The following is a 72089-nucleotide window of genomic DNA, read 5'->3' as shown; positions in this document are numbered from 1 at the left end:
TGTCAGTCATGGCAAGTCAGTAGGAACTTCAGGTGCAGGTGTTTTCTTCTGGAGGCAGGCAGATCTCATAGGAAGCATGTGTTGCTTGTTGGCACCTATTTGAACCATTGTCAGCCTTTTGTGCAGCAAGTTGTTTTATCCATCGTAGCCCTCCAGGCAGTTTTAAGGGTAATAGCATCTCATCAAAGTTTTGGGCGAGCTATATGAGCCAAGATATACAAATTAGACATTAATGTGTGCAGAGGTGCTGACTTTCTACTGTGCCAAGGGGTGCTCAACTCCCCCTCTGCGCCACTCCACTCCTTCCCCCAAAGCCCCATCCCTGCCCCACCTCTTCCCGCCCCCGCTCCCACCTCAAGCCCTCTCCACCATTGCTCCTTCTCCTCCCTCTCAGCGCCTCCGGAGGAACAGCTGATCCGCGGTGGGCGGGAGGCACTGGGAGAGAGGGGGAGGCGCTGATCGGTGGGGCTACCAGCGGGTGGGAGGTGCTGGGAGGGATGGGGAGGCGCTGATAGGGGAGCTGCCGGTGGACGCTCAGCACCCCCATTCTTTTTCCTGTGGGTGCTCCAGCCCCAAAGCATCCATGGAGTCGGCACCTATGAAGGTGTGTCTAAGGCAATCACTAATGGTATGGTTGGGTGTATTCAGCTCCAAATCAATGAGATGAATATGCTGACTTTTGCCCCAAACTGCTGCACAATATGTTGTTGGATTGAATACCAGCACCTTGACTGAGGTTAATAAAACATTTGTCTTTGCTCCCCCAGGAGGCTCTTGCTAGCTTCTGGAGGATCAAGGCATTGTAGGAGGTGATCTGTTTCCTTAAGTTCTAGATGGGAATGGTATGTTAGACTGTGGTCCAGTTTGATAAATAAGGGGGCTCTGGGTTGAGGCAGGGGGTTGGGGTGTGGGAGGTGGTACGGGCTCTGGGCTGGGGGTGCAGGTTTCAGGGTGGGGCCAGAAATGAGGGGTTCAGGGTGTGGGAGGGGGCTCCAGACTGGGGCTGGGGGTTGGGATGCGGGGGGCTCAGGGTGCAGACTCTGGGGTGAGGCTGGGGATGAGGGGCTTGGGGTGCAAGAGAGTGCTCTACGCTGGGATCGAGGGGTTCAGCAGGCAGGAAGGGGATCAGGGCTGGGGTGCAGGGGTGTGTGAGGGCTCTGTCTGGGGGTGCAGACTCTGGGGTGTGGCTGGGGATGAGGGGCTTGGAGTGTAGGAGGGTGCTCCAGGCTGGGACTGAGGGGTTCAGAGGGCAGGAGGGGGATCAGGGCTGGGGCAGAGGGTTGGGGCATGGGGGCAAGTGAGGGCTCTGGCTGGTGGTGCAGGCTCTGGGGTGGGGCTGGGAATGAGGGATTTGGGGTGCAAGAGGGTGCTCTGGGCTGGGATTGAGGGGTTCGGAGGGCAGGAAGGGGATCAGGGCTGGGGTAGGGTGTTGGGGCACAGGGGGGTGGCTCAGGGGTGCAGGCTCAGGGATGCAGGCTCAGGGCAGCACTTACCTCAAGTGGCTCCCAGAAACAGCAGTATGTCTCCCCTCCGGCTCCTACATGGAGGCGCAGCCAGGCAGCTCTGTGTGCTGCCCGTCCACAGACACTGCCCCCGCAGCTACCGTTGGCTGCGGTTCCCTGCCAATGGGAGCTGCAGGGGCATCGCTTGGGGCAGGGGCATCATGCAGCACCCCCTGGCTGCCCCTATGCATAGTAGCTGGAGGAGAGACATGCCAGATGCTTCCCGGGAGCCGCGTGGACGCTAGCAGGGAGTCTGCGAGCCCCGCTGTGCGGCGCCACCAACCAAACAGTCAACCACCCAGTCAGCATGGACACCTGGTCACCTTCGCAGTATACCAGGCATGCTACCGGCACCCTAGGTGTTTGGGATACACTGTAACCTCAATAACTACAAGTTTTTGTTCAAAATGAATAACTGACTTATCTTCCAGTTTCACTTTGGTCTACAGTACTGTAATCCTACTGCTCTCTGTAGAAAGAAGGACTACATACTTGAACTCTGTCACCCTCACTGGTTTCTTATCCACCTCACCCTTTGTCCAAACTCTGCATGGACTTAATATCTAGCTGTTTCCAATCCTCTTCACTCCACATCAGTCAAGTTTTCCTCTGTGTCCTCACCCCGTGACTCTCCACAGTTCGTGATCACATGATCATTTAAATTGCCCGATCTATTAGGAATTCTACCTTCTGCTAAGTTATTGTCACTTCCGAGCTACTGAGTCACTCTTTGATTTAAAACCTGGTTTGTATTCAGTTTAGGGCTCCTGGCCTATCTCCCCAGCCCAGGAAGGACTAATGCCACACCCAAAATCTTTTCAGGCCCTTTTGTCAGGATACAGTGCATTCTTTGCACACAATAAAACAGTTCAACATAAGTTCCACATGTAACCCCCTCTCCTGTTCACTGACCTAGTATGAGGTTGTTCAAGAAAGCTATGTCGGCACAGCCGGTGTCCGAGATCAGGGCACACACACACCTAGAATGGAATGGACATGAGCAACACATCTCGAAGAACAACAGTTATGAAAGGTAGGTAACCATTTTTTCCCAGGGGTGCTGTTTACACACACTAGACCTTGGGCTACACCCTCCCCCCACTTATAGAAAAGGCAACCTTGTCCCTTTCCTTTTTTGAGGACCGGTAAGTAAATGTCCTGGCCTGTGTGGAACTGGGAAACGACCTTGGGCAGAAAAGCCAGATGCGGGTGCAGCTGGACCTTGTCCTCGTAGAAGACCGTACAAGGCAGCTCCCAAGTGAGTGCCCTGATCTCGGACGCCTGCCGGGCTGACATTATAGTCATCAAGAAGGACACTTTGCAAGAAAGGAGCAGGAGGGAGCAGGAAGCTAGGGGTTCAAAAGGAGGGCCAATGAGCTTTGAGAGCTGCAGATTCAGGCCCCACGGAGGAACCTGATCTCAGACATGTGGGTACAAGCACTCTAGAGCTTTCACGAATCGTGCCGTCATGGATGGGCAAAGAGCAACCTGCCTTGATTGATTTATTTTATAATTATATGGTAAAAATAAGAAAGGAAGCAATTTTTCAGCAATACTGTGCTGTGACAATTGTATTTTTATGTCTGATTTTGTAAGTAAATAGTCTTTAAGTTAGGTGAAACTTGGGGGGTATGCAAGACAAATCAGACTCCAGAAAGGGGTACAGTAGTCTGGAAAGTTGAAAGCCACTGAGTTAAGGCACTTGCAGCACTTTTGGAGGGGAGTGCAGCTTAGGAAGAACTGCTCTAATCTAGCACTCAAGCCTCAAACTGGTGGATATATCCCAGTAAAAATTGTGTGTAGATGTTTACAGAATTAACTTTCCCTCCTTGCCTTACTGAGGGCGCCAGGAGTATAAATGACCACTGGCTTTTGAATGATCCATGCTGTCAGAAACAATGCAGAGAAACTAGCTTTCTGTGCATATGCCCCACGATGGTAGGAATTGAACTTGATTTCCCAATGTATTTTTGGACATCCCTGCAGTTAAAAAGCCAGGTGGTTAGAAAGCCCTGCCTTCTGCGTTTTCTGAATGTCCACACACTCCTTCCTGAGGGGAGAGTTTTTCAGGCTGTCTATGCAGATACCTCCATCATGGAGTTCTCTGCATACTTTCCCATTTTGCATGGGTTTGCCTGTTAGTGCCGAATATGAGTATGAGGTGAGAGCAGAGCTCGTAGTCAGTTATGAAAGCAGTTTTGGTTTAAGAAAAGTCTGTTAATACAGATAAACTTTAGGTTTCTGCACCCCATCATCTATCACATGACAGCCACTAAAGTCTAAACCAAACATTTTAACAAAAGAAGAGATTAAAAAAAAAAAGATTAAAGAAAAGGAGGAAAGAAATTCAAGTCCATAGCAGTGGTAACATTCCATGTGACTGTGTTCAGTATTTAATAAAGAACATTAATTGATTGCAACAAAGAACATGAGAGAATTCAACTTTGCACATGGATTTTTGTAACAGGTCTGGAGTCTGACCCCTCCCATGCTTCTTTGTTACTTTTTTCTAATGAAGTGTTGGTATTTGAGATATGGAGGGATATAACTCAGAGAGAAGACTTTTAACATGTCTACATAGCAGCAGCTTTCTCTGTTCCACTAAGTCCTTCCCTATTTCTCTTCTTTAAGTACAAGTCACACGAAGGTAAGTAAAGCTATGAATACTGTACAGTAATTAACTAATCAAAGGATTAAAAGGCAAAAATTGCAAGGTTAATTAGTCTGTTCTCCCTTGGAGATATTCCTAACTCCCATTAACAGCAATATGAGTTACAAACAAGCTTAAAAAAAACCAAACTGTTAAAGTCCTAATCCTGCAACCCTTAATCACGAGTCCATTTACATACTTAGTGGAACTACTTGTGTGATACAGGATTCCTTTTATGAATTGAAGGTATAAGATTGGGGCTATGGACTTGATCCTGCTCTTACCCTTAAAGCAATGGCAAAACTCCAACTGATGTCAACAGGATAAAGTTCAGGTCCTGTATTTATAAATCAATCACTTTTGTACTGTATACTGAAATGTAGGAAACAAAAATATTGCATTTGTTTTGTTCACTTGAGCCCTAAAGTACTCTCTACTATGACTTTATAGTTTTGTTTTCACAGATCATCTCCCTCAACTCATATTAAACTCAAAGTTTAGATTTTGTTAAACTGAAACATTAGAAAAATATCCTAAGACCAATAAAAATATTTCCATTAATTTGTGCATAAAACTTCCAAAGGAAGAAGTTATTTTAAAACAAGTGAATATCTGTAATGTTTTCAACCCAAACATTGCAGCATGTTCTCAGAGCTATGAAACCTGGCTATGAACAAAAGCAACACAGATTTAACTGATTTTCATTGTACACACAGAGTAATGCAAAAAGTAAACCACATAAAAAGTAAAAATAAAATTCTTGACTGTATTTGTTATTAGTAACGTAAGTAAAAAGGCATTTATTTACAGAATGTGATTTTTATTTCAGTGTCCCTTTTAAATATTTGAAGCTTTTTATTTTGTGACAAGCCCAAACTTCTAAAAATGTTCTCTATAGTTCTTTATTACTTTTAGTAAATATATCCATAAAATTGTAAGATTTGTGCATGACAACTATTTTTCAAACTCAGTTGCAATTAGCAATATCTGCTGCTCCACTATGGAAAGAGTTTTTATTTAAAGGGAGACTATTATCTTAAAATCTAGTCATTTTAAAATAGTGAATTAAAAGTAATTTCCATTACTACAACTGTTTCTAAGAGCCACAACATAACTTTGTGGCTTTACAATCTCATTTTCCTGTTCCAGTTTGAGGTTGGAAAGGAATTTTCCCTCAGTGCAGGGACCCTTCTGGTTTTTTGCCTTCCTCTATACCACTGATCGCATGTAGGAGCATTTGGACTTATCTCATCTAGTCAATCCCCTGACATTGCAGAGGTCTTGGGAATTGGTGGTGACTTAGTTTCTCCTGTTCTCCAGAGTTAGACTAAAGAATTTCAGTCCTCAAGTCATTGGGCTTAATACAGGGATAATTTAAGGGCCTGTGATATACAGGAGGTCAAATTAGATGATCTAAGGATCCCTTCTGGCATTAAACACTAAGAACATTAAGCACTATGAAAATGACTTGCTTTTGAAAATTTTATCCTTTGTGATTGATTACCTTTCTTCCAACCTTCTGTAGAAATAGCATTGTGCTTTTCCTTCAAAGGGGAAAATAGAAAGCGAGAGGGGAGAATTTAAGTTATAAAAAGTTAACAAATGTCAACAAATAGTTTAATGTGGAAGAACTTGATTTAACTTAGAGAACTCCCTTTATAGGTGTGTGAGGAAGAAAACATGTTTTTTTCACAACAGGGATACTATCTCTTACCTTAGGACCCACTCTTACAGTTTTTGCTTAGGCAAAAGTTTCTGAAATCAATGGAAATTATGCTTGAGTAATGTCTGCAGGATAGAGCCCTTTGTGTATGTTTCCCTAATTTCAGGTTGCTGGTTAAGATCAAAAGAGAAAAAGTAAAATAAAAGGTCTGGATTTCATCAACAAGCTGTTCAGCTTTTATTCTTCCCTGGCTAATTGTCTCTCAAGACTCTCTATGTAAACTGGTGTTAAAAAAAAGGAGAAATACCTATTTATTTGTTTTACTTGAAGTTGTTAGTCTGTCTCTTAGTAACATTCACTTTCCATGTCTGTGTCTGGCAGTCCTGGAGTTTTCATTTAAATTTGATCTCCCTTCCACAGATTTATATTCTACCACCTAGAGTGAATGTACTGAAACAAGATTGCATATGGTCCTGTGGCTTTCATTTTAATTAAATTGAAAAAGCTGAACAATGCTAATGTGAAATCATGAAAACATCTGATGGATGGCAGTACATGAAGAAAAGTTCACAGATATAAACTTGGAACTGTGAAAGACAAGACTGAGTCCATATTCAGATACAGTGACAGTGTTTCATCATAACATTATAGGAAAGACACTGGAAAAAATGGAAAGTTGCACTAGATACTTGGGTAAGTTGTTCCAGTCGTTAGTCACCTTTGATGTTAAATATTTACATACTATATTTCTAGTCTCGGTTTGTCTAGGTAAGGCTTCCAACCATTGGATCTCATTATGGCTTTTTCTGCTAGACTTAAGAGCAATCTATTATAAGAAATCTCTTCACCATGACGATACTTGTAGACCATGATCAAGTTTCCTTTTAATTTTCTCTTGTTCAATCTATTTAGTTTATCCTTCTTTCGTCTGTCACTATAAAGCATGTTTTTTCAGAACTTGAATAATTCTTGTAGTTTTTTTCTGAACTCTTTCCAATTTTTCAACACTTTTTTGAAGTGCGGACAAAAGAACTGGACTCAGTAATGAAGCAATGTTCCCACCAATTCTGTATTCAGAGGTAATACCACCTCCTCACTCCTTTTTTATATTTCCCCATTTATATATCCAAGAACGACTACCACTCTTGTAGCTACACTATTGCACAGGAGGTTCTTGTTCAATTGGTTATCTAGCACAGCCCTTAGGTCCTTTTCAGAGCCATTGCTTTCTAAAATACAGTCAGCCATCTTATAAATGTGACCCATATTCTTTGTCCCTAAATGTATCACCGTGCATTTGGTTGTGTTTAAACACGTTATTCAAATGATCCCACCTTTCCAAATGATCCAGATCAGTCTGTAGAACTGTCTGTCCCCATCATTATTTACCTCTTCACCAATGTTTGTGTCATCTGCAAATTTTATCAGCAATGATTTTATTTTCTTGCAAGTTATTGATAAATATACTCAATATCATTGGCCAAGAATGATCCCTGAAACAACCCCACTAGAAATGCCCCCCAGTGAATGACAACTGCCCATTTAAAATTACTTCTTGCAATCTGCCAATTAACCAGTTTTTAATCCATTTATTGTGGGCTATATTGAGTTTGTATAATGCTGTTTTTAATCAGAATATCAGGTGGGACAAAATCAAATGCCTTAAGGAAGTCTAAGTACATTACGTCAACACAGTTACCTTTATTAACCAAACTTGTGATTTCATCAGAAAACGAATTTGCTTGACAAAACCTATTTTCCATAAAACCATGTTGATTGGCATTAACTAAGCTGTCATCTTTTAATTCTTTACCATTTGTGTCCTTTTCATGAACAGTCAGAAATGACTTCTTGGGTTATCCACTCAGCCCTCTCTGCATTTATAGAACCTTTTCCTAAACGATTGATTTAAAATCTTATCTTTTACATAAATGATAATTAAATATCCTATTCAATCCAAGCCTGATTAGCAGAATGATTCCTTTTACAATTAAACTGACAAACAGCATGAATTTCACAACGAACAAACATATCATTTTGACTGTTAGGACATCAGTTTACAGAAAAGAGCAAGGATAATTGAAACACTAGTAAACTATTACACGCAAAAAATTAGTGCAGTGAAAAGTATTTATTTGATGAGTATTGAATGGGAATGGCCTAGCAATTTGAGCAATTAATTGGAAGTCTGTTCTATCCAATTTATGTATTTATAATGCTCTCATCATTGTCTCATCCAGGTACCAAAATATAAGAAAGCAACACTTCAATCCAAAAGGATTTTTGTTTTCCACCCTTCTCACGTTTATTTTGCATTCTTAAAGGATTGTAAGGCTCCAACCCATTCTGATCTTCTGTTGTAAGAAAGTCCATGGCCATTTGGCCAAGAGTTTCACCTTGGGCTCTGACAGCTGCATCTTTCTTGTATGGACCTATCAGACAGTCATGTCCTCTTTACTCTTCTAGTTGTCACTGTGCTTATCTAACGGTTATAACTCTTTCTCATATAGCAACCTCTCCAGCCACCTACATTTTTAAAATTTCTGTTCTCCTTAAATTTGTTAGGAATTTCCTGTTCGTGTAGTACCCAGAACTGAGATTATTATTCCAGGTGTGGCTTCACTTTCTATTGCTCATTTCCTTCAAACAGAAATTCAAAATATAGGCCTCTTCACAAACGTGAGATACATTATCGCATTGTTCTTACAAACATGCCAAGTGACAAATATTTTGATGTTCTAAAATGATCAGATTAAATGTTATCACCAAGGAACGGTCAGATTAACAACAAGAGTATTTTATTTGTTCTTGTTCACAGCTTATTATGACAAATCCTTGAAAAATGGTACTATTAATTTACTAAATTAATACAATTAAATATCCCTACAGCATCACTAGTAAAACACTCCTGTCCTGAATTTGGACAGGTATTCACCTAGCTATATTTATGTCACACAGATAAACTTGAGTTGCCTGCCAGGACATTACCTTTGCAAGAAGACTTTTGTAAGGACAAAAAATGCATCATTAATAAGCTATTACTTTGTAATGAAGAAAACAGAATGGGCCTTCATTACAAAACAAGCCCATGTCACACATTAACACTATCTTAAAATCCAATAGTCTAAAATAGTCCCAAAGCGGGGTCTCATATATAGCCTTATCTTCTATTTCCAGAGCACCAAACTAGCATTATTTCTTATTTTCCTAAATTCAGATCTGTTTGGTTCATTATGGAGGTGTCAACTTCAGCTCCACAATTAAGGATGAGTTAAGTTTTACAATTAAAGCAGAGATTTAACATCTTTACATATAAACAAATACAGCACATGCTCACCAAAATGAACACTTACTGAATATAGAATGAATTTTCTGAGAATTGATAAATAAATCTAATTAGACTTAAAATTAATTTAAAGACAGGTCCTTTAAGAAATGTGGATCCTGCTTGTATCCCAAACGATCTCATCAGAACACCAGACTTGCCTCAAACTTTTTATATAACTTAAACTCACTCATCTTGTGCCTAGGCTATATGTGAAGAAGTTTTACAATTAATGGTCATTTTTTTCTGTTACTCTTCATAAAGAAAAGTTGCTTACTTGTACAGCAACTGGAATTCTTTGAAATGTTGTCCATATACATATATTCCATTCCTGGGGCACATGCATTCAAGATTGGAGCCTTTGGGCCAGCAGTAGTTGTTGGGTCTGCACATGCACCCTGATTGTCCTTGTATTCTCATACTGAAGGAATAAAGGGTAGTGTGGGACCAAGTGCCACTAAGTTCTTTCACCACTCTGAAGTGGGACTCTGAAGCAAAGGGGAATAAAGGCGGGTCATGAAATTTTATATATAGTATATATGGACAACACATCTCAAAGAACTCCACTTATTGTACAGGTAAGTAACTTTTTTCTCTTCTTTGAGTGCTTGTCCATATACTGACTGCTATTCCTACCTGCATGCCTCCAGCTTTCACCCTGACCACACCACACGATCCATCGTCTACAGCCAAGCTCTGCGATACAACCGCATTTGCTCCAACCCCTCAGACAGAGACAAACACCTACAAGATCTCTGTCAAGCTTTCTTACAACTACAATACCCACCTGCAGAAGTAAAGAAACAGATTGATAGAGCCAGAAGAGTTCCCAGAAGTTACCTACTACAGGACAGGCCTAACAAAGAAAATAACAGAACGCCACTAGCCGTCACCTTCAGCCCCCAACTAAAACCCCTCCAACGCATTATTAAGGATCTACAACCTATCCTAAAGGATGACCCAACACTCTCACAAATCTTGGGAGACAGGCCAGTCCTTGCCTACAGACAGCCCCGCAACCTGAAGCAAATACTCACCAACAACCACATACCACACAACAGAACCACTAACCCAGGAACTTATCCTTGCAACAAAGCCCGTTGCCAACTGTGCCCACATATCTATTCAGGGGACACCATCACAGGGCCTAATAACATCAGGCACACTATCAGAGGCTCGTTCACCTGCACATCCACCAATGTGATATATGCCATCATGTGCCAGCAGTGCCCCTCTGCCATGTACATTGGTCAAACTGGACAGTCTCTACGTAAAAGAATAAATGGACACAAATCAGATGTCAAGAATTATAACATTCATAAACCAGTCGGAGAACACTTCAATCTCTCTGGTCACGCGATCACAGACATGAAGGTCGCTATCTTAAAACAAAAAAACTTCAAATCCAGACTCCAGCGAGAAACTGCTGAATTGGAATTCATTTGCAAATTGGATACTATTAATTTAGGCTTAAATAGAGACTTGGAGTGGCTAAGTCATTATGCAAGGTAGCCTGTTTCCTCTTGTTTTTTCCTACCCCCACCCCCCCAGATGTTCTGGTTTAACTTGGATTTTAACTTGAAGAGTGGTCAGTTTGGATGAGCTATTACCAGCAGGAGAGTGAGTTTGTGTGTGTATGGGGGTGGGGGGGATGTGAGAACCTGGATTTATGCAGGAAATAGCCCAGCTTGATTGTCATGCACATTGTGTAAAGAGTTGTCACTTTGGATGGGCTATCACCAGCAGGAGAGTGAATTTGTGTGGGGGGGTGGAGGGTGAGAAAACCTGGATTTGTGCTGGAAATCACTTTAGATAAGCTATTACCAGCAGGACAGTGGGGTGGGAATAGGTATTGTTTCATATTCTCTGTGTATATATAAAGCCTGCTGCAGTTTCCACGATATGCATCTGAGGAAGTGAGCTGTAGCTCACGAAAGCTTATGCTCTAATAAATTGGTTAGTCTCTAAGGTGCCACAAGTCCTCCTTTTCTTTTTGCGAATACAGACTAACACGGCTGTTACTCTGAAACCTGTCCATATATATAAACTCTCCAGCAGCAATCTAACTAAAGTGATGGGTGCTCTGAGTTTCACTTAAAGATAGACTGTAAGAAACAGCTCTGCCAAAGGAAGCATCTGCTCCAGAAGCTGTCACTAAGGTTGAATTTATAGAAGTCTATTTTTAGGAAGCAATTTTATACAGTCGATTGTGTGTCCCCCCACTAAGCACATTAAATTGGCGGAGTACGTCCACAGAACCGTGGTTAGCATCGACTTTAGGAGCGTTGCACTGTGGGTAGCTATCCCACAGTTCCTGCAGTCTCCGCTGCCCATTGGAATTCTGGGTTGATGGGACAAAAACATTGTCATGGGTGGTTTTGGGTACATGTCGTCAGTCGCCCCTCCCTCCGTGAAAGCAACGGCAGACAATCGTTTTGCACCTTTTTTCCTTGCCAACGCCATACTGCTGTCAGCAGACGGTGCAGTAGGACTGCTAACTGTCGTCATCCACCGCTTCCGCAGCAACTCTGCTCTCCTGGTGCCATGAGTCCACCTCGCAGGTCCTCTCGTCATTCTGTATAAATATCTATTCTCGTGGTATCCGTCGTCATCCACTGCTTCTGCTGCAACTCTGCTCTCCTGCAGACGCCATACCATGGCAAGCATGGAGCCCCCTCAGCCCACCGCTGCTGTTGTGCGCATTGTAAACACCTCATGCATTATCCTGCAGTATGTGCAGAACCTGCAAAAGCAGGCGAAGAGGCGACAACAGCGCGATCACGATAGTGATGAGAACATGGACACAGACTTCTCTCAAAGCACGGGCCCTGGCAATTTGGACATCATGGTGGTAATGGGGCAGGTTCTTGCTATGGAACGCCGATTCAGGGCCCGGAAAACAAGCACAGACTGGTGGGACTGCATAGTGTTGCAGGTCTGGGATGATTCCCAGTGGCTGTGAAACTTTCGCATGCGTTAGGGCACTTTCATGGAACTTTGTGACTTGCTTTCCCCTGCCCTAAAGTGCAAGAATACCAAGATGAGAGCAGCCCTCACAGTTGAGAAGTGAGTGGCGATAGCGTTCTGGAAGCTTGCAACACCAGGCAGCTACCGGTCAGTCGGGAATCAGTTTGGAGTGGGTAAATCTACTGTAGGGGCTGCTATAATCCAAGTAGCCAATGCAATCACTGAGCTGCTGCTATCAAGGGTACTGACTCTGGGAAATGTACAGGTCATAGTGGATGGCTTTGCTGCAATGGGGTTCCCTAACTGTGGTGGGGTGATAGACGGAATGCATATCCCTAACTTGGGACCGGACCACCTTGGCAGCCAGTACGTAAACCGCAATGGGTACTTTTCAATGGTTCTGCAAGCACTGGTGGATCACAAGGGACATTTCACCAACATCAAAGTGGGATGGCAGGGAAAGGTGCATGATGCTCGCATCTTCAGGAACTCTGATCTGTTTGAACAGCTGCAGGAAGGGATTTACTTCCCAGACCAGCAAATAACTGTTGTGGATGTTGAAATGCCTATAGTTATCCTTGGGGACCCAGCCTACCCTTTAATGCCATGGCTCATGAAGCCATACACAGGTACCCTGGACAGTAGGAAGGAGCAGTTCAACTACAGGCTGAGCAAGTGCAGAATGGTGGTGGAATGTGCATTTGGACGTTTTAAAGCTCGCTGGCGCAGTTTACTGACTCGGTTAGACCTCAGCTAAACCAATATTCCCATTGTTATTGCTGCTTGCTGTGTCCTCCACAATATCTGTGAGAATAAGGGGGAAGATGTTTATGGCAGGGTGGGAGGTTGAGGCAAATCACCTGGCGGCCGATTACACGCAGCCAGACACCAGGGAGATTAGAAGAGCACAGCTGGGCGCACTGCGCAGCAGAGAAGCTTTGAAAACCAGTTTCATGACTGACCAGGCTACGGTGTGACAGTTCTGTTTGTTTCTCCTTGATGAAAGCCCGCCCCCTTGATTGACTCTACTTCCCTGTAAGCCAACTGACCTTCCCGCTTCAATCACCACTTTCAGAGGCAATAAAGTCATAATTGTTTCAAAATCATGCATTCTTTATTAATTCATTACACAAATAGGGAGAAAACTCGCAAGGTAGCCAGGGAGGGGTGGGTGAGGAGGGAAGCAGCGGGTGGGGTGGTGGATGAGGAGAGGAGGGAAGGAAAGGCCACACTACAGTTCAAAACTTATTGAATGCCAGCCTTCTGTTGCTTGGGCAATTCTCTGGGGTGGAGTGGCTGGGTGCCCGTAGCCTCCGCCCTCCCCCTCCTGTGTTCTTGGGCATCTGGGTGAGGAGGATATGGAACTTGGGGAGGAGGGCAGGTGGTTATACAGGGGCTGCAGCGGCAGTCTGGGCTCCTGTTGCCTTTCCTGCAGCTCCACCAGGTGCCTGAGCAGGTCAGTTTGCTCCCCCCATTAGCCTCAGCATTGCATCCTGCCTCCTCTCTGTGTGCTTCTCCCTCCTCTCATCGCATTCATTTAACGCTTTCCTGGACTCTGCCATTGTTGGCCTCCACACATTCTGCTGAGCTCTTTCAGTGCGGGAGGACTGCATGAGCTCTGAGAATGTCATTGCAAGTGCGTTTCTTCTGCCTTCTAGTCTGCGCTAGCCTCTGGGATGGAGATGATAGGGGAAGCGTAGAAAAATTTGCAGCTGCGGGAGGAAAAAAAGGGAGAGTAGTATTTAAAAAGATACATTTTAGAGAACAAAGGGAAGACTATTTCACACTGAATCAAGCGATTCACATTACATAGCACATGTGCTTTTGGTACAAGGTGGCATTTTGCCGCTTATATTGCGTGCCTGCCGGTTTGGTGTGAGACATCACACAAGCTCGGCTGGGCGACAGAATTCGGCTTGTAGGCAGCCATGGTAAGGCAAAGGGTTTTGGCTTCTTCAACCTTCATAACATGTGGGAACAGTTTCAAACAGCAGCGCCCTCCTTCCCCATACCAAGCAAAGCCCGTTGGGTTGGCCATTTAAAAGGAGGGGCTGCGGTTTTAGGGTGAATGTGCAGCACAATCCAAACCCCCCTCCACTCAATTCTCTGGAATGATCACTTCACGCACACACTCACCCCACCGCATGGCTAGTATCAGGGAAGATCCCTGTCAGCCAAACACAAACAGCTCAGCATGAACAGGCCTCCCTCCACCGGGTGGCTAACAGCGGGGATGATTTCTTTTCAGCCAAAGGCAAACAGCCCAGCAGGAACGGCACCTCTGAATGTCCCCTTAAACAAATTTCCCGTATTTCAACCAGGTGACCATGAATGATATCACTCTCCTGAGGCTAACGCAGAGATAAAGAATGGATGTTGCTTGAATGCCACCAAAGCCCGGGCCCATTCGCTGCAATGCTTTGTTTTGCAATGATTCCAGACTACTTGCTACTGGCTTGGCATGGTAAAGTCTCCTACCATGGAGGACGAAATAAGGCTGCCCTCCCCAGAAACCTTCTGCAAAGGCTTTTAGAGTACCTCCAGGAGAGTTTCATGGAAATATCCCTGGAGGATTTCCGCTCCATCCCCAGAGACGTTAACAGACTTTTCCAGTAGCTATACTGGCTGCGAATGCATCCCAAGTCTTCATGGCAAATTTATCATTAAACACACTTGCTTTTAAACCCTGTATTATATTTACAAAGGTACACTCACCAGAGGTGCCGTCTCCAGTTTCATGGTCCGGGAGCCTGCCTTGGGAGGGTTGGGAGGGTATTGGCTCCAGGGTGATGAACAGTTCCTGGCTGCTGGGGAGAAGGGATTCTCTGCTTGCCTGCTCTGTGCTATCCTCAACCTCCTCCTCATCTTCCTCATCCACAAAATCCTCATCCCTGTTGTGAGAGACTCCCCCCTTGCAGGTGTCCACACACAGTGGTGGGGTAGTGGTAGCCTCCCCCCCCCCCCCCCCCCCCGTGAATTGCATGCAGCTTATTATAGAAGCAGCATGTATGGGGCTCTGACCCGGAGCGACCGTTTGCATCCTTTGTTTTTTGGTAGGCTTGCCTCAGCTCCTTAACTTTCATGCAGCAATGCTGTGTGTCCCTGTTGTAGCCTCTGTCCATCATGCCCTTGGAGATTTTTGCAAATATTTTGGCATTTCATCTTTTGGAATGGAGGTCTGCCTGCACGGATTCTTCTCCCCATACAGCGATCAAATCCAGTACCTCCCATTCAGTCCATGCTGGAGCTCTTTTGTGATTCTGGGACTCCATGGTCACCTGTGCTGCTGAGCTCTGCATGGTCACCTGCGCTGATCAGCTCGCCATGCTGGCCAAACAGGAAATGAAATTCAAAAGTTCCCGGGGATTTTCCTGTCTACTTGGCCAGAGCATCTGAGTTGAGAGCGCTGTCCAGAGAGGTCACAATGGAGCACTCTGGAATAGCTCCCGGAGGCCAATACCGTTGAATTGCATCCACACTACCCCAAATTCGACCCAGCAAGGTCGATTTTAGCGCTAAACCCCTCACTGGGGAGGAGTACAGAAATCGATTTTAAGAGCCCTTTAAGTCAACAAAACAGGCTTGGTCGTGTGGACGGGTGCAGGGTTAAATCGACCTAATGTTGCTAAATTCAACCTAAACTTGTAGTGTAGACCAGGGGTCAGGTACAGTGTCTGATTAAATGTATGTATAGAACCCAATGTGGCTGCTTCACAAAATGCTTCTCAAGGAAGCAGCTGAAACTGCCTGTGAACTAGTAAAATGGACTCTAATATCCATGGTGGATGTAATTTAGCTAGTTCATAGCAGAGAGTAATCCACCCTCAAACCCATTTAAATAATCTTTGGGTGGAACTAGGATTGACTTTTATCTTCTCAGCAAAGGATAAGAACTGTCTAAGAAATGAAGTAAAAGGTATCGTTTGCTGTAGTAAAAAGGCTCAAGCCCTAGGCACATCAAAAGGTATGTAATTTAACTTAACTATAGAATCATAGAACTGGAAGGGACCTCAAGAGGTCATCTAGTCCAGTACCCTGCACTCAAGGCTGGACTAAGTATTATCATCCCTGGCAGGTGTTTGTCCAACCTGCTCTTAAAAATCCCCAACGATGGAGATTCCAGCACCTCCCTAGGCAATTTATTCCAGTGCTTAACCACTCTGACAGTGAGGAAGTTTTTCCTAATGTCCAACCTAAACCACCCTTGCTGCAATTTAAGCCCATTGCTTCTTGTCCTATCCTCAGAAGTTAAGCACAATTTTTCTCCCTCCTTGTAACAACCTTTTATGGACTTGAAAACTGTTATAATGTCCCCTCTCAGTCTTCTCTTTTCCAGACTAAACAAACCCAATTTTTTCAACCTTCCCTCATAGGTCATGTTTTCTAGACCGTTAATCATTTTTATTGCTCTTCTCTGGACTTTCTCCAATTTGTCCACATCTTTCCTGAAATGTGGCACCCAGAACTGAACACAATACTTCAGTTAAGGCCTAATCAGCACGGAGTAGAGCAGAAGAATTACTTCTCGTGTCTTGCTTACAATACTCCTGCTAATACATCCCAGAATGATGTTTGCTTTTTTTGCACCGTGTTACACTGTTGACTCTTATTTAGCTTGTGATCCACTATGACCCCCAGATCCCTTTCCACAATGAGGTTTGGAAAAATATAGGTAGATTTATAACCTGATTTAAACTTTTCAGTAGAACTTAGGATGTGGTCTCAGACACCTTTTCTGAGTGAAAAATAGTATAAGGGGGATCCACCATGAGTGACCTTGTCTCCCCAATTCTCCTAGCTGATGTGACTGCTATAAGGAAGGAGGTCTTTATAAATACGTGTAAGAGAACATGATGCCATGAGCTCAAATGGAGGACCCAGGAGGCCCACAAGTACACCATTAAGGTTCCAAGTGGGAGTTGGTTCTTCTTATAGGTGGAAAATCTCTTAAGAAACCCCTGAGAAATCTGAAAATAGTGGAATAGGAAAAAAATTGTATACGCCCCTCCAGGTGGATGGAATGTGTGAAAAGCTGCAAGTTGCAGCTTGACAAAACTAACTGAAAGTCCTGAGTTCTTTAGAGAGAGTAAGAAGTCTAAAATGGCAATGATTTGTGCCTCAAGAGGCTGAAAGTGATGGTGTTCACACCAAGCTGAAAATCTCCACTTAGCTGCATAAGTCTTCCTGGTAGAGTCTTTCTGTTATTAGTTAAAATGTTATGTTCAGTTGGTGCACAGAACTTCTCTATTTCTGACATCCTGTGACAGGGTGTATTTACCCCGCACTGACCCTGCAGAGGACGCCATGCCCCTTTGCTGGGCATGCTCCAACTGGAGGCAGACTATAAAAGAGGCTAGTCTGGCTCAGTCTGGGCTGACCAGGGAGGTGAGTGGACATGTGTTGCAAACTCCCACCCAGAAGTTGTCGGAACCAGAGGCCTCAGAGACCAACCACACCAAGACCCATGGGTGGAAGGAGTTGTAGGAAACCCCACCCACCAAGTGCCCCATGGAGGAGGATGACCTGCAGGCTACAGAGCAGGGAGACCGGGTCAGAAGTAGTCCAGGGGAACCAGACATTGGTCCGGTTGTGGTACCGGGAATGGAGTCAGTGTATTTCGGTGCTATCCCTCTGACCCAGTGTTGGGACCACTCACTAGTGATGGGGCCCTGGGCTGGGATCCAGTGGAGTAGGAAGGGCCTGAGTTCCTTACCCCTGGCCTCCAGCCCCACCACTAGGTGGCATGGCCTGCTCCCCTTTGGCTTCAAGGCCCAAACTTGTTGCTGATTTGCCGCAGCAAGGAAGCTGTGGGACCCTATACAGTGAGGGCTGCCTGCCCAGCCCTATCGACTGACCACTAGGACACACCACCCTGCATCAGAGGATAGTCCTATCAACTGTGGCCACTAGGTCATGCTGCCCTGCACCAAAGGGCGGCCCTATTGACTCTGGCCACTAGGCCACATGGCCCTGCACCGAAGGAAAGCCATATTGACTTTGGCCACTAGGCCTCGCTGCCCTGCACAGGAGGAAAGCCACCTTGATGCCTATCTGACACCCCGTGACGGGGTATACTTACCCAGCGATACATCCATTCAGAAACCAGGCTGTTAGCTGAAGGGTGGATGTGCTGGGATGAAGGATGGCTCCTTCATTCTTAAATAACAGGTCTAGGAATAGTGGGAGTAGTTTTGGAGGATGGTTTGACAACTATAACAGTTTCAGGTACCAGAACTGCCTTGGCCAGGCAGGAGTGATCACGATGACCCTGGCTGCATTTTGTCTGATATTTCTAAGTACCCTTGGGAGCAATACAATCAGTGACTAAGTGTGCATCAGTGCACAAGACCAAGGAACACATATGATAGGGATGCTGGACTCTGTCCCCCTCTGGAGCAGAAAATACTTGACATTACTTGTTCCTGTCAATCACAAATAAGACTACTGATTGGATGATCCCATTTCTTGAAAATCGACTAAATAACTGACTAGTGAATTGTCCATTCATGCTCTGATGAATAGTATCTGCTCAAATCGTTCACCAGAGTGTTCTGTAGCCCCATATAGTGAATTGCTGAGAGAGATATCTGATGTTGAATGCACTAATTCCATAATTGAACTGTTTCTTGGCACAGAGGAGATAAGAGTCCCTCCTGTGGGTTTGTATAAAACATGGCAGTTGTGTTGTTTGTCATTAACTGAACAGACAGTCTGCGTATTGGAGGTAAGGGCTCCATGCAAGCTTTGCACACTACTGAGTTCTTGAATATTGAGTCTCCGTTTGCCTTGCCTAATTTGTGATCCAAGTGGGGTTCCTCAACCCAGTAACGAAGCATCAGTCACTATGGTCTTGGTTGGGATAGTTGGGAGAAAGGGACTCCCATTCATACCTTGTTATGATTCTTCTACAACTAAGAGAGCAGAGAATGTCTTGTGGCACCATCAGAGGTATGTCTAAGTTATGCTAGCTCAAAATTTCACTACACTGATTTCAGCCACACCTGTATGCAACAAAGGTGCAGTCTAGCATGCAGCGTGACAAAATGCAGGAGGCCATGTGACCCAGCAGATTTAGACAAGTTCTTAGTATGGTTTGAGGATTTGTCTGAAGCTGGGAGACAAGCATGGCCATTGTCTGGAACCTGCTGTAGGTTAAGCTCTGGTTGTCTTGGAGTCTATAATGGTCCCTATAAATTCTTCCTATAAATTGGTGTAATAATGGCCTAAAAGTCAACAGATAAGTCCAAGGGATATGAATAGCTCAAAAATGCTTTGGATGGTGCTCTGTACCTCTGATGAGCCAGTCATCCAGGTATAGCGACACACTTATTCTCTGTCTCTTCAGGTGTACTACTACTATGGCTAAGACTTTTGTACATAATCTTGGTGCTATAGAAAGGCCAAAGAGACCTCTATATTGGTAGTGGTTTTGATGTAACATATCTCAGGAATTTCTTGTGCACCCAATGTATGATGATATGAAAATAGATGTCCTGCAGGTAGAGAGCCGCAACCAATCTTCTTCATCTGGAGATGGTATTATGTAGGCTAAGGTGTCCATTCTGAACTTTATTCAGTGGATAAAAGGTATTAAGTGCTCTGTAATCCAGAATTGGCCCTTATCCCCCTTTCTTCTGGATATGAGGATATAATCTGATTAGAAACCTTTCCCTCGGTTGTAGAGGAATCTCTTCTATTGCTCCAAGAGACAGAAATGATTCTACTTCTTGGAGTAAATCTCTCATGAAAGAGGTCCCTGAATAGGGATGGGGAAGGTGGAGAGGAGGCCGGTGTAGAATGATATAGGAATCCCTCAAAGTGTGAAAAGCATCATCTGTTTTCGTTTTGAAAAAAATCTGAACCCTCAAACAGAAAATCCTCCACTGTTGATTGCACTTCTCTTGGGATCTCGGAACTTTTCCCAGCATAGTTGCATGCAAAACATCCAGTAACTTATGAGGAGCCCTCTGTACCTTCTCAAACAGAATGTGAAGCAATTGGACTACTCTCATCATCTGTTTCTGGATGCTTTTATAGTCATCCAAATGAGATTGTGCTGAAGGGATCACCATCTCATCTAGAGACAAAGAAGAGTGGTTACTAGTGCCTGAATATCCTAATTTCTAGGTTGTTGTTCTTCCTCGAGATGCCGAGGGGATGCTTGAGGTTGCACTGTTTTTTGCCTCTGTGCAGCTCTCTGAGACAGTACATGTGAGGTATGCCTGTAATAAGGACCCCAGTGGTTTCAATATGGCCATACAGTAACCAGAATTGAAATGCTCAGGTCCAATACCTTTATCTGTACCTAAGAGGAGCCAGTGCTGACATATGTGGTGCTGCACACACCTCAGTAGTCTCTGTATTTATTAAGTACCACCTTCAATTAATGGTATTGAACAGTTAGTAGTATACTCCCTTGAAGGCCCTCAACTCAGGCTGTGAAATCTCCTTGGATTGGGAATGAAGGGATTATTTTGATCTCTGTTTTATAGAGCTCTCTTGAGAAAAACTGCCTCTACTCTTAGAGAAGGAACAATTCTCCTTTCTGTCTCACTACTCTTAACAGGGACTGTCCTACCCAAACCTATGGAAGTCAAAGAAACCCTGCAGCTAACTGATATTAGGCTCCCAGGGGCACAGCTCTTTACCACAAACTGATGTACCAGGTACAAAGGCTGACCCAGGCTGCATGGAGAAGTTTAGAAGAAACATTTTAAGCCTTGCTCCTCTGGCTTTTAAAGTCCTTTTAGAAAAAGGGCTTGTGGACAATGCATTTATTGGGGATATGGGACTACCCCAAACAAAACAAAAAAAGAGACAACTTGTGTGCCCATCAGCGAGACATGTCCTGGTACTGGGAAGGGTCTGGTCAAGAATATATACAAAGGGAAGGAAAGAATTTTTCTTCCAAAATTTAACTAAAGATCATCAAAAAGGGGAGTACCAATGGGCAACTACTCAATCTAAATAACTAAACTAGAAATTACTGTATCAAGTGAGAGTGTAGCATGGACACTTGGAGCTCTGTCTAAAACCCAAAGGTGAGGAGAAAGAACTATGGGGCGGTTGGTCCCGCACCACCATTTATGCCCTTGGGATGGAGCATGAGGGCACTCAGGGCATGTCTGCACAGACCCAACGGACACTGCTGACCAAAAGAATGCAATCTCAAGCTCATAGGGTATATGTGCGCATAGATTGGAAGGACTACACACACACACAGACACACGTACGTACATATGGACAAGTACTTAAAGAGCTGAAAGTTTCTTCAGCAGAAGCTGAAAAATTATTTTTCTACAGAGAATTCCATGAAGATTCAAAATGGCTGCTATCTCCCATTAACAGGACTGAAGCAACCAAGGAGGAAGAAAACTGACATCCTTCTACTTTACAGACCTTTGGACACCAAAGGCTTCCTGTAAGAGAGAGTCTCTAATTATGATTGAGCACTATCTGATTGTGGTAATGGAGTTCAGAAGAGTTTAGAGTTCAAGACATCATCATCTTGAGAGACTCCAACGTCAACGCAGATCACAACATAAAACCTCCTGCCCTTTTCACTTTTGTTTTCACACAAGATATGGACACACCCATCCACACGGGGACGCACCCAGGACTGGATAGAGATATTAGCAGTGCAAGAACTATCCTGTATAGATCACTTCCTTCTCCAGGCAGAGATTCGTACTTCCCCCCCCATCACATAACAGGAAGCTATCACACCATCGCTCACCTTCGGAAACTTGGGGCCCTGTTAAATTCCAAAAATTGTTCACAGAAAATTATTCAATTAAGAGCCTTGGGAGAATTAGTAAACACTGCAACCAAATTCCTGAAAAGAGACGGGCATCAAAGCAACCTTCCCACCACATTGCCCCTACACATCTATCCACCCGGATTCTTATACTGGCATCTATCATGTTAGTATCTGAGTTGAGTACGCCATTGACGTGTGAATTAAGGGTATTCTGCACTTTACGGGATGGGCCAGGGCTGAAGCAATTCTGCTGTGTTCCATTCCATTCTTCAAAAATGAACTGAGCATTTGAGTGCATGGCAGGGAAAACAAGAAAAAAATGAGGCAGATTATCTCCAACTATAGCAGAGATCATTTTTCACTTCTTCCAGTGAGCTGTTCATCATGCAGGTCAGCTGAACGTCTGTATCAATAAACCAGGTACAGTACAGTCAAACCAGCCTTTGGTAATTACCCTATGGACCAGAAAAAGTTGGTTACACAATAAAAGCTGTCTTTAAAGGATGAAAGAAATTACACTAGAAACTGCATGGGGATACTTTGAAGTGTTCATTTTAAAAGGTGGAAGAGTCACTTGAAGGTGACATTTTAGGTTTTACTCTATATCAGTAAGTGACCTATGAATAGCCATTCTTCAGACTGCTAGTAACAAGAATTTTGAAAACTAGAAATCTTTGAATAATCAGATTTATGGAACATTAGCAGGCTATGATCCAGATACAGTTATGCACAACTTTAAACAAGGGAACCTATTGTTTATTTTAAAATGTAGCAATGTTCTCTCTAAGCATAGTAGAATACACACTAGCTGTACAGCTCTGAAGACCTAGATTCTACTCTTGAAATGAGTGGCAGCGGTTTGCTTAATTCTTACCACACATGCAGTCGTGCGTACTATTTCTGTGCCGAGCACAGTCTGAACAAGAGGTTTCCATGCATAGTGCCATAGCAGGAGGGCTAGATGTCAGGACCAACATGCATTGTCAAAGCTGCAGAGCACATGTTTGGCTCTAGCCAGTGCTATAGATGCATCATGAGGATTAATTTAACTAGTAAATTACAGCCATCTCCATATTTGGCATAGTACAGCTTTTTCAAAGTTTGTAAAAACAGAAAGTGGTTCTGAAGTGAGCATTAAAACCTGGCAGAGATAAGCGTCCCACTAGGAACACTGACAAACTTGTATGCTTAATGATCACATCATCCCACTTCCTCATTCTGTTCTCCTAAACAAACAGTTCAACAGACTGCTTTGTGTAAGGCCCAAGACAAAGAGAAGAGATATGAGGAATGGGCAAATGTTCCAGTGCTGTGCCCTTGCTTATTGTCTGAGGAATTCAAAGGGGAAAGGAATGAGCACCGAGATACTACACATGTTATTCCTATATAGATATCTTAAATCAAGCTACCCAAGCACCACCTTGACAGGTTCCAGGCTTGCCACATGGAAGGAAGATACAGCACAGGGGAGGGAGAATTGAGCATTGTGAGATGAAGTTGCGGGGACTAACAATGAAACAATTTGAATTGAACCGGTTGGATTCAATTCTCACATCTGTCTGGATCTGGTGCAGTTATACAGATCCTGGGAATACTTGTGAAACATCAGAAGCATTTGTGTGAATGTTAACAGTTTGCATTCCAAGCACATTAACCAAAAAATGGAAACACCAGCATTCGCCAGCATAAACAGAGCTTTGGTGTTCATTTCCCATAAGGAAATAAGTCCATCTCTGTTTTTTTCCCCTCAAAAGATCCCCCTGCTCTGTAGCTACCTGAAGACTTAGCCCCGAATATACATCTCATCCAGCATAGTAAGGCTAATCCTAACCTTAGATCTGAACTGGTGAATCAAGGGCAGCATTACATTATAGGTTGTTCACAAAAATCCTACTCACAGAAAAGGAGCTAATAAATGCAATATCAAAAGTTTTATATCTTAAGTCTTATATCATTAGTGGGCTGTTTGGTGGGTTTGTGTTTAAAACAAATCTCAGCAGTTTCATGATTACATTTATTTTGTTAGGAATTTTCACAGTGGTAAAAGCAAATCCATCACTGAATCAAATTAACTCTCACTTCAGAAGACTTCTTTGCCAGTATTGCCAAGAATAAAAAATACCCATGTTTTAAAAAAGGGCTCTCTCCATCGCAACCCAGCTTTCAGCTCTCCCTGTAGCAAGTCAAAATACTACCTTTTTATGCAAAACTAAAATGGTAATATGCCAATGTTAAACAGAGGATTATTTATGATGGCAGTGTATGATGTATACAACAGAAAAACTGTAGTAAGAACACCAAAAATACAGGTTAAATGGATTGCTCATTAACTTTTAAATGTTTTTCCCAGTTTTACTCCAGTGACAAAGTCCCTCTTCAGGTTTTTTCTCTTGAAGTTTCATGACATGTTGAGCTAGTTTGTTATAAATTTAAACTAGGTTAAATTAGGAGTACAAATTACTCAATTCTCCATATGTAAAAAACATAATAAAATGTGCACAATGAATGATTTTTATGCAAGTTTTATTTAAGTTTTTCCTTCAAGCATTTTAGACTTCCTTATGTTTTTTTCAACTAGAATACTTATGAGATAAATAAAATTTTAAACATTAGTACAAACTTGATATACAAAAAAAATCACGTTTGCAGCATTTGCTTAAAAAGTGGTCTTTAAATTCACTTGATAAAAATAAAGGTTTTTTATTACCTTGGGAACACCACAGAGGCATAACCAGGGTTCAGTCCTTCTATAACATCTTTCACTGTGGTCAGAGATAGTTCATTCACTTTTTCAGTCTCACCCATTAGCATACATATATTGCTAACTATTTATGCATCTATATAGCCACACATTAAAGAGTCCTTTAAGGGTCTACAAGATATTTAGGCTCCATATTCCGCTGTATGGAAGGATAAATAGGTCCACAATTTGACAAAATGCATCCATATATTACATCACTTCCTGAAACGTTTGAAAAGTGGATGGACATGTTTATTTGAAGATGCCTTGCTCCGTGAAGTGTGATATTCCATATAAACTGCGTCATCTGCTCCAGACATAGAGCTCATTGTGCCAAAACGACGGGACACCTAGAGTAAGAGAAATCACAATTGTTCAGTTTAACTACATACATAATGTTCTTAACCCACTGATGCCAGAGTAGCTAGATGCAATGCTGAATGATCAAATTTATATTTTAAATTAAATACGAAAACGCTGGACACCTAGCGGATGATCAAGAATTCTGTACAACGAAGTGCGTAGGTAAGTATACCCCTACGCCTGCGCCAGGGATGCTCCTCAACCAAAGCACCTCACAGCTAACTGCAGGAGTAATATGCCTCTAGTTAAAGCTGGTATAACAAAAGCAATGGATCTATAGAAAAGATACCTCAAGAGATTGAGAATTCAAAGGGCGTTCCAGCCCAATGCCACCATAGTTAATGGTCAAGCCTGAAGTCTGAGCAACACTCCTATGATGTCCCCTTAACTCATAATATATTAGCAACCCTTAGGCTTGTCTATGCAGGGACGCTAAGGAAAATTAATCCAAATTAATTTTAGAAGTGGATTAGTAAAACTGTATTAAATGCCTGTGGGAACACCCTCATTCAGACTAAAGTGGCTTTAATTCAGGTTAGCTTAATTAACTTCAGAAATGAATTAAACTAAACCAAATAAAGGCCACTTTAGTCTGAATGAGGATGTTCATGCAGGAATTTAATGTGGTTTAACTAATCCACTACAAATTCACACGTTTGGTTAATTCATATTAATTTTCTTAGATCTCCCTGTGTAGAAAAGCCCTTAGTTTCTCATGTTTATTTTTAGGGAAATCATGTTTTATTTTCTAGGAGTAAAAATAAAATAGCATATATAAAGACTCATCTTCTTGAATAGCCTTAACAGTCAGCCCTATTTGAAGTACTATAGGGGGTAAGGTCTTGGAGCATGAAACCTTTCAATCAGTGTGACACGACAAATAAATTAAGTGCACTAGGATATTTTTAATGTGTATTTCATAAAATTGATCTCAATAAAAGAAATTTGCCATCTGCCACCAATGTCCTAAAACATAAAAGGATACTGTAGAGGTCACACTTGTTCAAGTGTCTCATTTCTCTCTCCCAACTTGATTATCATACACATTGTAAGGAGAGTGATCACTTTAGATAAGTTATTACCAGCAGGAGAGTGGGGTCGGGGGAGGTATTTTTTCATGCTTTATGTGTATAAAAAGATCTTCTACACTTTCCACAGTATGCATCCGATGAAGTGAGCTGTAGCTCACGAAAGCTTATGCTCAAATAAATTGGTTAGTCTCTAAGGTGCCACAAGTACTCCTTTTCTTTTCGCAAATACAGACTAACACGGCTGTTACTCTGAAACCTGTCATTTCTCTCTAGTACCTAAGCTAGCAATTACTCTTATTGCTAAATAAGGTGTTATACGAGCTGAAAGTAAAGAAGTCTATTTTTCTATTCTTTTTTGCGTATTGGCATGGTTATGCAGAAGCAAGACTAAGAAGTAAGGGTCCAGTTCTGTAGCATTTGTAGTTCACAATTACCAGAAGCTAAGCATTCTTCATTTACCTGAGTTGACTTTGAGCCATACTCTCCTGCTACCACCTCTTCCTCAGCATCCAGGTCAGATGCTTGCAGGACCTTCTGAAGAAGCTGCTGCTGCTCTTCTTTGGATGAAAATGAAAGTTGTTCTTCTTCCATTCCTGCAAGCTTTGTGATCACCTAGGAAGCAGAATGTGGTGGAGGATGCATTTTCTCAGTGTTCAGTTTAGTTTTTTTTTAAATTAGCATCTCCCCCATTCCCAAGAAAATCAACTACGCCCCCCAATGGACCTTACTGCATTTATAGCGTATTAGCAGTCCAACAGCTTTGCTTCACAGCTAGCACAAATATACATAGGCTTGGAAAGATTATATTTTTAAATTAGTAAATGTCGGTAAATCTCGATTCACCGCACATACAAACTGACAGAAATATTTCCATCAATGATAATCGAAATTTACAGATGGGCAAAGAAAGAAAAATGACGTTTCAGAACGTAGAATTTGATTTAAGAATTTTACTTTGTATATTTTGACAGTTATAAAGCTTCTAATTTTTGACTCTCAATATCTACTGTCATTAAATTATTCCCTGACCCCTCCCGCCAATTTTATACAAACTGTGAAAATTTAAATTGATAAAATTAGAAAAAAAAGCTTAAAAATAAAAAAAATAATTTTGATGGATATATGGGTTTAAAAATTGAATTCTGCCAAGTCTAAATACACATAATGCAAAGTGAATGATACCACACACCTGCCTTGTTACATTCTGTGCTAAAGGAACCTAATGCAAAATGTCATTTAGATAAGAGACTAGAACAAAAGCACATAGCTGAGGATGAAGGCATTTCAGAATGTTCAGCCAAATGCTTAATGTACCACATTGACAAGGAAATTGAGCAAAGCACATTTAGCTTAGTAATTATATTTGAGTTAATAATAAAGAGGGCAGAAAACTGCTTTTTAGATTAGTTTCTTCTTATGGACTGACCCTCTTTTGTTTATTCCTTTAGCTTTCTTCACTATTCTACATTTTCATGAGGCACAATCCACCAGCTCTCACTATGAGAATTCTGACATGTGCATCCCACCCTGATTTACCTTCACCACCAAGGATAGGAGTACAGTTTAGCACATATTTTAGTCTCCTATTTAGTCAGATATCTGGGCAAGTATAGTAAATGTGCTATCTCCACTCTACTTCAAAGTCCTTCTTTCCTAGAGAACTCCAAAGTCTCCCAGCTTCTGCTTCTTAGTCTTAGTGAAAAAAGAATGTTTACAATATATGACCATTCGCTGTAAATTCAGTTTCTTTCACAATCACTGAAACATCTCTCCCCTCAGTAGGGCTCTCAGACTCAAATACAATCTCTGTTTAAATCCAGAGTAGAAAGGAATAGACATTCCCCTCCGCCCCCCTCTCCCCCCGCATTTTGATTCCTGAGCCAAGTTTACTGCTTTTAAAAAAATGCGCTAGTCCTGGGTGCACTTCTAACTTCCCAGCGTTCCCAGCCATGGCAGGTTGCAAGACAGACATTCAAATTGGGTCACACTGATTTATCATCTGGCTTTTTTCCTCTCCCATCTCAATTTAGATATCCTCTGAACACCCGAGTTCTCTTGAACTTCTACAGTTAAGAGGTTAATGCTTGATACCATTAGGCAGCTAGGACACCAAACTGTGATCATATTTTATAAAGCTTTGCTTTATATAGCTGTTTAGAACATATAATTAATGCCAGTCACCATGGTTTATGGAAAATAGATCTTGTCAAACATTATTATATATACATATTTATGAAATTACAAAGGTATAGCGTTCATGTAATATATTTAGACTTCTATAAAGCATTTTGAATAAGAAACTGGAATGATATATCAACATGGAACACAAATGGATGAAAGACTGGCTAACAGACATGTCTCAAAATGTAAACAGAAATGGGGAATCATTATCAAGGGGATGTATGTTTCTACTGAGGTTCCACAGTTATCGGTTCTTCGCACAGTTGACAAATACTTACACGGGGCACAAAACTTTGATAACGGGCTCTTCAATCTGGCAGAGAAGGGTGTAACAATGACTAGAAATCGAAACTAGACAAATTCACACTAGAAATAAGGTGCATATTTTTAACAGTGAGGGTAATTAACCACTGCTCCACTTACCAACAGTTGCAGTGGATTCTCCCTCACTGGAGGTTTTTTTAAATCAAGATTGAACAATAGAGTATCTTTTAGAAAAACATCTAAACAGAAATTAATTCAGGGAAGTCCCCATGGCCTCCGTTAGACAGGGCTAACTAGATCACAATTGTCCCTTCTAGCCTTGCAATCTGTGAATCTATGAAAAATAGCATCTGCTAAGATCGTGTCCAGCTTCTAACAGGAAAAAGTGTATTAATCTGTCCCTTGCGATGATTTAAAAACAAAATTATGTGTACCACTAAAGAGAGACTCTTTGCTTTTCAGCAGTATACAGTACTTGTTTCAAGCTGGCCTGGTTCAAGATGGGTCAAATTTATAAGTTATCACCGATTCTTAGACCAACAGCAGAAAAACCTGCTAGACCAAAGATTTAGTATAAAAGTCTTAGATTTTGTAGAGCAATATTTTTCAAAGGGAATATACTTTAATAAGATGTAACATGAGCCAAGTGCAGTTAACTCACTGGGTTCTGAGCAAGGAATCATGACAAGAGGGCTCTATTTAAAAAGCCAGTGCACCACACAAAATAGCAAAAAGATGAAAAAAGCCACAATTTTTATCCCTACAGACAGATATAACACATGGAACTATTTAATAAATGGCACATAAAACTATCCATAAATAGCAAGTGTTTCCAAAAAACTAATTTTTATTTCTTCCCACATTACCAGCCTTAAGTTTGGCACCAACCATTTGGCACTCACACTTGTCCTAGTTATAATGCCAATTTAAGGCTCCTAAAACTGATTACTTGCAAAAGGAAATCTCTCTGTTTTGGACTTTTTTAATTAGTTCCATAATCCAAAGCATTCAAATACAAGTAAAGAGATTTCTTTGAGTCTTTTTGGCTATAACCACATAGGCCTGTTCGCTATTAGATCAACCCTAATCTGCAACGATTTGGGCACATTTGATATGCTACAAAAAAGGCTTTCATATAAAAAGACTGTGGTGAATTATTTCAATTGTGAGGCCTGTTCTGAAGCGGTCCTCTTAACTAGCCATAGACTATGAAAAAAAAGGATTCTTCTGGATGTTTTATCCGCGCAGATCCCACTCAAGGTTGTGCAAGTACCTCATGTGTGCAAGGTCAGAATCTTTCTATAGTAGTGTCCACTGGGCTACGCCTGCACTGTGGATGTCCTAGTGACCCCTTCCCTCACCCGAGGGCAAAGCAGCCACAACCGTCCCACAGCTCCCTCAATTCTTAATATCAATTAAAGACTCTGAAAAAGCAGGGATGGAGGGCGGATCATGGGCAAAACACTGAAGAACCAGAGTTATTGTAAGATAAATAATAGTTTTTTCTCAGAGTATTTGAACCCATTCTAGGGCTCTGCTCATCAGTCACCATCTGGAAGAGGGGACTGAGGAGTCCTAGCTGCCACTAAATCAGGATAACATTCCCCTACCATGTTTGGCACCTGATCTTTCCAACAAGTTGAGGGCATAATATTTAACCAAAGTAGAGGGGGTTCTACAAGTGGCTGCCAGGTTTATCTCATATGTAGAGGTTTGTAAAACAAGTCTGCGCTCTAGTGGAATGAGCTTTGACATCTGGAGAAAGTACACCAGCCAGGTGATAGCAAGCTGAAATACCCTAAATGGATATATCAGTATATGTCTATGTTGCAATTCAGAAGTTTGATTGCAACATGTAAACATACCCAAGGTAGATCAAAGATAACTAGAATTGCAGTATTAAAGATGCAGCACCATGGGTGGTGGCCACTTGAGCATGTACCTCGAGTCCTGGGTGGTCAGGGCTTCACTGTTGTTTCGTGAGCTAGCTATGATCTAACTACATCAAAGATAGCTCAGGTATGTCTGACAACTTTGGGGATAAACGTAAGATGAGCTCTCAATGGAATGTTGTTTAAGGAGGGTTGCCCATGGGAGTTTGAAATTTGTTGACCCTTCTGTCTGATGTCAAAAAGGTGGTGGGGAAAAGCCTCCATGAGGCTTGAAAGGACAATATTAAGATCTCACATTGCAGGGATTCCCTAATTGGTAGTTAAATATAGAGTAACCCCTTTCAAAAATCTACATAGAGTGGGGTAAGAAAAACTGAACATGACTGGAAGAAGGAGTTGTCCTGCCAAAAGTCACTGCACAGTGGACCTTAAAGGATCTGAATGAAAGTTCAAAGTATTTCAAATGTAGAATATAATCAAGGATTTTAGGTATGGGGCCTCCAAAAGGTCATGGTTGTGCTGGGCTGCCCAAACAATTTTTGTTGAATAAGTATGCCTTGTCAGAGTTTTCTGCTCTGCAGTAGAATTTCTCATATTTGCAGTGAGAAATTTCTACTAGTGGCATTCAATCAGCCAACACTCAGGCTGTAAGGTGCAGTGGTTTTTGGTGGGCCTGGGTGTAATATTTGCCCTTGGTTCTGCGTTGTGTCTAGACAGTCTGGAAGGGCTATCAGAGGCTCAGTAGACATTCTGAGCTCTGTTAACCAGAACTGTTTGGGCAAATATAGTACCCCAGGTATTTTTCCATATCATCCTGAGTATTAGCAAGATCCGTTGAAATGCCTAAGTGAGATATTGATCCACAGGACAAAATGATGTCTTGTGAGGATCCCAGGCTTACATCTCCTCTAGAGCAAAAGACTGGATAGTATGTTTTCTTTTTGATGGCAAGCAAACCTATAATGGGATTTCCCCAATGGTGAAATATCTGTCTGAGAAGGGAACTCTTCAGTGACCATTTGTGGTTGGTAATGGATTGTCCTCTTAGGAAGCCTGTGAAATCACTGCTGGCTCCTAGGAGATGAAAAGCTACTGGGGTTATTCCATGGAGTTGACATTATGTCCATAATTTGATTGCCTTCTGCCACAAGGGTGATGAGCAGGTTCCTCCCTTGCTTGCTTACATAATACATTGCAAGTGTGTTGCCTGTGAGAATCTGTACTATGGAATTTTTTAAAACAGGTTGGAATACTATGCAAGCTAGTGAGATCGCTTATAATTCTAGAGTTATGTATACATTCATGTCCTTTTGGGACCATATCCCTATTCTAGTCTATCTAGATTTTTATACCACTTTCATCCCCACAGCATCTGGGGACCTTCCAAGTAGCAGATTAAGCAACATGAATACACATCTCTCATGTGTTTGTTCTCTTATCCCATCCCCAGAGTGGGAAGCATGTACAGTGGAAAGTCCCTGTATCTGGAGGTGGTCCAGGTGTGCACTGTTCCTGACTGATGTCTTATCAGTCTTTGTAGGAGGGTATAGAGAAGGATACTCCCCTTCTGAACTCTCTTGATGTAACTGAACTGGTGGTCAGATAACAGGATGTAAACTAGAACCACAACTTGTGTGTGGTCATCTGATGTCTTCTGGGGTGATAAACTGACTTTAGCCAGCATTGCAACGGACATGGGTGAAATCTGATTAGTGGTGTCAGGTAGCTGCATGCTGACATGTGGCCATTAAATCTGAGGCAAGTTCTGATTGTGGCTGATTAATTCACTTTGATGTTGGTGATAACTGTCTAGAGAGAGTGAAATGTGTCTTTGGGAAAGTATGCTTTGGGTGACTTGGAATCAAGTAGGGCTCCTATGAACTCTGATGGGTTGGGAGTCTTTCCCCATGCTGTCTACATAGGTGAAGGACATAGTTCTAGGCTGTGGTGACTTCTTGATGAGACCAGCCTTTGACCAGCCAATTGTCTAAATATGGATAGATGTGAAAGGTTTGTCTCAGTTATGCTGCCGCAACAAGTAGGCATTTTGTGAAGACTACTGGTGTGTGGAGAGACTGAACAGTAGCATCTTGTATTGGATCACAGTATTGAAGTCACGTCTTGGAGATCAACAGCTACAAACCAATCTTGAGCTAAAGGGAAGGGATGATGGCCGCAATCATTTTCAGCCTGAACCTGAAATGGCATAGATATTCGTTCAGTCTGCTCAGGTCTAAGATAGGACAAAGACGCCCTTTTGTCTTCAGAATAAGGATATTTTGTGATCTGAAGCCTCTTGCCCTAAACTCCACAGGTAGCTTCTCAAGGATCCCTAGATGAAGAAGGGAAACTACTTAGAATCATAGAATATCAGGGTTGGAAGGGACCTCAGGAGATTATCTAGTCCAACCCCCTGCTCAAAGCAGGGCCAATCCCCAATTTTTGCCCCAGATCCCTAAATGGCCCCCCTCAAGGATTGAGCTCAGAACCCTGGGTTTAGCAGGCCAATGCTCAAACCACTGAGCTATCCCTCTCCCTTCTTTTAGTTGGTTTTCATAAGAAGGATCCCTGAAGAGGGATGGGAAGGGATTTGGGGGAGAGGGGAAAGATTTAAATAGGTTCTAGTATTCAGTGGCAACAACTTCCAGCACCCCTTTGTCAATTGTTATTCCAGTTGGGCTTGGTAGAAAAGAGAAAGATGGCACCTGAAGGTGGGGTTTGGGGATGACTCTCATCCAGTTTCAGTGTGGTACTCAACTCCTGCGTCAAATCTATCTGGCAGCAAGTGTAGTCTGAATAGTGATTGCGAAAGATTTACTTCTTTTGAGAGAGTCTTGGCTTCTTTCTAGGTGGGTACTCAGAAGGCCGTTGTTGAGAGTAGCTGCGTCTCTTCTGTCTAGCTTGCCTTTTGTATCTGAATAGCTTGCAGTTTGGGGCTGAGTGCCCAGTGACCATAGTGTGACTCTGAAATCTTTTAGGGCATATAACGCATCATCATCAGTATGTCATATTAATAAATCTGTACCCAAAACTGAGAAATCTACTGTATTCTGTCTCCCCTTAGGAATACCAGAGGCATGATGCTCTTTTACATAGTAACTACAGTGGCCCTATGTCTAGCCATCATGTCTGATGCATCCATGGCTGCCGGTAACTTCTTTGCCATTAGTTATTTTTAATCATAATAGTTTTTAACTCCACTCTATAGAGTTTGGGAAGAAAGAAAGATAGTATGTCCCAGGTTACATAATTCAATTTTGCAAACAAAGCTTTAGTTCACTATTTGTAGCTGAAGTGATGCTGATGAATAAGCCTTCCTCCCAAAAGAGATCTACTTTCTTTAGGTCTTTGTGCGTTGGTGTACTCTTAAATGGTTTCATTTTTTCATGAACTGCAGAGTCCACGAAATAATCCAGTGTTGGGAAGGGGCATAATTGCTTAAAACCCTTTTGCCTATTTGGTACCTTTTTTCCTGCTCTTTTAGCAGTCGGCGGTAATGTTGCTTGCATTCACCACAGAATTTTTGCAGTTCTAAAATGCCCTTGTTAATGGGCAATGCTATTACAGCAGAACCGAAATAATATATTATGTCAAATAAATTTCCTTAGTCAATGAGGTCTCTGTTTCTGGTTCATCAACAATCCAGGCAAACAGCTTCTGGAAGCGCCTAAAGTCATCAGGAGATAGTATAAGTGCCAAGACAACTGCCTTGATGGGAGAAGATGAGGAGTCTTGGGACAGAATGAAGGATGTTGGTCAGGTGGCTCAAGATCTGTCATTTGAATGGTGGGGAGAAGGTTCTCCGCTGGAAGTTGAGTAGACTTCTTCCAGTGGTGGTGCTAATCTTTGAGGCAATGTTGATACCAACCTGTTATTGTTGGGATAGTTATTGCTCACTATGCCAGCCCTACTGATGCCACTAGTCCAATGATAAGGAATCAGAAATGCTTCATTTACAAATTTCTGAGAGCTATCTTTGATAGAATAATACCTCTGAGCCCTTACTAAGTGTGGATGCTGAAAACAAATCCCAAGAGAAAAAAAAAAAAGATACCAACCACTGAACCATTAATTTGGGCAATATGGTTTCAGAAATAAAGGCTGTTCAAACTGCAATTCAATTATGAAGCCTTTCATGACAGCATCAAGCAGAACTGATGAAGTGGAGGGAAGGAAAAGGTCACAAATGAAAAAAAAAAGTAGTGTTCTTAAGATATAACCAGAGGAAGTAAAATATACCAAGATATTCACTGGACTCTGATGTACACTATACACAACATCACCTACAGCAATGAGGACTTGGACCAACTGGGGACACAAAGCTAGTTTAATTGAGTCTCTATTCTTCACACTCTCAAATGGGAAGGCTTCCAAAACTTCCAAGTACAGGTTAAGGCTATCCCATTTTTGTGGAATCAGTCAATTTTTCCCATAAGTGTTCTTACTTTGGTCCCACTCCCCAGTTGTTGCCTGCTATAAAGTCAGAATGCTTTGCATGGTCAGATGCTGTAATTAATGCTACCTTACCATGTCCTCTATAGCAGTACAGACACCACAATATAGTAACGTTACAGCAACAGTAGTTGCCTGTAAGCACCAACTGATTAACCAATTGCACCCTTCATTATCTTCAGGAGGTACAGGAGGTACATTAAGACTCCAAGATGCGCGAATTTGACATTATATGCACAAGTCATCAGTGTTCCACATTAAAGGGACAAAATTACCTTGAAGCTGTAACCTTGATCTACCAGAAATCTTTGTCGTTTGGTTGAATATGCCATTTCCTGAGTATCTTGGGATACAAGGGAATAAAAGAAGGCATTGTATTCCTCTGCAACCGTCCCTAGGAGACAAGAAGTATTGGACAATTAGCCTATATGAGTATATTGAAGAATAAAAAGAAAACATCCAGAGCAGAAGTGTAAAGTTATTTTTACAGAATTGCTTTTCTGAACATACTTTAAAGATTAACTGCACACATGCATTAAGGTAATCTGATCCATCAGCAAGTGATCATGTATATAGCATGGAAATTCTTGCTGAGAACTACTGACAGCCTGAAAAGAATATGGGAAGAGGCAATGGGAGATATAGGAGACCTAACTCTTGGAGGAAAATATTGCTTGTTGAGTTGTGTATTCCAAACAAGGTAAGAACAAAAATTCACAAGGGTGCTATGCAGGATAATCTTAAAAACAACTCAAGTTGTGCTTGAGATACAAGTCAGGAAATAGTACTGCAGCAAGATACCAGAGGAAAAGTGTTATAAATGTAAATGTAGAGATTTGCACTGACATGGCACAAAACCAGATGAGACAATAAGATATTTAGCTTTATTCAGGAATTAGTAAGGCTATTCAATATTCAGAATAACCTAGGCTATATACAGTAGTTGTATATGGGTAATAGATTTTATGGCTCAAACAGCACAAAGCAACTATTAGAGAATCTAAGCCCTCTCCCCCCGCACTAGCTAGTACAATAGTGCAAATGTTATATCTATGTCAGACACATTTTCAAATCCATACTGTTCCCATTGTGCAATCTAAGCAACAAGGAACCATATCCCGAGTGTGCACTAAGCGTTGCACTTTCTAATTTCAAACATAAACAGTGCTTCGGGTAACTGCTGTCTCAATACAAGGCACTTTAGGTACATTTTTCAAAAGCACCTAAGCACTGAGGAACTCAAGTTCTGTTTTCAAAAGCAACCTAGGCACTTGGTTGGGGACTTGGGACACAATGGGACTTGGTTTAAAAAATTAGATATGTACATTTAGAGTAATGCTACAATAATAACTAGGATTATCGGTCAGGAGAGCATTGAGGAATGGAAAACTAAAGGAAGGTGAATTAGAGGGAACTTTACCTGTAGATAAAAATGTGTATTACTTGGAGTCCACTTGGAAATTAGACACTGAATCTAATAGAGATTACCCTAATGAAAAGTAGCACAAAATACATATAGTATATTTCTTCTAATTTATAAAAATATATGCACCCATCTTATGCTTTGGGTGCCCAGACCATGAACTGAAGGGCACCGGATATAAACGGAATATCCCTAAATATGCAACTTGCCCATTTCTCCTCAGTAGCTGGAGGGGAAGGGAGCTTTACAGCATGCCAGAGAGGTTTAGAAACCACACTCTGCAGTCCAGTGTTGGGGAGCAAGATACCAAGTCACTGACCTTCACAGAGAATGCCCTGCCAGCACCTCCAGTTCAAATACCACCAGTGACTTAATTGTGGTGGCTGGGCAAGGGGAGAAAGGGATCTCAAGTAAGGAGGTCTCAAATTATTTAGGGCCTTACAAGGTACAACCAGCTCCTTGAATTCCACCTGGAAGCTTACTGCAAGCCCTGCAGATCCCAGGGCACTGATCTGACATGTTTCCCATGTGCAATTCCATTCACCAGAAAGGACTTAGCATTTTGCACTAGCTTCAGCCTCTAACTAGTCCCAAGATGAAAAGGAGGACTTGTGGCACCTTAGAGACTAACCAATTTATTTGAGCATGAGCTTTCGGGAGCTACAGCTCACTTCATCGGATGTAGACCCACACCAAGTGCATTACAGCAATCTAGTTTCCAGGTGATAAAGGCATGGATAATTGTGGCGAGGTCTGCACTGAAGATAAGGTCATACTTCTTACATGGTAAGGATGGGAAAAGCAGCACTGTGCACACCACAGTCACTATCCAGGCATCCAAAAGCAGTCCCGGATGTGACAACTACGGTGTTACAAATGGTTGCACTCTCTCAATGACGGCAGCAAGCAAGTTCTACTAAAATTCTTCTGGCTGCCTCCCCCAGCCAATTAACATTCTCTCTCTCTCTCTCTCTCTCTCTTTTTTCAGGATTATGTTACAGTTGGCCCCAAGCTCATAGAATCGTAGAATATCAGGGTTGGAAGGGACCTCAGGAGGTCATCTAGTCCAACCCCCCGCTCAAAGCAGGGCCAATCCCCAATTTTTTTTTTGCTCCAGATCCCTAAATGGCCCCCTCAAGGACTGAATTCAAACCCCTGGGTTTACCATGCCAATGTTCAAACCACTGAGCTATCCCTCCCCCTCATCTAGGCACAGTGGTACCTTGCAGGAAAGAACCCTTGAAGTAAAGGAAGAGTTGCCTCCAGCTACGTTTTAGGTTCTCCCAGAACAATACCAGAGCCATTTAAGAGCAGCTCAACCACTTCTGAGAGGGTCCACAAGTGAATCAAAGTCTTATGCTCCAAACCATCAAAGGTAGCTTACAGATTTGAGAATAAGCATGTCTTCATCCATTGACAGTAAATAATCAACTAATGCAATCAGTGCAGTTTTGGCACCTGACTTGTAACTCAACTAACTTGAGGCCAAGGAAATCTGATCAATCAAGAAACTGAGCACTGCCCCACTACCACCTTCTTAATGACCTTCCCCAGGTGGATGATGGATACCCAGTCACAGTTAGCCAGAATGTCAGTATCAAGAATTGGTTTCTTGAACTCTGGCCTCAATAGCTTAAGACCCACTGGCATCTTTCCCACCACATAGGGAAACATCAACACACACAAGGAAAAACGGACACAGTACTCTCCAGCTGGCCTTCACTTGAAAGTTGTAGGATAAAAGCATTCCAGCACCTCTGTAACCTGAATGGCACTAGCTGTAATTCAAGCAAAGATGACAGCATTTCCCCCTGCTGGAGACGGTTCTGTATCCGCGTCAGCAGACAGCTCATTCTGAAATCAGAACAAGTTTGTCTGCAAAACATGAAATTTTTCACATAAGTCAAGCTCAACCTCAGTGGTTACAGGCTTTACCAAGCTGTTGGTCACTTCAAACAGTTCTGTTGTGATGGAAGGAGAAGAAACCTGTCTTTACTTCCTGCAAAGCCACAACATACAATCTTAAAGTCTGCACATCATAACTGGTCAGATTCACGAGACTTCCACCATCAATGCTCTAGTTGTCTCTCCTCTTATTTCATTGGTTATGGGTCATCAGAACCACAGTGAGCGGTGAGGACAGAGTTGGTGAAGTGGATATTTAGGGACCACAGAACCAACAATGGTATACTGTGATCATCTAGGCCAAGTAGTAGTTAGATTCCTCTTCCTTAATTATGGAAGCCATCATTCCAGAACTGCAGCCAAAACTTAACAAGTTTTTTAGTTTACATTTATTCGAAAAGAAAAACCTTTCAGGACTGAAAGAAATGTTCATTCTGATTTTCAACAGATTAGATTTGAGGTGGAGAGTGATTATAAGTGTTAAGCACTGAGCGGCTTTGAGATCTGCCACTCAGAAATTTCTCAACTCAAAATCCACAGCTCAGAGAACAGCAGTTTCAAGTACTACGATTATGCAACTACGAAGACAACTTGAAAATATACTCTCATTGTCTTGCAAACATTTATCTAGTTTTTAAATGTGAAAATTATGCTGGTGGAAGGTACCAGTCGGTGGTCCATCTTGTGGCCAAAGAAGGGAGGATATCTGAAGCACCAAGATCTGATTCATGAGTTCGGAGGAGGCCTTGAAAGTTGTGAATGTGCTATGGTATGGGAGCAGTGGCCTTCAGCTTTACTGGGAGCTAATCAGTACCCAGTGCTGCAGTAGATTCAAGTCACCAAAGCATTCTCCCACCAAGTATAAAATGGTGAGAAGTCCAAGATGTGTCAAGAAAGAGTCAATCCTAAAATTGTCTAAGTAGGAGAGAAGAGAAGCAATTGAGACTCCCGCATCCCATCCCACCCAGGACCACACAGGTAGGAAAAAAAAACCCTTGCCCCAGAGGGAGGAATGAATAAATGGAGGATCCTACTCAGGAGTTGGTGGGGAGGGAGAACAGTATTCTACATATCATGCCGCCTGGAAGCCTGGAAGGGAGGCAGAGGAGTGTATCAAGGAGAAAACACAGGATTTGTTTGTTAACCATTTTCTGAAGTTTTGGTGGTTCCATGCCCATCCACACCTGTCCTCTACAGAACAGAAAAAGCACCGAACAGTACTAGTGCAAGCTTTCCCACACCAGCTTGCCAGTGTCTGACCTCTGCTCTGAAGGCACTATCTAGACAAGTGATAAGATAATTCTGTCTCAACGCACAGACAAATGCTTGACCTCTGCAGATACTTTCAACAAGATTATCAATTTGTGCTCATTTTCACAGTGGTGTCAGTAATGCTGACACTTGTTCATTAGGAACTGCAATGAGACCCAATCTCCAGAATACTGATTAAATGTGTTTCAAGACTGCACTTTGCTGGGGTTTCCTGAAGAAAATGGACCTTAATAAGTTCTTAAAGGAAAGGAAAGGCAAAACAAAGAAAGAAGAAGAGAGAGCCAAGCAGGAACCAGGGGTGATCAAGTGTTCTAACAGGCAGACAGGAAAGGATAGGAGATAAGACCAAGAAGTATGAAAAGGAGAAAGATAAAGGAAGGAAAGAAAAAGTCAGGATAAGAAGTAGAGAACATGAAAGAAACAGAAAAGAGGTGGCTCCTTAGTGCAGCAGAATTTAATAACTACTCTTCAATTTTTATCTTACATGTAAATTTGGGTCAACAGTGGCCACTGCCGACTATGGCAATCTGCCTGCTTAGTTATATGGATGGTTTGTGTTACACCAACATTTGAGTGTTCAACCTCAATTATTAAAAATTCCTAATCTTGTACTAGGACTCAAGACATAAAGCCCAAAACCATGCTCATTTACCTTTTTTGGCTCTCAGCACACGTCCCAATCTTTGAGCCTCCTGTCTTCGAGACCCACCATGGGACGAAATCTGAATCAGAACATTGGCTTCTGGTAGATCAAACGATGTGTCACCTACCTACAATACAAAAGCATCCTCTGAGCAATAAGCTATTTTCCCACATTAAGAAATGAAGACCATGAAAAATACAACTTTGGTGATGCAATAAGTAGTATGTCAAAAATAAGCTGGCACATGTAACTTACTGCATTTTTAAAATAAATTTGCACCCTTCAATCTGATGCAGCATCACAGCGAATGTCTTCACTTACCTTGGAAATAAAGATAGTGTTGATTTTTGGATTGTGCTTGAAGTTCTGTAGAATCTGCATTCTCTCTCCTTGTGCAGTAGGACCATATATGTAAGGTCTAAGATAGAACAAACATTGAAAGTAATCAGTTCTCAAGACTTCTCAGAACTATTTATCCTTAGGTGTTAGAATACCATGGTGGGGAATGCAGTAAAACTATTTAAAATTTCAGATCAGTATATAAATAGGAGTGTTTTGGGTTTTGTTTAAAAACAAAAAAAGTTTTGCTGCTCATCTTTAATCCTTTGGCTCTTTACTGTAATCCTGCCCAAATGTTAACTGAATCACCACCTGGGGCAAACCCAAGCTGCCAGAGGCAGACATCTTTCCACTTTCTGCAGAAATAAATCCTGACAGTGGTAAGTGCTTTTCATTTGATGTGCTCTGACTGAACTGCGGATCAGTGGACTGAAAACATTTGCTAATCCTAGATGAAAGGTTGAATGCAGCTGTTAAAATAAAAAGGTGGGTGGCTGGATTTTTTTGTTTTTTTTTTTTTGCTCAAATCCAATGAGCCAGCATATGGACAGCTGTGCCCTTCTCACTTCTTCCCACTAGAGTCCTTAATAATCCAAGTTTCCCTTTTAATTAAATTCTCAGTGTCTCAAGCTGGCTGTTAGGCATTTTATCTGGAAATGACATCTATATTTTGAAGTCAACACCTTTCTCCTCCTCTCCAGTAACCCCTGGACATGTGGTTTGTGACCAGGATAGAATGTTCACTGGGTTCTATGGAAAAGAGCAGAACAACCTGGGATTTACAATGGTGGAGGAAGCTATGAGACTCTTTAGTGTACCTTGCAAGCCGACACTCAAAGGTTAAGATACATGCGGCAAGTTCATATTTCTGTCTGCAATCTCAAAATGACTGCAGCACAGTTCAGACTGTACAGGTTACCTCCTTACAGCGTCCGAAAGGAAAGTGATAATACAGGAAGTTTTTGTGGGAAATGTTGTACATACCCTGACTTTGTACCTGTAGAGCTGGATTGCCCCTGGATCTCCTTCGTTCCACATAGTCTCCAAACTACCTTACATTAGCAGCAGTTTTCCATAACACCACATATAACTTGACCCCTTCATCAACTCCCTCCCACTTTAAAGTCTGTTGTGACTCTGCCAGGGCCTGACTGTAAATGCAAGAGAAACCTGCAGTAATGTGTAGCTGCTGCTTTTCCATCTCTTCCCCATTCTTTGGAGAAGCTTGTTAACAAGCACCTTCAAAAACCAAGAGGAGCAAGTTTCATAATTTATGTTAAGAAGTTTTTTCCCTATTTTTTTTTAATTAGGCCCAAAAATTTAGCTTAAGTTTACATACTGCACACATCACCATGGCATCTGAGCACAAGAACCCAACTCATAGCATGCCAAGGCCTTCTACATCCCCTGGGCATTGGCTGTTAATGCCTTCTCTTACTGAAAACGTCATTCTAGTTTTTGTGCTGCCAAATCTCCTCTAATCCAATTCTTCTACTTGGTACATTTTGGTAACAGTCTTTTCCTAGCCAAAGCTGAAGTGGCTCATAGGAATGAGACACAAAGTGTTTTAAACAATACTGTTGTTGTACAGCTAGGGATACCCTGTAATGCTGCTGTAGTTACCAGTCTGCCAGTGCTTCTATTTTAAGCCTTCATTTATAATTTCATTTTAGGATGTGAAGGTGATATTCGTCCCAAACAAAATTCACACGCAAAACATCCGCTGTTGATTGAACTAAGATTTAAAAACTTGTGAGTACTTCACGTCCATCAGGTGCTGCTTCCCAAGGCTGTAAACAGAGAGCTTGTCAAGCATTTGCCTATATTGCTGTAGTTAAACCAAAAAAGTGGGATGACCTAAAACTGTTGGGTGTCTAATCTCCCCTTAACTCCCATCAGTTGGGTTTATCGTGATGAACAAACAAGTTATAACACTTCCCCACCCAGAACAAACAAAAACCATCTAACAACAACAACAACTTGAAAACCAACCTTTCCTCCAACCAATGGGAAGATGAGCCTCAAGGATCAATACCTGTGTCGTCATAATCTGTCAAACCCAGGAAGGCTGGACGTGGCTTTTATAAAGCAATGATTTAGATGTATTGATAAGCATCAGGGCTGTACGTAAAGAATGGCTTTCATACAAGCTATACTAGCTCTTGCTCTGGAGGATGCAAAGAATGATGGTCAAGATGCCAGGATCAGCTCAAGAGACTCCTAATCTCAGCATTTAACATGAGCTTTAAGAAACTCCACCTTTTCTGCCCCATGCCAATCCCCCGTGACTGCCAAGCATTGCAATCCTGCCTTCCCTGTGGTACTGACAGTTGTGTAACCTTGGGCTCCACTCCAGATCCGAAGAGAGCAATTTGGAAGATGGAGATTTCATTTTAAAAAAGCAACTCCCCTCCCCCCATCCTCCAGCAATTTAATAACTCTGCCAAAAACCTTCAGTAGTTTTACTTACAATGTTTCTCAAACATCTTCACCAGTCACTAAGCTACAGGACTGCCCCCTCCCACCCATCTCTTTTTTATTCTTTACTCAAAAGACCCATTATATTTATTATCTTATATGGAACACCGAACATAGTTATTAACATTCCAGCAGCATCATTCTAGCTAATCTCTGTCCAGACAGGTTTAAGAATGATGAAAGAGACCATGAGTTCTGAATCTGGAAGTCATCCAGCACTGTTAGCCCAGCTTATTGTTCGAAGTCACAGTGAGCTGGTGTAGAATGGCTATTGCACTGCCATTCAAAACTCATCACACATTTGGGAAAAAGAGATAAGGGAAGTTGTTTTTTGTAAGAAATACTGTTGGAAACTCCTGGACAGCTGAAAAAGTTTACAGGGCTAAATGGTCCTCACCATTTCTGCCAAGAGAGGGGAATAGAAAAGCCATGATTTCGACTCATAATTGAAAGGGTAAGGCTGGCTTCTCCACATGCTCCATGGAGAAAATCCTTCCACGAGTATCAGGCAGGGAAGAACCAATCTCCTTTACTATTCCCTCATTAATCCTGCAAGCACTTTGATGCTAAACCCTTGGCAAGTACATTTTAATTTTTACCTTTTCTTTTGCAACTGAACCCCGCCCCAAAGAGTAAGTCATTCCAAGGCAGCAGAGGGGCTCCTACAGAAGCTGTGCTGCTGTTTATTAATTGTATTAAAGTAGTGTGTGGAAGCACAATGTACTAGGCACTGTATAGACATGTTATATAAGCCATTGCCCCAAAGAGCTTAAAATCTTAGTTTAGGACAAAACTGCCACAGGCCTGGAAGGGGGCAGAAAGCAGGGAAGGCCACGGCTTTCTGTGGGCCTTGAAGGATGCAGGGGCTCCCTGGTACAAAATTTCCTTCTCATTTCACATGGGGGCAAGGAGACAAGTCTGTTACATGCACAGATAGTTGACCATCCAAATAGCCCCTTATTTAGTCACTTGCCTACAGTGCTTTTATCCTCAGCTCATTTTATTGTGACTATCAACTCTCTACATAAGTACTGGTTTCAAATTCCTCTGTAGCCACTACAGAAAATGCAGAGAGTTTAAACTTAGAATGTTACACTTGGAAAAATATATTGCAATACACATTGAAATTTACTTGAAATGCTCTTTGATGTTTCTTATCTTTATTAAGTTTAATGTTTATTATAAAAATGTCTGAAGTGACTGAAATTTGTGGAACATATTAATTTTCCAGTAAGAAGAAGAAGGCGGCGAAGCCCTCCTCATTCATGAATACTTACTTCCCCAGTCTGATTGCATACTCCTTCAACGCAAACACATTGTCAGCAAATACAATGATCTTGTCATTCCTTCGCTCATGAAATTTAATCAGGAACTGGCATGCTCTGAATTTATTTGGGTTCATAGTGTAGAGCAATATCCGCTTCTTTGTTTTGATAGCCACATATTCTCTGTAAAACTCTGGAGACATTGGGCACCAAACCTAGAATTTTTGAAAAAAAAAAAAATTATACACAGTAATCCATAATGAGTTTCCATGTAGTAGAAAACAGATATTCATAGATTTTAAGGCCAGAAGGCACCATTATAATCATCTACTCTGGTTTCCGGGCCAGAGAATTTCACCCAATAATTCCTGCAACAAGCTCATAACTTCTGGTTGAACTAAAGGATATATTTTAGACATCCAATCTTGGTATAAAGATAGTCTTCTTTTGGACTTCCCACCACTAGTTGAAATCATCTCTTAAATCACGGTAAGCTGAAAGAGACATTTAGTGTACAAGTGTAGAAACTCATCAATCTGTTTTTAACATGTCCATGCCAAGTTCCATCTAATTTTAATTGCTATTTTCCAGAGATTTTTTTCTAAGAGAGTCCATTGCTTCACTGGTGCACATATAGATTCTGCCACTCCTGAAAAGCTTCAACTAGCACCGCTAGCTCAAATTAATAGGATTCTGGAGGCTTTCCTCATTTATGGGCTTTCCTTACAATTCATTTTTTAGCATTACATGATTTTATATTTAGTGAGACCCCTTTATTTACTTATTATTATTGCATATATTTAACTCAATTTGAGGAACTTGCCACAAATGCAGCGGTATTATCTGTACACCATAGTTTAGAATAGAAGTTCTCTCCCCCACCCCCATTCTGTATACCATGCTCTTTGCCATAGATGCCAAGCACCCAAGAACAGAACACTTGCAAATAAAAACTAAGAACGTATAACTACTCTGTAAATGAAAACGTAGTTTATAATTATTGTTTAATAAATCAAGTTTAAAAACAAATCTACCATTAATTTAATGGAACATTTGCATTATGGTATGGAAACAATATAGGAGACTTTACTGAATAATTACTTGCTTTCTTAGTGGTCATTATTATTTTCTTTTAGTCAAATCCTGTCTTCAGTGCACAGACTAAACAAGTGGACTACACAATGGGTTTAGAGGAAGTCTCTTTCCCACCAGGTTAGAGTGTAACAATGGAATTACTCTGGATTAGGTTTCATAGCTCCTGCACATCCCCTACTTGAAAGGGAAGTAAGAAATTTTACATCAATGAGTATTTTCAACTCGGACCAGCAGATGTGTGAGTTTGCTAGGGGGGAAAGGTGAAAGACAGAAATAAAGGATACTTCTTGACAACAGAATTTAAACCACAGGATTTAGGAATTACTGCCACAGAGTACACAGGATCTTTCCCATTTAGTGACTTATGCACTCATTCAAGAGTAAAACTGGTAAAAATGCACTTCCATCCCCACTGATCTTTTAATTTTAAAATTTTGCAAGGCATGTACTCCAAGGTATAAACCTGGGACAACATCTGGGGACAAGTTTATTGCAAATCAGAAACCTCTGGAAAAAAAGAGTTAGTGGAAATATTAAAAATAATATGAGATAGGAGCAGCATTTCCCTTTAACATGCTGCAGCTACTACTGATAATTTTACAGTCTGTAACTCACACACTGAAGCAAGCGATATATGCCGTGAATATGATCTCCTGCATCACTGGGTAGCACTGCCCTCTACTGCCACATGGAAGATCTGGCCTCAGGAGCAACCAGGTTGCTTTCTCAGGCCAGAATAGATAAGGCAAGCTATGAAAGACACTACACGAATGTGAATAAAGTTCATAACGATCACAGACGTTCGTTACTTCCCAGAAACCACCATTACTTTTTTGGCTGGTTGCTGAAATAATGTAGATTTTAAATTAAATGTAAAAAAAAATCTAACACTCTCTTAAAGAACATGAACTCCCACAAAGCTGCAAGTAACTAAGAAAAGTTCACAACAAGGAACATTCGTTGTGCTTTATTTAATGCACAGGAGGTCAGCCTAGATCAGAAGTGGGCAAACTACGGCCTGCAGGACAGTCCTGCCCGGCCCCTGAGCTCCTGGCCCAGGAGGCTCGCCCCTGGCTCCTCCCCCGCTGACCCTCCTCCCCTGCAGGTATGCCATCATGTGTGCAGCGCTCTGGGGAGCAGCCAGACATGCTGCTCTGAGTGGCATGGTAAGGGGGCCAGGGCCAGGGGGTTGGATAAGGGGCAGGGAGTCGGGGGGGGGGGTGTCAGGGGAACGGGGGGGTTAGATGGGGGCAGGGGCCAGGCTGTTTGCGGAGGCACAGCCTTCCCTACCCGGCCCTCCATATAGTTTCACACCACGATGTGGCCCTCGGGCCAAAAAGTTTGCCCACCCCTGGCCTAGATGATCATGATGGTCCCTTCTGACCTTAAAAAGTCTATGAGTCTATGACAGGAGTGGGCAAACTTTTTGGCCCAAGGGCCACATTTGGGTATGGAAATTGTATGGCAGGCCATGAATGCTCATGAAATTGGGGGTTGGGGTGCAGGAGGGGGTGAGGGCTCTGGCTGGGGGTGCGGGCTCTGGCGTGGGGCCAGAAATAAGGAGTTCAGGGTGCAGGAGTGGGCTCCAGGCTGGGACAGGGAGGAAGGGTTAGGGCTTCGGCTGGAGGTGCAGGCTCTGGGGTGGGGCTGGGATTAAGGGGTTTGGAGGGGGATCAGGGCAGCGCTTACCTCAAGCAGCTCCCGGAAGCAGCGGCATGTCCCCCCTCCAGCTCCTATGCAGAGGTGAGGCCAGGCGGCTCTGCACACTGCCCAGTCTGCAGGCACAGACCCTGCAGCTCCCACTGGCCACAGTTCCCAATCAATGGGAGTTGTGGGGGCGGTGCTTGGGGTGGGGGCAGCATGTGGAGCCCCCTGGCTACCTCTATGCGTAGGAGCCAGAGAGGGACATGCCGCTGCTTCTGGGAGCCGTGTGGAGCACCCCCCGACCCCGCTTCGTGGCTGGAGTTTGGGAAGCCCCAGATCCTGCTCCCCAGCGAGAGCTCAAGGGCCGGATAAAATCGGCTGGCGGGCTGAATGTGGCCCACGGGCTGTAGTTTGCCCACCCCTAGTCTATGAGCTACCAGCCAGTGTGTGCAACAGGGAAACCGTACTCCTGAAATGGAATTGCCTAAAAAGTGTCTAATAATGGTTTTGTCAGCCTGGATTTTTTGGTTTTGTGTTTTAGCTTGATCAATTTCCAGTCATTCCAATTCCTGACAGAGCACCATCCAGAGCACAGTATGGACTCAAAAAAAAAAAAAGTAATTTGTATGAGACTTGAGATTCATAAGGTTGTTTTTAACAAGGCAAAAAATGACTCATTCTTCAGGGAAAGGTGGCTGGAAAATGCTGACAAATGTAAGTAAAACTAAAAACTAAAACAAAACAAGGTTTTGGTAAGCTTGGGTGTTACTTGTAATTAAATGGGTACAAAGATAGAATGAAATTTTCAAATTGTTGTCCCTATAATACTGCAGTTTCAGTGCTACAGTGTATATACATATGCAAAAAGAAAAGGAGTACTTGTGGCACCTTAGAGACTAACCAATTTATTTGAGCATGAGCTTTCGTGAGCTACAGCTCATTTCATCGGATGCATACCCATCTGATGAAGTGAGCTGTAGCTCACGAAAGCTCATGCTCAAATAAATTGGTTAGTCTCTAAGGTGCCACAAGTCCTCCTTTTCTTTTTGCGAATACAGACTAACACGGCTGTTACTCTGAAACCTGTCATTATACATATGCATTTACCATGACAGCAGTCCTCCCAATAGCTCCATTGGAGGGACAAGATTAGTGGAAGCTTCACAGAACCAAGGGCAGGCACACTATTATATCTGAGAGGTTGGAAGTTCAACCTGCTTGGGGATTTATTTATTTTGTTTTAAGGAAAACCAATTTGTCCATAAGGAGACTGAGCTCACTCTCTAAGGCAGTACAGTGGCAGCTATCAACAGTGCCTCCTGACCAGCACCAAACAGCTGATCAGTGGGTGGCTGGTGGGAGCTGAGCACCCTTCCCCCCAACCCCCATGGGTACTCCAGCCCCAGAGCACCCACAGAGTCAACACCTATGGGCAGAAGGAGAACCCCATAAGACTTCCATCTCACAGCAATCAATTACACTGAACTCTATTCCTGTCTGGAGAATTGCTTTACTTTATTTCAATTATATCCTCAAAAGCTTGAGGGCTTCAGATGCGAGAGACAGATTTTCCCTTCTCAGGCACCATAGTTCACACTAATCCTTTCCCTTCAATTGAGTGACTAGAGGAGATCAAACACAGGCACATTTCAAAGGTATAACAAGAACCAGTGGCTGGAATTTGCAGCCAAAGAAATCTGAACATGACATAAAGGCACACATTCATAGTAGTCAGGATAATTAACCACTGGAAGAGCTTTCCCAAGGGCTGTGGTAGATTCTCCATCACCTGAAGTCTTTAAATCAAGACTGGGTGCCTTTCTAAAATACAGTCTATGACAGGGGTCTATAGATCCATCACAAGTTACTGGGCTTGATACTAGGTGGCATTCCATGGTTTGTTATGCAAGAGAACAAAGGAGATGGTCATAATAGTCCCTTCTGACCTTAAAATCTATGATCAAAGAACTACATTAGTACTGAAGCCAGTGTGTGCCGATGTCTGAGGATGGGGCTACAGAGAGCCAACCAAACACCACAGTATCAGCAGTCAGCATTAGTGTCTCAACAGATGCATGTCCAGATACCGTTATATTAGCATGCAATGACAGAGTCACAATACAGTATTTAGCATGGATTTACGTTGATTACCGACAGTCTTGCCTGAAATACACAGTATCTCAATATTGTTGCAGATCTATAAAGACGACTGATTGCCCTAATTAAACATAAATGGGATTAGATAGTTCTGGCTGCAAGAGAATATAGACTGTAGCACTTGTAGTAAAAAGCGGAGCATCACCTCAGCACACTGGACTTTAGCAATGTAGCCATTGTTCTGTAGCTCCATCCAGTTGGCTTCATAGAGTTTTGGTCCAATCAGGAAATTCAAGTCGACAATTTTGTCATCTTCTCTGACGAGAGTAGCAGTCAGTCCCAGTTTGCAGTGAGCTTGCACAATGGTGAGCACACGTCTGAACATTTTGGCTAAGAAACACAAGGTGAGATTTCCTTTTGATTTCATAAAAGGATTAAAAAGACACACATTGCAAGTGTGTAGATTTTGTTGTATTAGCTATACGCCAGAGATGAGCACACTATAAATGGGTAAGCAACACGATTCTAATCTAATATTACTCCTACATTAAAACCAAACACTCGATTGGTTGCAGCTTTTGACTTATACTTAAGCACTTTTACTGCACTGTACATCTTCAAAGCACTGTACAAACCTTAACTAGTCCTCAGACCCCAGTATTATCCATGTCAACTGTCCGGAGCGGCTCACAAACATGGGTGCCAACTGTTACAAACCAGGGCGCTAACACCAAACTGGTTGTGTGTTCTATAATTAGATTTCACCAACCCAGTATCAAATGTGAACTGCTCAAGCAATATAACAGCCTTAACCTGGAGTCACAGAGAGTCCCCTTGGGCATCCCAGTCTATCTCCCCACCCAGGCAAGCTTGCCTTTGTGACAGAAGGACCCTTATGCCAAAAAAAATCACAACAAGGTACAGGTTACTTCCAGTCCCAAAAGGACCAGTCACTTACCTCAGGTCAATTGTACCTTAGATCTCTCACCAAAGACAATGCTAATAGTCAATCCTACATTAAGCTAACTAAAGGTTTGTTAACTAGGAAAAAGAAGTTAGAGTTATTTGTAATGCTGAAGCAGGTAAACATCTACACAAATGCATGACCGTCTTAGGTTCCAAAAAGTAATAGCAGCTGCTGCAATATGCAGGCTCTATGTGTCCTTTATGGCTAACTCAAACTAACCAACTTGGGGACTCCCCTCGCTTATGGGTTGAAATACTGCCCTCACCAAATTCCAAGCAGCACAGTGATATAGATCCTCCTGGTCAAGGATTTATATTCCTTTCCCCCCCAAGTTCAAACAGTGATGGGATGCAGATTTGTGCATATCCCCTCTTCATGGGTGTGGGAGGAGCAAACAACAAAGTCTTTTGTTCATTGATGTTCCACAGTAGTTTGTCTGGTGCTTAACAACTCTTTTGGTAAAACTAATATTTTACACTCGGTCATGTCTCTCTCTTGACTGTGGGGGTTTCCAGTTTCATAAGAAACACTTTTGTAGTTACAAAGCAAACACTCCAATATTATAACATGGGATATGGATATAAGAAGTAATATTAATGCAGGCAGTGACTCACAAGTATTTCACGAAGTCCAAACACTAAACACCAATCTATAAATCTAATACCTATTTTGACAATATTAACACACAGGCGAGCCAGACTGGTTTCCAGCTAAGCATTTGTCAGTGCGGCCTAGGGATCTTGTCATGAGCTGGCAGCTGGACTGCCAGCAACACAATCCCCGTTTACCAGATGGGAAAAAAGGAGAGATATAGAGGTGTTAAGTGACTTAGCCTAGGCCACACAGCACTTCAGAGCCAGGATAGAAAATAGGGGTTCTACTATTCCTAGGTTGAGTCCATTGGAGTACGATGGCATCATCTCTCTCAGGTATTTCCAGAACTCTCATCATCTTTCTAGTAGTATAAAGTAGGCCTTCTGCCTTATTTTTTATGACCAAGTCTAAGAAGCGATGATGGTAAGAAAATTGAGGCAACAGCATAGATCTTTGTTAAAAGTGGCTGCCAACGAGCAATGGCTATTTCCATATTTTACCATTTCTCCCATTTCTGTTAATACTTAAAAATTACATGCAAACTCTTTCAGTAAAGGTATAGCAGTCAGAGACTTGGACTGGACTGGGGGGGGCATTTCTAACCAGCATTATTTCCTGTAAACTGAAATGCTCCATTCTTTCCTTCCAACACCATATATCCCTATCTGGAAGTCAACACACCTATTGATAAATTATTTTAGAAACAAATTAGCATAGATATATTTCTTCCCAGTAAAATACATACATAGACAAAGGGATCCCTAACTTATTCATAGGGACCACACTTCAAGAGATTGTATCAGGACACCTGCCTACCCACTTAAGAGAATGCAGACCAACTCTTCTCCCACTTGTGTTGATGTAACAGCCACATGGCAACTTTAGCAACTGTTACATGAAAAGTAAATGCATATTAAGTGTACTACAGAAATCTTTTACTGAAGTTTAAGCAGCTTCAGAAGAAAGCCTCCATCATGTTACCATCCATTCTCTGGAACAAAGCTCTAGAGATGACACCTCTTACTACTGTAATTAGGAAAAGTACTAACATTACTATAATGATTTCCCACTGGTATTAAGAATAGTAACACCTGTTCCCTAATGAGTTGAGAGGTCTCTGGAAAGCAGTCTTCCTATAAATACTGCAGTACTGCAAAAACTTCTACCAGAGCCGATGATCATTTACATGTATTAAACCTCAAATACTAAGCTATGAATTTATTCTAGAACTCCAGAACAACATTAAAGAGAAAGCCAGCAAGAAACAGCATGGCAACAGTAGCGAAGCATTAACAATGGGTCTGGGGGGGGAGGGGACTATTTAAGAATTTGTACACTCCTTACCAGGTATGGTGTGCACCTCATCAAGTATCATAAGGCCCCATTCTTGACTTTTAAGCCATTCCATTACTCTCTCTGCCTCCCAAGACCTCTTAGTTGTGTGTCCCAACATAGAGTAGGTACTAATTGCAACAGAGCAGCCGATAGGCTTGTCCTTGGCATCTGACGTGAATCGACAGATTTGGCTGTCATCTATGGTGGACCACATTTTGAACTGGGCTTTCCACTGCTCCACAGAGACAGAAGAGTTGCCAAGTACCAGGCAACGCTTACGGACTGTACACGCAGCTGTAACTCCAACTAAAGACTTGCCAGCACCTGTAGGAGGACAAATAAGAGCAACGGTCATCAGTAATCAGCTCAGACAGATAGATCCCATCATTCCTTGGATAAAAAGGGGGAGGGGAGGAAAACCACTGTGGAATGGTTAGCCAGGAATTGTCCTAGAGGAGGGGAAATTTCTCAGTAGCCACTGCTTCAAGACTAGAATAGAAGCAGCAGCCTTTACATATTAGCATATGAAACCACACATCTGTGTCTGCTGCTTGTCATACACTTATGAAAAATCTCAGCAAAATCACTGCAATTAATGTTCTCTTTGCAGCAAAATGAACTGCTTTGAATAGTTTCTTTGTTCCAAAACTTAGGCCAGGTCTACACTACAAGCCTACACTGGTAGAACGACGTCGCTCAGGGGTGTGAAAAATCCACTCCCTTAGTTACACCGACCTAACCCCTGGGTAGGCAGCGCTATGCTGATGAGACAGCTTCTCCTGTCGACAGAGCTACTGCCTCTCATGGAGATGGATTAACTACACCAAAGGGAGCAGCTCTCCTGTCAGCGTAGAACCGTCTTCACTAAAGCGGCACAGCTGTACGTGTCGACAACCCTTTAAATTAGACCAGATGGCTTCAGCAAGCTGCTAGTTACTGAGTGGGTCTTTGTTGCTTCTATAGGCTGAGCCCATTGCACACCAGGGGCTCATTGCATTCCTCTATTCCCCACCCCTACAAGCTCCCGTTGTGCCACCCTCATAAGAATGGCCAGACTGGGTCAGACCAAAGGTCCATCTAGCCCAGGATCCTGTCTGCCGACAGTGGCCAATGCCAGGTGCCCCAGAGGGAATGAACAGAACAGGTAATTGTCAAGTAATCCATCTTCTGTCGCCCACTGCCATCCCCATCTATTTCAGAGGCTCCCTGGCAGTTTCCTACCCACCCCCTCCATCATGCCAGGGCTCTGTGTACTCCCAGACGCTCATGGATCGCTAACTGGTTAAAAGACAGGAAAACAAAGGGTAGGAATAAATGGTCAGTTTTCAGAATGGAGAGAGGTAAATAGTGGTGTCCCCCAGGGGTCTGTACTGGGCCCAGTCCTATTCAACATATTCATAAATGATCTGGAAAAAGGGGTAAACAGTGAGGTGGCAAAATCTGCAGATGATACAAAATTACTCAAGATAGTCAAGTCCAAAACAAAGGGTTACAAAAGTATCTCACTAAACTGGGTGACTGAGCGACAAAATGGCAGATTTCAGAGTAGCAGCCGTGTTAGTCTGTATTCGCAAAAAGAACAGGAGTACTTGTGGCACCTTAGAGACTAACCAATTTATTTGAGCATGAGCTTTCGTGAGCTACAGCTCACTTCATCGGATACATTTGTTAGTCTCTTAGGTGCTACAAGTACTCCTGTTCTTTTTGCAAAATGGCAGATGAAATTCAATGTTGATAAATGCAAAGTAATGCACATTGGAAAACAATCCCAACTCTACATACAAAATAATGGGGTCTAATTTAGCTGTTACTACTGAAGAGAGAGATCGTAGAGTCATCGTGGATAGTTCTCGGAAAACATCTGCTCAGTGTGCAGCAGCAGTCGTCAAAAAAGCTAACAATGTTAGGAACCATTAGGAAAGGAATCGATAATAAGACACAAAATATCATAGTGCCATTCTATAAATCCATGGTGTGCCCGCACCTTGAACAGTGCATGCAGTTCTGGTCACCCTATCTCAAAAAAAATATTAGAAATGGAGAAAGGTACAGAGAAGGGCAATGGAAATGATTAAGGGTATGGAACAGCTTCCATACAAGGAGAGATGAAAAAGACGGCGACTTTTCAGCTTGGAAAAGTGACGACTAAGAGGGAATGTAATTGAGGTCGATAAAAGCTTGACTGGTGTGGAAAAAAATGAATAAGAAAGTGTTATTTATTCCTTTCACGTAACACAAGAACCAGGGGGCATGTGATGAAATTAATAGGCAGCAGGTTTAAAACAAACAAAAAGAAATAGTTCTTCACATGACACAGTCAACCTGTGGAATTCGTTGCCTGGGGAATTGTGAAGGTCAAAACTATAGCAGTGTTCAAAAAACAATGAGATAAATTCACAGAGGACAGGTCTATCAATGGCTATTAGCAAAGATGGTCAGTGATACAACCCCATGCTCTGGGTGTCCCTAGCCTCTGACTGCCAGAAGCTGGGAGTGGACACAGGGAATGAATCACTTGATCATTGCTCTGTTCTCTGCCTTCCCTTGGAAGCACCTGGCATTGGCCACTGTCAGAAGACAGGATACTGAGCTAGAAGGACCATTGGTCTGACCCAGTATGGCTGTTCTTACATTTCCTGCTTTGCCATCATTCTTATCTCTTTTCTTTCTATTTGGAAGATAAATCATTTATGGTGTCAACATTTTAAAACTCTATTGGCACAAGCAAAAGAACTGAGATGGGGGGGGGGGTATTGTTATACTGGAAGGTGTTAATGGCTGCCAGCAGCTGGTTCTTTGATCTGCAGATATTTGCAGACCTACCTGCTAACCAGATGCCAGGGGCTCTGTCCCCCCGCAAGGGTTATGCCCAGAACATTCCCTGAAACTCTCTGGAACTGATCAGCTGTGGCAGTCAAAAATTAGTTACAAACAGAGAAATGCCATCAAGTTGCGCATAAGGCCTTACTTCAACTTAGCCAAAATCCAACTACTTACCACATGGCAGGACAATAACACCAGATCTAGCACGCCCATTCCCAAACATCTTCCTTAGACTTTTCTCCTGGTAAGGTCTGAGAACTGCTGTGGGCTTCAGGTCAATATTAATGTCAGGATTCACTGAATCATTTCTGAAATCATACTCTGCCAGCAAGGGGTACTCCAAGTGAATGCAACGCTTCTGAAGCTCTTCAATCATTTCCTAGAAAGGAAACAAAGCTTCTAACAGCATATTCTAAATTTCTGAAACCTGCTGAGGATTTTTTAAAGTCATCAGTTTATATACCCTAGCTGTATAAAGGCAAGTTAATTGTTCTTTTACACCCTTTGCTTGCTCTATAACAGCAGGAGTTAAAACCTATTCTCAGAACTTTGCTGGTGATCAAAGCAGAAAACAGAACAATTTAAGTATTATTGTATATTAGAAACAAAGGGGGGAAATTGTTGACAAATGGAAAAAAGTGAGATATTCAAATCTCTGAAAGGGTGTTATTCTGTAGGGAAAGCCCCTGATAATGTCCTTTATAGGACTATTGACAAATCAACATTTTGAACACAAACAATTCAAAATACAGCATCTCTAGTCACTTTTGTAACTGAAGGTCCACAGAAGCTACACAGGTGACTCAGAAATCTTCGCTCTGCAGTAACAGATACTCTACCACAAAAGCATGTTGCATTTAATTGCTATCTGAGACATTGAAAAAATGACCTGAATAGCCTGCCGATTGTCTTTATGTTTCCTATAAGGCAACAAAAGACTTGCCAAATCTAGGATAAAACGACAGAAAATTCACAAAAAAGCCTCATAAATACATCTGATCTAATAAGTCAATTCATATGCAGCACCTGCTAAGCACCGATATCCTCCATTCTGTACATGACAGAAATATAAAAAGCATCTTTGTCCAAAGATTTTATAATCCGAGAGATTTTAGACAAAACACTGCAAGAAACAAACTGATTCAGACCCCTACATGATCTCACACCTCACTAATTACACACTGCTGGGATGGGGAAGGCACTTAACAGAAATGACTTAACAGAAGCAGTAACATTAAAGGTTCCACACCCGCAAATAAGAACAGTGTATCTCTTTACATAGGCCAGGTTTGCATAAGGAGTAAGAATAGTATTGTAGCTAAGGCACTAGAGTGGAACTCGTGAACTTTGTCCTTGGGCCAGTCACTTAAGCTCCTGGGACCTCAGCTCCCCATCTGCATGAGGGAAGAAATAACGATCTCTATTTCACACAAGATTGGGGTTTTTGAGGATTGAGGTTGGGATTTTCAAATGTGCCCAAGGGAGTTAAGCATGCAACTCCCTTTTAACTTCCATAGGCTCCTCTGAAAATCGTAGCCAAATTCACTAGTATTTGTGACGTGCTCAGACATTACAACAATGAGCACCAAAGAAAAGTCCACAAGATCTTACTTACCAAGCTCCTCAAACATATGGGACATGTATGCAAGCCACATTAACTTTTGCTGAATAGTGTAGGTTAACCGCCAACAAGATCAAGCAGACAAGGTAAATTTAAGAACAGCCTCACAGTTGCCAGAAGCTGCTGGGGCTGGAAGGAGATGTGAAGTCACACAAAGCATCTGGGTGGATTTAGAATCTGCCTTCAGACTACATTAATATTTTCAAGTAATTATCTCACTCAGGTTTGGTCAGCATAACAGTCCACACGAGATAGCACATTCAATCCTGCAGAAAGGGAGCCCATATACCCTAGCAACTGCCCTGTAGCCTGTCAACATCGCTCACGCGTCAGCCAGGGAAGGGGCAGTGTCTAGTCCCTCCCACCAGGCTGGAGAGGAAGAATCTGTGATGTGGGACTTTCAGAGGTGAGGGAAGAAGTCTTTGTGGCTCAGAGGGCCACCCCCGATAGAAAAGCCTTAGAATATGGTATTTAGCAACCCCACATCCAATTGCCTGCAGTGGGACTCACTATGACCATGGCTGCCAAGCAGTTAACAGATATTTTACCTGCTTGACTTCAAAAGATACAGTCTGTGTTTCTTCCTCCTCCTCCTCATCTTTGTCCATCTGCTCGTAAAACTCAAATAAGTCGGCCGGGACATCCGATTTATTCTGAGCATCTGTCCCTTGTGATGTTGAAGGACCTCCGTCACTGGATTTGGAAATCTGAAACAGGAATTTAAAAGACCCCATTAAAGATTCTCGCTGAGCAATGGTTCATTAATGAAGCACAGAGCATGTGCAATGTTTACAACAGAAGGAAGTATGCAATAACCACCGCTGCAGATATTCAACAGTATGTACAGCCTCACAAAGAGGAATCCAGCATTTTAGAAGATGACCCTCGATCCCAACGTACTGCTGATTTGCTCGTGAATGTCTCTGTGATGAGCTCGGTTTCTTCTCCCTCAGCGTTTCTCAGCCGACACTCTTTGATGACGTGGTCCTGAAGAAGCTGCTGGATGACTTCAGGGTGGGTGCTTTCTACAAAATACCTAGATGGAAAGGACAAACAAGAACTAGACAAGCAGCTCCCAACAAAGTTTAAAGCATGTTATACCAATCAGAGAATCTGTCTGAGCACCTACTGCAACACCGGAACTGGCGTTTCAATCTACCTGACAGTGATTCCAGATGGAGTCACTCAAGCTATAGCATCTTTGCCATCGCTCGTGCGTATGAGGGTTAAAACAATTGTTGCTACTACAGAGAACTTTTCACAGACATCCTCACAGCAAATATTTAACTGCTAAAGATTCCCTTGCTTGAATAATCCATTTCAAAACTTAGATAAGACTAGAAAGACTCCAAAAGCACCATTTAGATAACCCTGGAAAGCTCCCCACTTCACCGTCCATCATCTCTAAAAGGAGGCAATTCTTTTGAAGCCGCCTTTGGGGTGGGGCCAGGAAAGAAATCCGAGTACACAGGGTGAGCTGCCTGAGCCCTTAGTATAAGGCAGAAGCTATGAAAACCTCATTCTGCAAGCTCTAGGAGTGTTTCTTCCCCTTGAAGCTTGCCAATAAAGATGCTCGTTGGAGAGTCTCATTAAAACGTGAGCCTACAGAAGCTGAAAAACGTTTGAACTGGAGAAGCAGGTGGTGGTTCAGGGAGGACTCCTAAAAATGGCTATAAAGAGCGTGCTAGTATTGAACAGAAGAACGGCCACCCTGGGTCAGACCAAAGGCCCATCTAGCCCAGTCTCCTGTCTTCCGACAGCAGCCAATGCCAGGTGCTCCAGAGGGAATGAACAGAACAGGGAATCATCCAGTGATCCATCCCCTGTTGCCCATTCCCAGCTTCTGACAAACAGAGGCTAGGAACACCATCCCTGCCCATCCTGGATAATAGCCACTGATGGACCTGTCCTCCATGAATTTATCTAGTTTTTTTTTTAATCCTTTTTTGAATCCTGAGTCTTGGCCTTCACAACATCCTCTGGCAAAGAGTTCCACAGGTGGGTGAATTTCTGTTTTACCCAACAGGGCAGGTTAAAAGGGAGGCGAGAGGGCACCGGGAGTCAGGAGTCCTGGGTTCTATTCCTGGCTCAGCCACTGACACGCTGTGGCATCTCAGGCATGCCACTTCCCCTCTGACCCTTGGTTTTCTCATATGCAGGATAGATTTTAAGGCTAAAAGGGACCATTTAGATCATCTAGGCCAGTGGTGGGCAACCTGCGGCCCGCTCACAGTTCGTCAGGGTCATCCGCTGGCGGGCCGCCAGACAGTTTGTTTACATTTGCAAGGCTGCCTGCAGCTTCCAGTGGTCGCGGTTCACCGTTCCTGGCCAACGGGAGCCATGGGAAGCGGCAGCCAGCATGTCCCATGCAGCCCGCGCCACTTCCCGCAGTAAGACAATCTACCGCAGTAAAACAAACATCGTCAGCTCAGCAGTCTGAGACCATAGATTGACCAGTCAATTAACGTAAATCAGCACTTTTGGTTTGAAGAATCTTTCTAAAAAAAAAACAAAAAAACAAAAAACAAACAAAGCATACCCATGCTAACACAATGATCACCACTAGAGTGAACCCAGAACAGTCAAACTTAAAGCAAATAACTACTATACTAAAGTACTGCAAGCAGGGGGAATAAAAAAAAAAAATTATATTCCCTCCCTCCCACCCCCTTCCCCACACACACACAAGAAAAGCTGCTTACCTGTTGTGTTTCAGAACTAGCTTTACCTTTCCATAGCTGACAGTACACAGCTACAAACAGACAAGAACATCCATTAGGAACAAGCAATTCAGATTCAGCATATTAAATCAGCCACTGCTTTATTGACACAACATTTGTGTGTGTATACAAAAATACAGACACACAACCTTTGCTGCGTAACCAGAATGGTTCACCAAGACTAGTACAGGATCAATAAGAGTCAGAACAAATGGGAAGTATAAGGGAGAACTGAAATCAGTCAACTCTACACGCACAGGATTGCTGAGAGCTGCTGCAAAATAGATGGGCATCAAAGACGAGAGGTCTTCAAGAGGTTTCACAACCTATTATGGATTACGTAAAAAAAATGGTCTTCGTTACCACTAAGAACTGGATGCTTTGAAACATCGGAGGAATTCCTCCTCTGAATATAGAAGAGATGGGAACTCATCTATCCCGCAATATAGTGTTAGAGACTCCAGGTCAAGTCTGGAATCTTTGGTAATATCTGTCCAAATGGCAGCTTGTTCACAAATATTTAGGGCTACGCCATGGTCTCTCTCACATGCTTCTGCACCTCACAATCCATATGCATAGAGACCTGGAGGACCCAGACAGGTTATAGCTATTTGCTGATAACAAGACTGGTTACGACAGGTGCCTGGCAATGTCCACAATAGTTTTTATTTGTATCATCATAGCACTTAGGAGTACAATTCAAGGACGAGGACCCTGGTGTGCTAGATGAACGAAAAGACAGCCCCTGCTACTTGCTAAGGTTGAAAGGCACAATCCTCACTAAGGAGCATGTGCTTTTCTTGGCTTAAAATAAATTACATTTTTATCATTTTCAGAGAACTGCCTCCCGCCAACCAGTGTACATTAATTTCCATTATTATGCAATAGCTACGTTTCATTAATGCAAGGCTATGATTGCTCAGTTAAATTAGGATTCTTATAGCAATGTTAACTCTGACACACTGCACAGCTTGAATATTCTATGGAATACTTTCTACCAAAAATAATAAGATTTAGTTCCTAATTCCTGATTAAGAGTGTGTTTTCTACACTACTTTTATGGCTATATGTGTAGATTACTGTATTTCTGTTAATATAAAAAATACATTCAAAAAAACATACAGGATGCACAACACAGGTGGGTTAATACATCTTTTGGAACCTTGACTTTAGCATTTCTGACTTTGATTTTAATAGAGCAACCTCAACTATGCATTAACTTACTATTAAATGCAAAAAACCATAAGCAACTCAGACACTGTTCTATAGTGCAGGTTTGTACCTTTCGACAATGTGACGTTTTAATGCATATAGCAGGGGTGATTCCAAATTTGGGGCCAGATGCTGCAGCACTTACTGACTCCAGTTAAATTATTTACATGAACAATGGTTACAAGATCAGACCTTTACATGAAATTTTCTATTTGTGGGTCAAACCTATTTATAAGGTGTATTTAGGATATGCATACATGTTGCATGGAGAAATCAATCAGAAATATGCAATTTTGATGTCCAGTTCCAATCTGTCACAGCCTGAAAGCTATGTTTCTGATGCTATCCTAAGGGTAAAGGAAGAAGATAGGATGAAGAGCGTGCTTCCCTGAATTCTGAAACCAAGCAATAGAAGAGAACAGGAGCATTAGAGACATGAAAAGACAATGGAGAATGACTCTCCACTGAAACGATCTCACCTTGATAAACTGAATTATTCCATCTGGGACACCAGTCTTGCTCAGCTTTCGCAAATATTCAGTGATGTCACTTGTCTGTAAACCAACACTGACAGCAGCATAAAGCGAGTAAGCAGTGAGTTTGTATTCGTGTACATGGGTTGGCCTGCACACAGGTTCAGCAATAGCAACCAGAAAATCCTGGGCATATTTGTAAACAGGAGAAAAGGCTTCCAGGAAAACATGGCCATCAGGAGCCTAGAAGACAGAAAAGGAAAAATGGGTTAAAGAAATAATGAGGTTGTGTGAGAAAGGTAGAAAGCCCTCTCTACTACTAGGATTAAGGACACACGATGCAAAGGGACCATTATTATTTAATGGACAGTATGTCATGGGGCATGGAAAAGGTGCTGCTGTTTCAGGGTGAGAGCCACATATGAAGGAAAACTAATCTGATGTTCAAGACACAAACAAAATAAGTCAGCAAAAAACTCGAGGCCACCTTGAGGTTCATCTAATCAGTTTCACGATTACCAATTTTCCCATCAGAGAGCATCAAGTGAGAGAAAAAAGCTTTTTAAAAATAGGCTGTAACAGGGTGAATAAAATTGATGATTTAAAAAGTCAGATCTTTTAAAATTAAATACAGGTTTATTGTTAAAATAATAAACCTATTTAAAATTGGCAATTTATGTTAAGGCCTAAACCAATCATAATCTGTTAAAATCATTTAATGAAATACAACAAACAACATGTTTGCTGCCAACTTCTTAAGAAAATCCAACCACTGAACTGGTGGAAGTCACTGGCTAAGCATCTGGGCCACAGTTTGCTGAAGTGTTAAGCCAGTTTTGGACAGCAGTAGCAGAGCAAATATTTTCTTCATTTCAGTTTATGCGACTAGTTCAGTTCAATGACTAGTTCTTTCAAAATTAAGAGACCAATGGGAGCTGAAAAAGCAAGAAAGCTTGTTATCCTCTTCCAGTCTATGAATAAAAACTGGGATGAGATCTATTAGTTCTAAAGGCTTGAAGGACATGGTGACCAGAAACAATCAGTTCAATTTGCTAACTACAGATCATAGTTCCTTCGCTTAATAAATCAGTTTTAAAACTAAAATCGGTTTTGATAAACTTTTTTCTTATGTATCCAGCACATTTGAAGTAGTTTAAATTTAATAAACCAAAATAATATGCTGTTTTTGTCCTTCAATTGAATTTGAATTACCATCCAAATAAAGCTTGACACAAATCACAAGTAAAAAATTAATTGTCTACTAAATAAGAAATGCACCATTCACCATTAACGTAATACAAAAATTAAAATTGAGACTGCGAATACATGTAAGTTAAGCTGCATAACTGCTTAAATAAATGTGTATAGATACGGTGTATCCTGGTTAGCACCAAGAATCACCAAGTGTAGTGTAAAGGCTATATTAGTTGCAAATCAATATGTTTAACCACCAACAAAAATAAACCTTTCTTTAGGAAAATATCTAACTAAAATGTACAAATGCAAAACACGATTAAAATCGATGGATTTAAATCAAGGTTTCCTGCTTGCTGATTTAAATCGTGTTGACTTACATCAATTCACCCTGGGCTTTAAAACCACAAAAACTGACAGGGGACTCAGAGCTAGGCATAGTACCAGAACCTACTTTTAACTCATTTTCTGCAAGTGACCAGATACTAATTTGTTGGTGTCTCTTTAATGCATTCAAGTGTAAACGCCCCTAGAACTGATGAGGTTTTTTCAGTCTGACATATTAATTTTGTAGTAAGACCACATACTAACTGTTTGAGAAGAGTCACTATGCTAATCAAAGTCCTGAATCATAACAGCAATACACACTGACTCATGGGATAAGAAGGAAGGTCCTCTCATGGATCAGTAACTGGTTGAAAGATAGGAAACAAAGGTTTTACAGTTTTCACAGTGGAGAGAAGTAAACAGCGAGTTGTCCCCAAAGGATCTGTATTGGGACCAGTGCTGTTCAACAAATTCAATGATTTAGAAAAAGGGTAAACAGTGAGGTTGCAAAAATTTTGCAGATGACACAAAATTACTCAAAATAGTTAAGTCCAAAGCAGATTGCAAAGGGTTACAAAGGGATCTCACTAAACTGGATGACTGTGCGACAAACTGGCAGATGAAATTCAATGTTGATAAATGCACAGTAATTCACATTGGAAAACAATCCCAACTATACATATAAAGTGACTGAGTCTAAATTAGCTGTTACCACTCAAGAGACCTTGAAGTCTTGGATAGTTCTCTGAAAACATCTGCTCAATATTCAGCAGCAGTCAAAGAAGCTAGAAGAATACTAGGAACCATTAGGAAAGGGACAAATGATAAAATAGTAAATATCGTATCACCATTATATAAATCCTTGGTATGCTCACACCTTGAATACTGGGTGCAGTTCTGGTTGCCCTCATCTCACAAAAGATATATTAGGATTGGAAAAGACCAGAAAAAGTGATTAGGGTTACGGAACACCGTGCGTATGAGGCAAGATTAAAAAGACAGGGATTGTTCAGCTTGGAAAAGAGACGACTGAGGGGGGATATGAAACAGGTCTACAAAATCATGAATGGTGTGTGGAGAAAGTAAATAAGGAAGTGTTATTTACACCTTCACGTTATACAAGAACCAAGCGTCACACAATGAAATGAATAGGCAGCAGGTTTAAAACAAATGCAAGGAAGTACTTCCTCACAAAACACAAAGTCAACCTGTGCCAGATGACACTGAGAAGCCCAAAACCATAACTGGATTCAAAAGAGAATTAAATAAGTTCATGGAGGACAGGTACATCAATGGCTATTATTGAAAATGGTCATGGAGGCAACCCCATGCCCTGGGTGTCCTGAAACCCCTGACTGCCAGAAGCTTGGACTGCATGATAGGGGATGGCTCACTCGATAAATCTGGTTAGTTGTGAAAGGGTATTTGGTGGGAGAGCCTCCCAACCAACCCTTGCAGGCCATCTGTTTATGCCCTGAAACACAAAGTTTGCTTTCCTCAATAAGAACATAAAAATGGCCGTATTGAGTCAGACAAATGGTCCATCTAGTCCAGTATCCTGTCTTCCAACAGTGGCCGGTGCCAGATGCTTCAGAGGGAATGAACAGAACAGGGCAATTTATCGAGGCAGGACTAAGTAATATCTAGACCATCCCTGACAGGTGTTTGTCCAACCTGCTCTTAAAAATCCCCAATGATGCAGATTCCACAACCTCCCTAGGCAATTTATTCCAGTGCTTAACCACCCTGACAGTTAGGAAAAATTTCCTAATGTCCAACCTAAACCTCCCTTCCTGCAATTTAAGCCCATTGCTTCTTGTTCTATCCTCAGAGGTTAAGATGAATAATTTTTCTCCCTCCTCCTTGTAATAACCTTTTATGTACTTGAAAACTGTTATATCCCCTCTCAGTCTTCTCTTCTCCAGACTAAACAAACCCAATTTTTTTCAAACTTCCCTTTTAGGTCATGTTTTCTAGACCTTTAATCACTTTTGTTGCTCTTCTCTGGACTTTCTCCAATTTGTCCCCATCTTTCTTGAAATGTGTTGCCCAGAACTGGACACAATGCTCCAGTTGAGGCCTAATCAGCGCAGAGTAGAGCGGAAAAATTACTTCTCGCATCTTGCTTACAACACTCCTGCTAATACATCCCAGAATGATTGCTTTTTTTGCAAGTGTGTGTGACAAAGCTCCTCCTCTGCCTTGGTGGGTCCTGTGCTTTTGGCAGATTTGCTCACCTCAGAGACTGACGGCAGCCCTCAGTTTGGCCGCTTCTGCTAGAGGCTCAAATCTGCCATTCACTCAGCTAACCTCATCACTGGTCAGCATGAGGGAAACGGAGAACGATCTCCGCAGTCTCTGTTGTCCCACCTAGTGGGTTGGGGACAGGCCAGATCCCTTTCCAAATTAGCCCTTCCCTTCTGGTGTTGCTCACAGACCAGGTCAACTCCTCCTGTGTCTGATCAGGAGTTGGGGGGACAGACCCAGGCCTGCCCTTTACACTGGGTTCCAGCCAGGGCCCTGTGGATAACAGTTGTCTACAATGTCTCCTGTATCAGCTGTGTGACAGCTACAACTCCCTGGGTTACTTCCCCATGGCCTCCCCCCCACAGCACCTTCTTTATCCTCATCGCAGGATCTTCCTCCTGAAGCCTGATCACACTTGTACTTCTCAGTCCTCCAAGCAGCATGCCTTCTCGCTCCTTGTACACCCTCCACTAACTGATGGGAGGTCCTTTTTAAACCAGGTGTCCTGATTAGCCTGCCTGCCATAATTGATTCTCTTAAGTTCTTAATTGGCTCCAGGCGTCTTAATTAGCTTGCCTGTCTTAATTGGTTCTAGCACATTCCTGATTGCTCTAGCACAGCCCCTGCTCTGGTCACCCAGGGAACAGAAAACTATTCATCCAGTAGCCAGTATATTTGCCTTCGACCAGACTCCAGTAACCCACTGGTCTGGGTCTGTCACAAGTGTTACACTGTTGACTCATAGTTAGCTTGTGATCCACTATGACCCCGAGATCCCTTTCCGCAGTACTCCTTCCTAGGCAGTCATTTTGTATGTGTGCAACTAATTGTTCCTTCCTAAGTGGAGTACTTTGCATTTGTCCTTATTGAATTTCATCCTATTTACTTCTGACCATTTCTCCAGATCATTCTCAATTTTAATCCTATCCTTCAAAGAACTTGCAACCCCTCCCAGCTTGGTATTGCCGCAAACTTTATAAGTGTACTCTTTATGCCATTATCTAAATCATTGATGAAGATATTCAAAACAACTAGACCCAGAACCGATCCCTGCTGGACCCCACTCGTTATACTCTTCCAGCATAACTGTGAACCACTGATAACTACTCTATGGGAATGATTTTCCAACCATTTATGCACCCACCTTATAGTAGTTCCATATAGATTGCATTTCCCTATTTGTTTATGAGAAGGTGATGCGAGACAGTATCAAAAGCCTTACTAAAGTCAAGATATACCACATCTACCGCTTTCCCCCTATCCACAAGGCTCCATTATCTTTCCAGGTACAGAAGTTAAGCTGACTGGTCTGTAATATCCTGGGTTGTCCTTATTTCCCTTTTTATATATGGACACTATATTTGCCCTTTTGCAGTCTTCTGGAATGTCTCCCGTCTTCCATGACTTTTCAAAGATAATTGCTAATGGCTCAGATATCTCCTCAGTCAGCTCCTGGAGCATTCTAGGATGCATTTCATCAGGCCTTGGTCATTTGAAGACATCTAACTTGTTTAATTTTTGACTTCTTCTTTCCCTATTTTAGACTCCGATCCTACCTCATTTTCACTGGCATTCACTATGTTAGACATCCAATCGCCACCAACCTTCTTGGTGAAAACTGAAACAAATAAGTCATTAAGCATCTCTGTCATCCTCTCATGCCACTCTAAACTAGGACTGTACCAAAACTTTAAAGTTTGCTCAGAATGTTTTACACGGGCAAACTCACACCAAGATTTCTGTCTACCTGGAGACATATGATATGTTTTTGTCCCCCCCCCCCTCCACTATGCCTCTCTACTAGATTGCAATAAGTGAAGCATATTTTGAAATGGCTACAAATCCTCCTGTATTCCCAGCTTTTCTCTGGGGAAAAAATATTGATGGGGCCTTCCAGTTTTAACCTTTTACCTCAAACCTCATTTGTACCATATTACAGAGAAAGGTATTTGCCTAGATAACATGAATCCCTCCTCTAGATCTCCAAAGCATCCCGTCCTATGTCCGTTGCTAGCAATCTAGGGCAGAGACTGTCTCCCTGGCTGTGTTTTGCACAGCATTTGTCCGTATTGTTGGGTCTTATGCAAAATCTTCCTCCTCACAGTGTCCCTTTCTAAGTCTACCTAATTCAAACTCACTGCACAGTACTATACTTCATTCTCCTTTGTTATTTGCCACAAACAAAAGAAGTCTTTTACAAAGCTGTTTGATGGGACTTACCACCCAGAGTGGACGTGAGGAATGATCACCCTTTAGAAGCATCTGGAGTCTGTAGTCTTTTGCTCCATACTCATCCACTTTGATCCCAGACTCTTCCACTTGTTTCCCAGCTGCAGATGGAACGGCTTCCTGAGACTCTCTACCAGGAGTTTCATCGTCGTCATCATCGTCATCATCGTAATGACGTTTTTTAGATTTCTTCTTATCTGAAAACAAAGTCACAAAAATTAAAATATAAATTTATCTACACCTTGATCAGTTAAGGTCCATCAAGACGACAAGACACTGTCCAGATCTGTAGCCGAGTGAGTCAGACATCTATTTAAAAAAACCAAAAACCTACATTAAGAGATACTTGCTGGGAGGTTATTGATAGGATAGGCATCATAGAAACTTGGTGGAATGAGGAAAATCAAGGAGACCCAGTAATATCAGGGTACAAAATATATGAAACGACAGGTCGTGCTGGTGAGGGCGCTACACTACATGTGAAAGAAAGCACAGAGTCAAATAAAGTAAAGATCTTAAATGAATCAAACTGTACCACAGAATGTCTATGGATAGAAATCCCATGCTTGAATAGTAAGACTATAGCAGTAGGTATATACTACTGACCACTTGACCAGGATGGTGATTGTGAAAAGCTCAGGGAGATTAGGTAGCCTACAAGGTAGAAAATGCATTTTCATGGGGGATTTCAACTATCCTCATACTAACTGGGAATGTGTCACCTCAGGGAGGGATGCAGAGACAAAATTTCTAGACACATTGAATGACTGCTTCTTGGAGCAGCTTGTCCCGGAACTCACAAGGAGAGAGGCAATTCTTGATTTAGTCTTAAGTAGAACACAGGATCTGGTTCTGTTCATCCTGAATATAGCTGAACCGCTCAGTAATAGCAACCATAAATGTAATTAAATTTCACATCCTTAATTGGGGGAAAATGCCAAAGAACCGCACTACAGAAGCATTTAACTTCAAAAAGGAGAACTACACAAAAATGAAGAAGCTAGTTAAATGGAAATTAAAAGGAACTGTCACAAGGGAGAAATGCCTGCAAACTGCATGGACGCTATTTAAAAAGTTTCAGAGTAGCAGCCGTGTTAGTCTGTATCCGCAAAAAGAAAAGGAGTACTTGTGGCACCTTAGAGACTAACAAATTTATTTGAGCATAAGCTTTCGTGAGCTACAGCTCACTTCACTGGATGCATATAAATCTCCCCACTGTATTTTCCACTGAATGCATCCGATGAAGTGAGCTGTAGCTCACAAAAGCTTATGCTCAAATAAATTGGTTAGTCTCTAAGGTGTCACAAGTACTCCTTTACTATTTAAAAATATCATAATAGAGATTCAAACTAAAGCTATATGCCAAATATAAAAATAAAAGTAAGAGGACCAAAAAAACGCCACCATGGCTAAACAAAAGAGTTGGTTAGATGCAAAAAGACATCCTTTAACAATTGGAAGTCAAATTCTAGTGAGGAGTCAGAAAGGAGCATAAACTCTGGCAAGTCAAGCGTAGAAGCATAAGGCAGGCGGGCCAAGAAAGAATCTGAAGAGCAACTAGCAGGAAACAGAAAAACTAACAGCAAAAATACTTTTTAAGTACACCCGAAGCAGAAAGCCTGCCAAACAATCAGTGGGGTCACTGGACGTTAGAGGTGCTAAAGGAGCACTCAAGGAAGACAAGGCTGTTGTGGAGAAGCTAAATGAATTATTTGCACAACAGAGGATGAGGGGGAGATTCCCACATCTGAGCCATTTTTTTTAGATGACAAATCTGAAAAACTGTCTCAGACGGAGGTGTCGGTAGAGAAGGTTTTGGAAAAAAGTCACCAGGACCAGATGGCATTCACCCAAGAGTTCTGAAGGAACTCAAATATGTGTGGTATGTAACCTATCACTTAAATCAGCCTCTGTATCAAATCACCGAAGGGTAACTAATGTAACACCTATGTTTAAAAGAGGCTCCAGAGGCTATCCTGGCAATTACAGGCCAGTAATCCTAACTACAGTACCAGGTAAATTGGTTGAAACTATCATAAATTACAGAATTACAGGACACATAGACAAACACAGTTTGTTGGGGAAAAGTCAACACAGCTTTTGTAAAGGGAAATCATGCCTCCCCATCTACAATTCTTTGAGGGGGTAAAACAGACACATGGAGAAGAACGATCCAGTGGATATAGTATACTTGGATTTTCAGAAAGTCTTTGACAAGGTCCCTCACCAAAGGCTCTCAAACAAAGTAACAAGTCATGGGATAAAAGGGAAGGTCCTCTCGCGGATGAGTAACTGGTTAAAAGATAGGAAACAAAGGCTAGGAATAAATCATCAGTTTTCACAATAGAGAGGTAAATAAAAGGGTCCCAATGGATCTGTACCGGAACCTGTGCTAGTCAACATGTTCATAACGGGTGTGGAAAAAGGGGTGAACACGAACGTGGCAAAGTTTGCAGACGATACAAAATTACTCAAGATAGTTACGTTCAAAGCAGACAGCAAAGAGTTACAACGGGATCTCACTAAACTGAGTAAGTGGGTCACAAGATGGAAGAAGAAATTCAGTGCTGATGAATGCAAAGTAATGCACACTGGAAAACATAATCCAAAGTACACATAAAAAACGATGGGGTCTAAATGAGCTATTAAAACTCAAGAAGGAGATTTTGGAGTCATTGTGGATAGTTCCCTGAAAACATCCGCTCAGTGTGCAGCAGCACTCAAAAAACCTAACCAAATGGTAAGAACCAATAGGAAAGAGAGAGATAAAAAACCCCAGAAAACATAATGCCACTATATAAATACGTGGTACACCCACACTTTGAATACTGTGTACAGTTCTGGCTGCCCCATCTTTTTTTTTAAAAAAAAGATACATTTGAATTGGGACAGGTACAGAGAAAAGATAAGGGCAATAAAAATGATTGGGGTATGAAACAGCTTCCATACAAAGAGAAATTAAAAAGACTGGGGCTGTTCAGTTTAGAAAAGAGATGACTAAGGGGGGATATGATACAAGTCTTTAAAATCATCCATGGTGTGGAAAAAGCAAATAGAGAAGCGTTATTCATCCCTTCACATAACACAAGAATTAGGGGTCCCCTGCCAAAATTAATAGGCATCATATTTAAAACAAACTTAAGGAAGTACTTCTTCACACAATGCACAATCCACTTGTGGAACTCATTGCCAGGAGATGTTTTGAAGGACAAAAGCATAACAGCGTTCAAAGAAGAAATAGATAAGTTCACAGAGAATAGGTCCATCAATGGTTAATAGCCAAGATAGTCAGGGAGGTAACCCCATACAACTGGGTTGTGTCCCTAAACTTCCAGCTGCCAGAAGCTGAGACTGGACAACAGGGGTTAAATCACTCGAAATTGCCCTGTTCTGTTCATTTTTTCTGAACTATATGGCACCGGCCACCGTCAGAAGACAGGATATGGGACTAGATGGACCATTGGTCTGACCCAGTATGGCTGTTCTTATGAGTTTAGCTCCTGGTTGGCAGATGAAGAGGGACCTGCATGTAGGAAGACTTTGGCAGGAAGACTTGAGATAGGAATTTAGAAGTGGGGAAAAGGAAAAGTCACCTTCTATTCAGATTATTTTGTAAACATGGGATATGCCTGCACTACAGCAACACAGCTGCAGTCATGCCACTGTAGTACAGACACTTACGAAAGCCACGAAAGGGGGTTTTCCATTGCTGTACTAAATTCACCTACTTTAGAGGTGGTAGCTAAGTTGAGGGGAGAATTCTTCTATTGATCTAGTGGTGTCTACACCGGAACTTAGGTCAGTTAAACAACATCGCTTTTCACATGAGTGACATAACTAAGTGGACGTAAGTATTAGCTTACATCGGGTCTTAGCTTTCACAAGTAGAGATCCCTCAACTTTCCCAATGGCTCTTAGCTCCCTGGATTTCAATCACACCCACCATCAGTTACAGGGGCACCAAGCACAACAAGGTTATTTAATATGTGTACGACAGTAATGACCAACCTCGCACACCAATAAGGGGGCTCCCTCGTGCTAGGTGGTGTGTGGGTGCGCACGTGCAAGGCATGCACAGACACATGCCAGGCACCCGCACACACTCACCTGCCACACACAAGACACACGTGCACCTGCCACACATGCACACTCACCCACCATGAGCATACACACACAGTCGCCCGCACAGACACCTGCCACGCGCCCGCAGACGCGGACACGCGCGCACCTGCCACGCGCCCGCAGACGCGGACACGCGCGCACCTGCCACGCGCCCGCAGACGCGGACACGCGCGCACCTGCCACGCGCCCGCAGACGCGGACACGCGCGCACCTGCCACGCGCCCGCAGACGCGGACACGGACACGCGCGCGCACCTGCCACGCGCCCGCAGACGCGGAAACGCGCGCGCGCACCTGCCACGCGCACACGCCTGTTACACGCCCAGTCTAAGGGCCACAGCCCCGGGGCCCGGTTTCCAGACGTGGCCCCTGCGGCTGGTGGCGGCCGGAGCCCAGGGAAGCCGGGCGGGGGCAGCTCCCATCGCCCCGCAGGCTGCGCGGCCCGTCGGGGGCCCCGGCTACGCCCGGGGCGGGAAAGGGGCGCACCGGGCGCGGGGGGCGCTGGCGGGGAGCGGAGCCGCCGCGGGGGGGAGTCTCACCTCGCTCCCGCCGGCCCATCGTCACGGGCCCGTCCGCGCCCGCCCGCCGCCAGCAGCACCGCGGGCCCCGCCCAGCCGGCGCCGGCCCCGACCCCGACCCCGAGCGTCACTTCCGGGACGGGGCGCCGCCCGCGGCCTGTCACCTAGCAACCCCCGCGCCTCACAGCCCCTCCCCTCGCACCCCTCCCCAGTCCCCCCGGCACCCCTCAAATACCCGCCGACACCCGCCCTCGCATCGTCCCCCGCCTCGGTCCCCAGCACAGCCACGGCCCCCCCTCCTCCCCCTACACTCCCCTTCCCCCCCGGTACTCGCCACCCCCCGGCACCCCCCGTCCCCCGACACCCCCCGTCCCCACCCCGGCACCCCGCCTTCCCCCGACACCCCCCGTCCCCACCCCGGCACCCCGCCTCCCCCGACACCCCCCGTCCCCACCCCGGCACCCCGCCTCCCCTCCCTCCCCCGACACCCCCCGTCCCCACCCCGGCACCCCGCCTTCCCCCGTTCCCCGACACCCCCGTCCCCACCCCGGCACCCCGCCTCCCCTCCCTCCCCCGACACCCCCCGTACCCACCCCGGCACCCCGCCTCCCCCCCGTCCCCCGACACCCCCCGTCCCCACCCCGGCACCCCGCCTCCCCTCCCTCCCCCGACACCCCCGTCCCCGTCCCCACCCCGGCACCCCGCCTCCCCCCCGTCCCCCGACACCACCCGTCCCCGTCCCCACCCCGGCAGCCCG

At 42.8% G+C, this 72089-nt stretch overlaps 1 protein-coding gene across 2 annotated transcripts; it reads right to left on the bottom strand.

Annotated features, from left to right (window-relative positions):
* Positions 1 to 24373: 24373 nt before the first annotated feature.
* Positions 24374 to 71458, bottom strand: ERCC3 (ERCC excision repair 3, TFIIH core complex helicase subunit). Of its 2 annotated transcripts, XM_073305013.2 has the most exons (15): positions 71354 to 71458; positions 66685 to 66890; positions 60703 to 60939; positions 58994 to 59043; positions 57192 to 57327; positions 56840 to 56998; positions 54845 to 55049; positions 51857 to 52171; positions 49157 to 49341; positions 44128 to 44330; positions 40355 to 40451; positions 40043 to 40160; positions 35066 to 35184; positions 26461 to 26613; positions 24374 to 24957 (listed from the first exon to the last, which is right to left on the bottom strand). In XM_073305013.2, exons 1-15 carry the CDS (start codon positions 71370 to 71372, stop codon positions 24823 to 24825), a joined length of 2337 nt encoding a protein of 778 aa, XP_073161114.1. In that variant the 5' UTR covers positions 71373 to 71458; the 3' UTR covers positions 24374 to 24822. The 2 variants fall into 2 exon arrangements, with proteins under 2 accessions (XP_073161114.1, XP_073161115.1); XM_073305014.1 differs by lacking the exons at positions 58994 to 59043; positions 60703 to 60939; positions 66685 to 66890; positions 71354 to 71458 and adding an exon at positions 58570 to 58744.
* Between the last annotated feature and the right edge of the window lie 631 nt (positions 71459 to 72089).

Source organism: Lepidochelys kempii, chromosome 11 (assembly GCF_965140285.1).
Source record: "Lepidochelys kempii isolate rLepKem1 chromosome 11, rLepKem1.hap1, whole genome shotgun sequence".
NCBI classification, from domain to species: domain Eukaryota; kingdom Metazoa; phylum Chordata; order Testudines; family Cheloniidae; genus Lepidochelys; species Lepidochelys kempii.
The sequence above is the reverse complement of the archived record's forward strand: the minus strand, read 5'-3'. Positions and strand labels throughout refer to the sequence as shown.

Coding starts and splice junctions, on each gene's coding strand:
- ERCC3 (XM_073305013.2), bottom strand. Junction 56,999..57,191: donor CATTCACGAGCAAATCAGCA/GTACGTTGGGAT, acceptor TTCCTGTTTCAG/ATTTCCAAATCCAGTGACGG. Junction 40,452..44,127: donor TATGCAATCAGACTGGGGAA/GTAAGTATTCAT, acceptor GTTCTATCTTAG/ACCTTACATATATGGTCCTA.